The following is a 63,374-nucleotide window of genomic DNA, read 5'->3' on the forward strand; positions in this document are numbered from 1 at the left end:
AGTGGAATGAGTGGGGGACTGAGTAGACTGTCCACTAGACTGTGTAAAAATAAAAGTCTCTCCAAGTCCATAAAATGTTGTTTTATGTGGCTCATTTGTTGCACTAACCTTCACAGAGATCCTAGGTATCTTCTTTCTATGTACAATTCTAAAGCCCTAGCTTGATGCTTCAGTTGTAGGGGATGACTATTCTTCCCTTCCTTGTTTAGTTGTCTTTTCCTATGCAAGTGGGGTTTTTACATTTGAAGTAGAGACTATCTGTTCTTTAGCTTCTTGAAGGGTGTTCTCCTTCCATTCTAACTGATTTTTGTACTACTCTATTTCAGACCTGGCTGTGTGGTGGTATGTAGTAAACTTATTTTCAACCTTGAGTTTTGAAATTACTCCCATTAGGTCATAAGACCAAGTGAAGTTGAGATCAAACTTCATTTCCTTCAATAACTTGTCTACTTCTTCTCCTACTGCTCTAGTGTTACAGATGAATGGACCAACATAAGCCATTGGCTTGAATTGTGATTTCTTCTTTGAAGCCACAAAATGTACTTCATATGCATTTAACCTCAGCCTAATATATTCCAATGCAAAAGTTCTGATAGGGAGGTACTTAGGAAGTTTGTAGGGTGGAAGCTCATAGCCATAGAATCTGATTTCTGTATAGTTTTGGTAAAGATACCAATCTCCTGTTATGGCTTGATCAACCAGCTGCAATACTTTCACAATTTCATCACTAATTCTTAGTAGTGGAGTGTTGCTCATAAGATTTATAGATGGATGAACAAACAATTCTATAAACTATTTATATGTAAGTTCTTCCTTCTCCTTCATTCCCATAGAAGTCTAGAATATCATTGATTGTTGATTGTCTTCTTCATCTAACTTCTACAAGGTGAATGGAAACTTATCTCCCTGAAAATATATAAAAATATACACAAGTACTAAAGCATACTTGAATACTTCTTTAGTATTAAACTGGACAAATTGTTCATGGATGGCCTTAGCTAGAAATTGGCTAAAATTATAGAGAACAGTGGGTTTGGAATTAGTAGAAAAGATAGACAAGAAACCTATGATGGCTTCATTTACATATTGATCAGAATTGTAACCAAGTATATAAGAAATAATAGTGGTAATTTGTTTTGTTTGTCTGGGAGCATGGATGAATCATAGGGAGGGTTTCTTTTAGGCAGAGGGATATCTACAACTAGGAATAGTTCAAGATTTTGAGATCTTTTAGAGAAATCTAGCTTTTGATAAGCTTCTATTAGGCTTTTGTGAGAAAAAAGGATGGGTTGGTGCAATAGTTGGGGCCTGCAACATCTGTTCAATAGACTAAGCATTGATGAAACAAAGAATTTCTCTTATAGGTGAAATGATAGCTCTTCAAATGGTATCATAGGATTCCTGGCATTTCCTAACAAATTCAAGTGCTCTGTGTATCTGAGGGAAAATGTAATGAGGAAGGTGGGAGTCCCAAAGTCCTATTTCATCTGTTTGATCAACTAACTGATCCTCCATCTAGCATTAGATTTCATATAAATCAAATTGAGATGAAGACTCAATGATTTTACAGTCTCTGTCAACCGAGGGAGTATGATGGAAGTCAAATTGTGGATGAATGAGAGGATTTGGGATTTCTGCAATTTCCTTTCCCTTAGGAGGCATTTTGTTAAGTGAATTGCAAGCTGAACTTGACGGAAATGGGAAGAATTGGTTTGAAACACAGTGATAACAGAAAAATAGTATAACTGAAAATGGATTAGGTGGACCTGGATGTTGGCTTGGTTCTAAACAGAATTGAAAATTCAGTTGATTGATGAATCTGTCATTTTGGTTGCAAGCTTCAAGTATCCAACAAATTATGGGAATGCACTGTGTAATGGGTTTTTGTGAAAAACAAGGCTTATAATGAATAACATGGAGCAGGTCCATTAATCGAAAGTTAAATTGCCATTAATTCTCCAACAGGGCTGATAAATGAATCAATGGAATATTGATGTGTGAGCGGGAATGGGAAACTAAATGAATAACAAACAAATAGGTGGCAGCTAATTGGAGGAAAGAAGTGACATGGGGTAGATGTGGAAAATGACGTAGGAGTGGAAATAAACGGTCGAATGAAAACCGTGTTCGGGAGTAAGTTCAGGTTGTAAGTTGTTTCGGGATTTTAAGTCCCGAAAGACTAGGATGGAGGAAAAGCATTTTTAGAGGGTGGTTTCCAAAACTGTCAACTTCGGACCCCCCCCCCCCGCCGTCGATAAAGTTCAGATAGCAAAGGAGGGTTGAGGAGCGATGTAGGCCATCAAATATTGGGGGAGTGTGCGGCATGAAAAAAATATGTGAATGAGTTTTAATGTGACAAGGTGGATAGCGATGGTGGGGTCCAGAGTTATGGTGGATGTGACATGCGTGGGGTATGGGGTATGGTGAATGAATGAATAAAGTTTGAATATCACAAATGAAATTGATATTTACAATTTATGGTTAATTAAAACCAATCACCATATACACATGTATCCTATGTTTTGACTTAGGATAAAAATCCTATCATGCTCCAATTTCGTTTCTCTACCTACCCTTACTTTCCTAACATTTTTTAAATCTTAGTCACCCGAGTGCATTTAGGATAGCAACTCAACATTTTCCTTTTAATGTTTAATCTACATCAATCCCTTATTGCTTCCATTGGCTTAGATTAAACGGTTGAGCCAATTTTATTTGCTACCTGTTGACAAACAATTCAAATCAAATCCAATCATGATTAAACTATACAATTGGATTGTATGAACTAGTGTGGCATTTAAACAATCTGCAGACAACTTTTATTTGCAAAAATAAACTTTGACTAAGAGTAGTGGCATTTGGATTTGCAACAGTTTCAGAATTTATTATTTTTTCTTTTCTTTCTAATCTAACACTTTTTATGTTTGCCTTCCTTTTTTAGGGCATTTATTCTAACATTTTATTTGATATGGACTTATTCATCAAAATATCCCTAACATTTTTTGATTCAATATCCTTTTTGTCCATACCCTAACTCAACATTTTTTGGAATGATTTTCATTTTTTGACTAATTGATGCTAACATACCAAAACGAAAAAATGCTACAACAATATGGGATACTTGTTGGATGAGTTTAAGAAAGAAAAGCCACCTACCTTTGATGGAGAGATGAAGAAATCATAGGATGTAGAGTCATTGTTTCTTGGTATGAATAAATTCTTCCGATTCCATGATTATTCAAAAAACATGAAAGCAAAGATAACCACTTTAAATCTCAAAGGTAAAGCAAATATTTGGTGGGAAGACATGAAGAATGTCAAAGGTATACATGAGGAAGATTTGACTTGGCATGTGTTTGAGAGGCTCTTCAAGAAGAAGTAGTTGTCGGAGAGGTACTATGATGACAGAGCTAAGGATTTTTATGAGTTGCAAATGGGTTATATGACAGATGATGAGTATACTAGTAGATTCTTGGAGTTGTTGAGGTATGTGACTTACCTCAAGGAGGAGAAGACCAAGGTTCATAGATTCATCAGTGGAATTCCAGTAGCATACAGACACAAGATTGAGTTTGATGAGCCTAGATCATTGGAGGATGCCATCTGAAAGTTGAAACATTACTATGAGTAGTTGAAGTGCAAAGTTGAGCCTAAGCATAACTTGAAGAGAAATGAGAAAACTAAAGGAAAATAACCACCAAAGAGAGGAATACCTCCAGTTGCAAGTGAGAAAGAAAATGTAGTTCCTTAAAAGAGGTTCAAGACAACTGAGAAAGGACATGGAGAGAAGTAGGATAGAGGCAGTGGTAGGGAACCATTGCAATGTTTGATATGTGGTAAGGATCATCATAAGATGGATTTTCCGCAGTATCAGAGTGGTGGTAGATCCCATATCTATAGTTTTTAGGAGGTGCGTACAGTTGGTGATGTTGGTTATAACATTCCTTGGATCTATGCAGTTGTGGACAGCAAGTAGGAAGATCATTAGACATCAATCATTGAGATGGATGGTAAGCATTTTGATTAAGTTGTTTCTATTTTGATTGATCTTGGATCTAACTATAGTTATATTAATCTTGACTTGGTGGATAATTTGAGAAAAGAAGTGCATGCAGAATCCTGGTTGGTATAGTTGGCTATAGGTACAAAGAAGAGAGTTCACCATTGGGTAAGAACTTGTGCATTTGAGTTAAATGGTATGCCTACAAAAACACACTTGAATGTATTGCCATTGGGATCATATAGGACACTTTTGGGTATGGATTGGCTATACCTTCACAGAACCAAACTGGATTGGTTCGACAAGGCCACTGAGTGTGTGGATGATAGTGGGGAAAAGAGGACTTTGTAGTGGAAGAAGAAGCCTACATCAGTGAGTATGGTTGCCACTATGCAGGCTAATCACAGTTGCAAAAAAGGTTGTGTGATGTTTGTAGTACATATTTCTAGTGACAAGGGTAAGGAAGTTAAGGATGCAAATGTGTTAAGCAAGTACCCATTTTTGCAATAGTTTTAGGATGTATTCCCTAAGGACATTACAAAGTTTTCATCTCATAGGGAGGTAGACTTTTATATTGAGTTGGTGCAAAGGGAAACTCTAGCATCAAAAGCACCTTACAGGATGAGCACACCTGAGTTGGTAGAGTTGAAGTTGCAGTTAAAGGAGATGCTTGACAAGGGATATGTTGTAACATGCATTTTTTTATTGTGTATAACTTTCATTTTTTGAAAATAATTTAAAAAGGGAGACAAAGCAAAAGGAAGGAGCAATAATGATATATCGGAAACTAATGGTTATATGGATATATGTATATATCTATATATATATATCGTAAAGCATAACCGTATTAGATTTACAAAGAAACATGTGTTAAATTAATTTTAAAAAACATTTTGAAAAGAGATAATACAAGTATATCGAAATTAAAATACAAAGGAAATGAAGGAAAAGATCGAATTTCAAAGAAAACAAGTGTTGAAACATTAACATCGGACCCGAAATATTATATGTTACGTTTAAAAGTTCGGCGGGTCTGCAATATGGATGGTTGGCACCATGGATAAGCGCCAATTGCGATTAGCGATTGGGTTTCAAACCCAAAAATTTATATGCCATATTTTATAACATCGGCGGGTTCGAAATAATATAAAATGCTTATATTATATACATATGACCCCACCGATTGTGACTTGTGATGGTGGACCTAAAATGCATATAGGTTATGTTTTATAAATCGGTGGGTCCGTGTTATCGCATAAATTCTTAATATATATGCAGGTGGCTATGCCGATTGCGATAGGGGTAAGCTAGACCCGAAAGGTATATACACCATGGTTTAAAGTTCCGTCGGGTCTGCCATGCCACAGAGCCTTGAACATTAAGAACCATCGATTGCGACTTGATATAGTGGACCCGAAATATTATATATCCTGTTGTAAAGTTCTGGCGGGTCCGCTATATTGAAAAGTTTTCATATGCGTTATGACTAAGAATTTTTAATATATTTATATAAATAAGCACCGATTGTGATTTATAAGGGGAAGTCAATTTAATGCTAAATAGGCAGATGTGATAAGTTTATTAAAACAAGTTAATCCCTTTTCAGTTCTGCTTTGCCTGTTTTGCATTGGTTTTGTTGTGTAAATAGGAAAATCAGTGTTAAAGCGAGATTTAAAGAAGAAGGAAGTTAGTCAAATTTCTTGTTTTTCTGGCCAGTAAAAATGCACCCGATACATGCGTAAGACAAGTTCTGCAAAAATTAAACACAAGTTTGTTACAATTAAAGAAGATTAATTACCATTGAGGCACCTTCAGAGGAATTCAACAACGGATTAAGCAGAGCGAGCCAACAGTTATCATCTCCTTCTAAATTCAGTTTTGTTCTTGCTATTCCATGTTCTTTGAGGTGTTTTACCCTCTGTAAATTCTGTAGTAATTTTATTTCATATAGTTAGAAAACAGTTAGATAGGTTTCATAAATCAATAACTGTTCCACAAATGTATAAAGGTGGAAAATTTTACTAAGTAGGGGTTGGAATTTTGGAGAACCAGGCCACTGTATTCCTGATAACATCATTGATTAATGAAACAACCATAAGTTTCCAAGAGTTGTTACATATAATTTTGTAAGTTTCGCTATCATGTGTCATGAAATGTTTTCTTCTTTTTAAGTGTAGTAATGAAGTTGCAAGGTAAAGTCCCTTAAAGAGCGCCCTTATACTTAAAGTCCTCACTTCTTTTCCAAGTTATAGATAGTAGTTTCTGTGAAAGGCCAGCATATTGTCTATGATTTATTTCTCATGATCATAATTCCTCTAAGTTAGAGATAATAGTTCTTGTGAGAGATTAGCATATTGTCTTTAACTTCCCCTTCAAACCTTCCTCATTCATCATTTATATTTAGCAATAAATGGCATTCTGAGATGTTCTGGTCATACATGTATTAAGACTCTAAGGCCAAGTTTTCCAAGTCCTTCATTTGGGAATATAATAAAAAATAAGTGATGGTAAATAATCTTTATTAATGTCTTAAGCACAATTTCCCTACAGCCAGGAAATTGGTTTCTTAAGGAACAACATTAATTGGTGTCGTTGCTGGGGAGAGAAAATAAGAAGATTTTTTCCTAGGTTTCAATATTTTCCTCTGGTTGTTCAGTGAGGACGAGATATTTGGAAATCTAGTCATCTTCCTTACATTCCTTGACCTCTACCTGGCTGATTGTAAGCTCTTGGTTGGTTGTAAGTCTGCACTAATCCTTGATTCCCCTCAGTCTCTTGTACCATATATGAATCAAGTGTGTTCCTTCATTAGTTCCAATGCTTGACATGTATGGATATCATGTCCCATTGACTTACAAAGATTGCAAAAAAGAGTCCTGACTAAGCTTTGGTGTTTCTACATCATGGGACAAGTTGCGCATAAATGACCTCATACTCTAAAAATCTCGCACCACAAACCCTTACCTTGCACCAGTGGATTTGCAACCCCTATAGCCATATATCGTATCATAGTTGGACATTGATTTATGTGGTTTCCTTATTTTCTACGTATATTTCACCACAATTCCTTGTATTTTTCCTTTCGTTTGGCTATATCTTGTAATTGCAACATTAATGCTACTAGCTACGACTAAACTTGAGCCACTCCTGGAGTATTTTCATTTCCTGCATGGGATTCTTCTAATTTCATGGAAATTTCTAATGTTTCAAACTGTGAAAAAAATTTTTTTTTGGTTAATGGAATGCATATATGGGGCAACAATCCCACAATGAACCACTCCTTGTGTTGTGCATCTAGAATCTGAAATGTGAATTGATCCACCAACACCTTAAATTATCGGTTAAAGTCTCATATTGATAGAATATAGATGATTGGTTGAAGATTAGTAGTTGTTAGATACTGTCCCTTTTTTCCTGGGTATCATTTTGTCTTTCCCCTCCTTTGTTCTTTCCTTGTATGTTTCCCCACTTCCCTTTTTTGTGTTTTATCCTTTTTTTTCTTTCCTTTTCTTTTCTTATATTTTTATACTAATTTTATTTTCTTATTTTATTTTATTCCTTCCTCTTCATTACTATTATTATTCTCGTAGCCTTACTTCTTCCTTTTTATTTGGATTTTGTCCTTTTTGTGATTTTAGATTTTTTCCTTTTCTGATTTATTCTTGATGTATATTTATTTAATTTATAATGTTTATAAATACTTATTAATATACATTTATACGTATATGACTTTAGTTTCCCTTTCTTAATATTTATTGTAAAGATTAATCCTTTTCTTTTTTATTTCCTTTTTAAATATGAGTTTTTTTTATTTATTATCATATTATTATTATTATTTATGCTTTTCATATATATATATATATATATATTAATTATTATTTAGTTTATTTTGTACTTATATTTTTTTATACCATGAGTATATTGTAATCAATGTGGGTCAAAATGCTTTGATTTTTTAATTAATTTGCAATTTTTTAAAAACTATTTCTAAAATTTATAAGTTTTGGTAAAATTAAATATTAAACTTTTCTTTTTAGAAATTGAAAATTATTTTTTGAATTTTTAAAATTTGAATTTATAATTTTTCATTGGTGGTTGACTAATTTTATATGCTTTAAAATCAAAATTTCAAAATTAAAAATTGCTTTAAAAAAACCTTTATTCGCTAAGTGTCATAAATTAATTATCGTCTTTTTCCAAATTTATGGATTTTTCAATATTTAATATTTCATTTTCCAAAAAAAATAGTTGCTATTAGGTTTCAAGGTTTTACTAACCATGGAAACTCATTGATTTAAGAAACAAAAGCAACAACGTTGCATATTACATTGATTTTTTCCTTATTTATTTTCTTCATATTTTTCCCTTGCTGATTTTTATTATTTAATGGAATTTGTTCAATCATTTTCCTCAATAAATCTTACTTATATTATATATTTTCACAACTCAATTTTAAATAATGATGCAATATAAAAAAACATTAAGTCAACTTTACGATAAATAAGATTTTCTCTTTTGTCTTTACAATTTCAGTCATAACTTAATGATCCAGGTGGGCTCAGAAACCAAAAAGGGCTCTAGAAAGGCTTAGAAATCTTGGATTGTAGCAAAACTAGGACCAAATCTAAGAGCTCATTGTCTTGATTCCAACGTCGCAAACAACGCTCAAATCCCAGTTCGTATGCTCAAGATATTTGTTGTCAAAGTTTTGGTCAACTTGGCCCCATTGCCTAAATTTAGCAAAGTGCTAACTAAATTTGGAGGCTAGCTAAATCTAACAGAATCTGCAAAATTTGGTAGCCACTAATGGAGTGACATTTTGACCCTTCATGATGGCTAGAACTAACCAATTTATTGAATGATTAATTTTTCCAATAACCCTTAAAAATCGGTTGACGAATTTTTACCATTCTATTTTAAAAATAAAAATTATATATATTAATGGGGTGGAGGGCCACCACCCCCACTAATCCCTCTCATGGATCTATGTTAAATATAACACAAATGGCCAAAAACCATAATAGCATACCACAATTGGAGGTCAGGAGGTGTTGAACCCACGCCAGTCAGGTGGGTCGGCCCGCCAACGTCGGCCTCATAACAAACATTAAAAAAAATGACGCCAATGCCATAACAAGGGTCCTATGTGATTGGACCCTGGGACCTTCCCAAAACCACTGACTTAATTTATACATACCAACTGACAAGCCAACCCATTGGGCTTTATAATATCTACTCAGTGATGTATTTAACAACCTGAATTAACCATTCGACCAAGCAAAACCAAGAATCAATTGAGAACAATGGAATCAGTAGACCAGAACCATGACGCAGTTCTAGGAGGCGGAATCCTAACATAGGGTATCTTAGAGGAATCTTTAAGATTTCCTTGGAGCTGATTTTTTACGGTGACAAAAGTATGCCAATTTTATACTCAGATTAACCAGAATTTCACCTAGAGTCTGATGGCATGATCGGTTTTCCAATAAGCAACATATTTTTCATCGGAAGAATGTTGAGAGTGGAGCTATGAAGGTAGAACCTTGACGTAAGAATCTGCATAAAATCTAAAAGATTCCCTAGAGTCCAAAAAATAGTAGTTTCGGAACCAAACCAACTTTATACTCATTTTTATCATTTTTTTCACAAGGAATGTGATCGTATGATTAGTTTCTTCATCTAAGAAACTACATATCATTCAGCCCATTGAATATAATATTTGAGGAATATTTTAGATTCTCAAGAGCCTAGATTTTACTGAATTAGAAAGGGGTCAATTTTACAGTCAAATTTCATGATTTTTCTCCTGGAAATCAATGGTACAATCCATATCTTCAGCAGAGTTGTTCATTTTTAGGCCATCCCTTGAAGTGGAGGTGTAAGATTCCTTTTGTATTTTGTACACATTTTGATTTCCGTTGAATATTAATGAAAGAGGCCTCCCCACATTGAGTAGGGCCCGGAGACGTAACCCACACTAGGTGAACTTCATTATCAATTTGTGTGTGCCTTTATTTCTCATGGTTGCCTTTCAATTTAGCTTACGTTATGTGTATGCATTTTGTGGTTACATTCTCTTTTACATACAATTCTGAATGCATCAATGAAGTAAAAATATCTGGATCAAGTTTGGTATCAAAGCACACCTTCTGTTGATGTGGATTGCAAGTGTATTATAACTGGGGAAAAGCTCCAAAGAGATGAAGGAAAACTTAATTCCTTTTATCCAGAAGTGGGGGGTGCAACACGAAGAAGGAAAATGGCAGATGTGGATGCTTGGTTGGAGGAAGAGAAAATTTTTTGAAAGGCCTTTGACACCGTGGCAGAAAAAGTTGACAAAATGTTTGCAAAGTATGAGAAGACAATGGCGAAGCAGGAGAAGAAAGAATCATATGATCACGCCTAAGTCATTGAAGGAGGAGGAGAAGATCCTCCTAAACCCCCATATCCATTTGATAGTGAATTCTCCACTTCTTCCTCATCTTCTCATCATTGTAAAAGTATAAAAGCTCATAAAAAGCATTTTTCAAGTTGGATGTCAAGTTTGATTTTCCTATGTTTAGTGGAGAATCTAATATAGAAAACCTAGATAACTGGATCATGTGGGTTGAAGTATATTTCCCCATACAATGAATCAAATAATATGAGACCAAGATCTAGTTAGCATCCCTTCAATTGAGTTGAACTGCTCTCATATGGTGGGAAGGTGAGTTGCAGAAAGGTGGAAGAGTAATCGTAAACTTATTTCCTCTTGGTATGAGTTCATTTCTACTTTAAGATGACAGTTTTACCCATCGGGATACAAACATGAGGTTGTGATGGAATGGAAACATTTGAAACAAGGTAAATGACAAAATGTTCAGAATTTTACAGAGGAGTTTAGGAAATAAGCATTAGCATTGAATGTTCCATTAGACTCTCCTGAGACATTGATGAAATATATTAGATATTTGCATAATTATTTATGTCACTCATTATTATTATTTGAACCTAAAATCTTGATGAAGATAGTGTGAAGGTTATAAATATTGAAAGTAGGGGTGAGCATGAGTAAGATGACCACCCAAAAAGGACACTAGCATCCAAGAGAATGGAAGAAAATGCCTCTTGTACTTATTGTGAGAAAGAAGGGCATGATGAGGAGAATGATGTAAATTGCATCCATAATTAAGTCCAGAGAGGAATGGAAGAAAAGAGAAGCAGAAGACGGTTACTACCATGCAACAAGACCAAGAATATGAATCAGAGGACGAGGAGAAGATCACAACTACATGATTTGCAGGTGTTGGACCAATTGACTTGGGATCAGACTCATGTGATGAAATGCAGATTGCAGCTTTTAGGATAGCAGGTGATGTACCTATTGACCTTGGTTCTGATTCAGGCGGTGAAACAAATATTTAAGCAGATGTTGTCCCAAATATGAAAAGGTCACTAATGACTGCATGCTCCAACAACTCAAAGACACCAACCGAAGCATTCAAGTGAATAATGTTGAACTAAGGGGAATCCTACAAGAAGAAAAGGAGGAGAAACAAAGGTTATGACATCAATTATAAGACAAGGAGAAGGCCTTGGAAAAGTTGCAGTATAACAAGCTTGAGGTAAAAAGTGATTCTTCAATTTCATGTTCTTTTTATGATCATGATTTCGTTGCTTTTGAGAAACATATTACTGTTGAAAATAATACTGAGAGGTTGGGGGGGGGGGTGTGAATCAGTATTAATCGAATCAATCAATTTTTCATTTCATACTCTGATTTATATACACCACTTCAATGAAGGGAAATCGCTTGTGCACACAACTGTCTTTAAGGCAACCAGTGTATATCCAGTGAACTTGTGATTCAGTTAATTCATCATATGTTGATCTTTAATCAGTGCATCAGTACTTTATTAACCATTTAAATGATAACCATGTGCAGTAATAACAGAATAAACAATCACACATAAGAAACACACATGAACACCAAGAATTAAGGTGGAAACCCAATGTGGGACAAAAACCACCTGTTGTAGTCTGCTTTTAATATAAGAAAAAATTGTTTACAATCTTATACTGGTGCAGACTCATATCAGTATGTAGGTACCCACATGAAGAAGGCTATAACCTTCTCTCATTCTCCAACTTCTACTGGAAGGGAGCTACTACCCCCTAGCTCTTGTACAAGACGATCCGTTTACTAGTATGTAGGCATCGGCCTATAAAAGGATCCAACCTTCACTTGTTTTCTAGCTGCTACTGGAAGGGAGCTCCAACCCCCTAGCTCTTGTACTAGCCAATATGTTTACTAGTATGTAGGCTCTAGCCTAAATAAGGTTATGACCTTATCTCTTCCTCCTCAGACCACGTTTCATAAATTTTTAGACTGGATGCTCCTGGTACACAATAATACAATTGAAGGCCTCATTTCATCAAATTTTCATACTGGATCCATCAACAACATTGAAGCTCAAAATCAATCACCACTGTAATACAACCAATCACTCAAAACCCATCATCACTAAAGCAAATCACAATCAATCAATCTAAACATTCAAAACATTGTCACCAGAACACAGAGTAGAACCCAGAACTCTGCAACAACAACTAGAACCAACTACAACTTCAAACATCATATTTCATAATGTATATGCTACTTTGATGTGCCGAACCAGTGTGTATATGTGCTTTTAACAAAGTGAACTAGCGTATAGATCTACAAATACTAACTTAAAACTACACATCTATTCCAGACTTCAGTCATACTCGAGTCATAACATTTACAGAATGAAACATGTGTTAGTATTCAGATCTAGCCCAATCAACATCAGATCATGTAATGATAAGTCATTTTAGTTCTTATGATCCTGATCTAACATTCTATCCAAGGTGCACAAAATATTTTAGATCATCTCATAATCATAGCCCCTACAACATAACATATACTTCAGATAGAAGTATTCCTCATAAACCCATTCACATGCACACATTGGCCTAATGATCTTCTCCTCCTTATATAGTTTTATGCATTTCTTAATACCTCAGACCAAAACCACTTAGGACCCATGGTATTCTTTGGTAGGATCAATTAGTTGTTACTCTGCTCAATATTGTGGTCTAATACTATGTGACCCCTAGTATTCTTTGCTCTTGAATTTCCTTGTTTTTCCAACCTGTACACGCATTTACTCTTGTGAGAGTGTGTATATATGTATATGCTCTTTTTGTTTTGTGGACCTACATGTACATTCTACTTAGACAAAATGAACTAGTGTATACTTCTCTTTCTTCAATCTTTGGAGTCTGATCTGTAATCCTTTGTTGTTAACCTATTGCACTGTGAACTGCCATCTATGTGAGTTTACATCAAGGACAACATATGTATCATAATGCCAACAATCTCCCCCTTTGGACTTGATGGCAACCACAACACCACGGTACTCTCCCCCTTTGACATCAATGGCAAAGGGCTGACCAAAGTATTCTCCCTCTTTGATATTCATTATGATGTCCATGCTCCCCCTGAGTACATGCAGAGTCTGCAAAGATATTTATCAAAAGAATAGCATGAATCTATAACTCAACTAAGTGAATACAAATTCCCTAAGACCAATGACTCATACATACATCAATCACCCAACCAAGTGGGGATACACCAAATGTTTATACATGACTGAAATAGCAATTATTACATCATCCTTCCCATGCATAGGTATTTTCATGACCTTTACATCATATGATATACATGACATTTATAACAAGGACCAACAATCTAAACAATACCATGATAGTCATCAGCAACTATCATACACCATATATGATTTGCACCATCAGCATTTGTCAACAACATCAAGATCAACAATATGTATATGTCCATCATCAAAAGAGTCACCTGAAAGGATCAAGCAATATAATTATTGTCATGTACCAAGGCCTTATAATATAATGCCAACAATGCATTCTTAGAAACATATGCTCCCCTTGAACCTGTGCCAATTGTTCACTATCATATCTGATCATTACATTTGTTAGTAAGAATCATCAAGGCATCATCATCAACCAGATATTCATCAACTTATTAATAGATTATGAGGTCCAAAAACACTTCCACATATCATCAACCGACTGTAACCATCATCAATCAGAACATAATACATAATTGACTAAACCATATCAGACCCCTTTTCATGAGTCTGTCCAAGTAATTTTTCTTCAAAACACGATATACGCGACTGTGCAGCTTCTAAATTGCGTATATATGCAACTTCTCTTCGTAATAGTTGTGTATGAGAATTGGAATACTGAAGTTTTACACATTCATGTCCCCCTAGGTTTGTTATGTCTCTAAACTGAGCTATGCCACATCTTTCTGACAACAATTCCTTCTTCTTCAATACCTTGGATTGTAATGATGTTTGCTCCTTTTGGTATGGTTGCCAAAATTTTCTCCTGCATCCCTTTCCTTTATTTCCAAACTTGTTACACGCATAGCATATTACATGTTTCATATTCCTTCTATCACAATCAATAGATTTGTGACCAAACATATTGCAAGCAAAAAATTATCCCTTAAAGTACCTAAAAACTGATGATCTTTCTATGTGATGGTCTTCAACCATTCTACTTCTGCATCTCGCTGCAACATGTCCAAAATTATGACATATAAAGCATTCAACATTATTTGTTAGAGAAAAGAAACAATTATCCCTTCCATAGTTAGGTGGAGATATTTTTCTTTGAAGTCTTTCTTTCCATGGTTGTTGATGGGGTTAACCTCTTATCTCCTTACTGAGCATTTCAGATTTTGCATTGAAGTTCCTTACCTCATCTTGTGAGCTAGATTCACCTTCATGAAAACCAAGACCAGTCTTTATAATAGGCGAACACTGAACTTTGATGATTTCATCTAACGTTTCCAATCCTTTCAAAAATCTAAGATTCAGAGTCTTTGTCTTCTGAAGTTCTTTTCTTAGACTTACTACTTCACATTCTAACACTTCATTGTGTTTGTCCTTTTCAATGAGTTGATGTGTCACTATGTCTATGACTGTATCCTTTTCTGCCAAACTGATTTTGAGTTGACTGATTTCTTTAAGGAAATCTTCCTTTTCTAAGGCATCATTTTCATATGCCATGAGTAGTTTAATTTCTTGATCATCTTCATCACTATTGGACAAGCCATCACTATCATCATGAGTATAATAACTTATATTACCTTCTACAGACATATTTCCTTTGACATGAGGGCATTTAGTAGCGTAATGACCAACTCTACCACAAGAAAAGCATTTGAATGGTAGCTTACCTTTGAATCTTCCCGAACCCCATTGAAGCTTCTTGATAAAATTTACTTCTTCTTCTAAAATGTGTCCTGATTCATTGTTCTCTTCATTTTCCTTTCCCTTTGCTGATGCTTTAAAAGAAGCTTTTGTCATATCTGATGAACCTCCTTTTCTCATTTCAAAGGAAGTTAGGATTCCATGGAGTTGAGTCAAAGTAATAGTTTGAATATCCTATTTTTCTTCTATGGCAGACACTTTTGACTCAAATTTAGAAGACAAAGATCTCAAAATTTTCTCAACTAAAGTAGATTTCTTTATCTCTTCACCCAAATTTCTCATATTATTTACAATCCCATCTACTCACAAGAAATAATTATAAATACTTTCATCACTATGCATCTTGAGAGTTTCATATTGGATTCTAAGAGTTTTTAGTTTAGCACGTTTTACCTAGGAGTATCCTTCATAGTTCTGAATGATTCTGTCCCATATTTCCTTGGTTGTGTTGAATTTCATGACTTTGACGAATTCTAATTCTGATAGAATTCCCAATAAGGCATTAATGGCTTTGGCATTGATTTCATATGTTTTCCTTTCTGTTGGATCCATGGGGACTGCTGTTGGATATTGATATCCTTTTTCCACAATTTCCCAAACATCAGCTCCAAGTGATTGAAGATAAGCTCTAGTTCATGTTTTTCAATATACCAAGTTGTTCCCATTGAATATTGGTGGTCTGATAGATCACATGCCTTCGTGATTGTTCATTTTGAAAGATCTTCCTTCAAGCGATCAAGCTTCTTCTTAAGGACCTTCTCTGATACCAATTGTTGGAAATAATACTGATAAGGGGTTGGGTGAATCAGTATTAGTCAAATCAATAACTTTTTGTTTCATACTCTAATTTATATACGCTCAATGAAGGGAACTCGCATGTGCATGCAACTGTCTTTAAGGCAACCAACATATATCCAGTGAAATTTTGATTCAATTAATTCGTCATATGTTGATCTTTAATCAGTGCATCGATACTTTATTAACCATTTAAATGATAACCATGTGAAGTAATAACAGAATAAATGATCACACATAAGCAACACACATGAACACCAAGAATTAATATGGAAACCCAATGTGGAACAAAAACCACCTATTGTTGTCTTCTTTTAATATAAGAAAAACCTGTTTACAATCTTTTACTAGTGCAGACTCATACTAGTATGCAAGCACCCACCTACAGAAGGCTACAAACTTCTCTCATTCTCCAGCTTCTATTGGAAGGGAGCTACTACCCCCTAGCTCTTGTACTAGCTGATCCATTTACTAGTACGTAGGTGTCGACTTACAGAAGGCTCCAGCCTTCACTCGTTTTCCAGTTGCTACTCGAAGGGAGCTCCAACCCCCTAACTGATCCGAATGGAAAATGGCATCAACCCATGGTACTCATCCACCCATATTATTCATCGACCCATGGAATTTACCCATGGCATTGTAAATGGCATCTGCCCGTGGTATTGTAAAACCCACCCATGGTATTCATTCACCCATGGAATTGAAACTTGGTATTGTAATTGAAAAATACTATAAGTAACAAGTCACATTTTGTAAAAGGACAGATTGTCCACCACAATGTAGCCTTTACATTTATTATTGGTTTTAATAAAAAGTTTCTTTGTGGTTTTGTTTATTGGGCATTCTCCTTGTCAGGCCAGGGTAACTCCAGAATGAACAGAAGAAAACTGATGTATTATTTCATTAGAGAACTATTGTTTATATACACAAAGGAGATGGAACAGTTCATGTTCTTGATGACTGTTCACATTCTAGTTTACCCAACCGCCTTCGGATTAGGTGTGAACATTCCCCCCCTTAATCTGAAGGGATGTTGGTGAGTCCAAGCATCATTCTGAATCTTTCAAGCTTTTCTCTTCCAAGCGCTTTGGTGAAGATGTCTGCAATTTGCTCATTTGTGGAACAATGATGGAGATGGATTGTTTTGGCCTCAACATGATGTCGGATAAGATGATATTAAGTATTGATGTGCTTAGTACGATCATGGAACTTTGGGTTCTTGGCCAAATTTATTGCATAGGTGTTATCAATCATGAGTGGAGTTGATTGTACTTGTTTTACCTGCAAATCTTCAAGAATTCTCCTGAGCCACACAATTTCTTTCGTTGCTTCAGCTGCTGCCACGTATTCTGCTTCTGTTGTGGAATCTGCTGGAACTGATTGTTTGCGTGATCTCCAGGAGACAGGTCCTGATCCAAGACTCATAACATATCTTGAAGTAGATACCCCAATTTCTTTGTCTCCATCGAAGTCTGAATCAGAGTATCCAATCAAGTTGAAGTCGTCCACCTGTGTATACTTGATTCCAAGGTTTTGAGTTCCCTTCAAGTACCTTAGAACTCTTTTTGCAGCAGACCAATGTCCCTCACAAGGCTTTTGCATAAACCTGGAGAGGATTCCAACAGCAAATGAAATGTCTGGTCTGGTAGTATTGAGGTAGATGAGACTTCCTACAAGCTCTCTATACTTTGTTGCATCCTCAAATTCCTTTCCTTCAATAGATGTGATCTTCAAGTTTTGTTCCATCGGAGTAGAAAGAGGATTGCACTCTGTCATGCCAAATCTGTTTAACAAGTCTCCAATGTATTTCTTTTGAGAAAGAAATATGGATTCTGGATGTTGGGTTACTTCAATGCCAAGATAGTAATGAACATAGCCCAAATCAGTCATTTCAAAACTTTTTCCTAATTCTTTCTTTATGGATGCAATATAGCTTTCATTGTTCCCTGTCATTAAAAGATCATCTACATATACCACAAAATATACAACTGTTTTGCCAACTTTCTTGACAAATAAAGTTGCATCATCAAGATCAAAATGTTTGAAGTTGAGTTTCAGAAGATGCTCAGTTAGTTTTTCATACCAGGCTCGTGGTGCTTGTTTGAGGCCATACAAGGACTTCACAAGTTTGCATACTTTATGTTCATGTCCTTTCACAGCAAATCCTTCAGGCTGGGACATAAAAACATTCTCTTTTAGATCTCCATTCAAGAATGCAGTTTTTACATCCATTTGATGGACTTTCCAACCGTTCTGGGCAGCTAGTGCAAAGAGTGTCCGGATGGTGGCCCATTTTGCTATGGGGGAAAAAGTTTCCTCATAATCGACCCCTTCCTTCTGTGCAAAACCTTTTGCCACAAGCCTAGCTTTGTGCTTTTCAAGTGAGCCATCAGCTTTGTACTTGTTCTTGTAGACCCACTTGCAGCCAATTGGTTTGGTTCCAAATGGAGGATCAACCAGCTTCCAAGTGCCATTCTTTATGAGGGCCTCATACCCCTTCTGCATCGCTTCTTTCCATTCATCATGAGAAGCAGCTTCTTTGAAGGAAGTTGGTTCAAAATATGTAGACAAGTTCAATTCACAATCATAAGTAACATCCATATCAACAGGTGAATTAGAGTCATCTACATCACCTCCATCTTTTCGATTTGTATTTCTGGTTCCTGTTTTTCCAATTTCATCAGGATGAACACTTTCAAGTGTCTTTGCAGCCACTTTGGGGGACCTTTCTGAAATGGTCCAGGCTGCTCTGTTGATTGAGTTGGGACTGAATCAAGATTAAGTCTCCCAATTCTATCAATTACATCACTTAAAGGATCATCCGGTGTTGGAGTTTCATGCAAGGGAGATTGTTCTTCAGAAGAAGATTCCACATGTTGATCTAGTATAGGAATCCCCCCTTCAAGATGTGGAATCTGATTATCAAACTCTTGAAATGATTTTGTTTTTGTGAATCTATCCAAGCGATCAAGTTGCCGCTCAACAACACTGTCAGATTTGGATGATTCAAGAAAAATGACATCTCTAGATACAACAAACCTTTTATTTACTTCATCATAGAGACGGTATGCTTTAGAGGTGTTTGAATACCCCAGGAAGATACACTTACGACTTCTAGCACCAAGTTTGTTTCTATGTACCTTTGGTATTAAAGCATAATAGGTGGAACCAAAAATCCTGAGATGTTTTACCGAAGGAACATGTCCATACCACAATTCATAAGGAGTCTTGTTTCTTATAGCACTAGATGGACATCTATTCTTTATATATGCAGCACATAGAACAGCATCAACCCAAAACATTATCTTTACATTTTTGAAGAAAAGCATGGATCGTACCATATTCAAGATTGTTCTATTCATTCTTTCTGCTACACCATTCTGTTGGGGATTATAAGGTACAGTTGTTTGATGTTTGATCCCATGATGGTGAAGATAGTTTTCAAGTTCATTTGATGTATATTCTTTTCCATTATCAGTGCGAATAGACCGAATATGAGATTGTGCATCATTTTCAATCCACTTATGAAAATTCTTGAATGTTTGAAAAGCATCAGATTTGTTCTTCAATAAATAAACCCAACACATTCTAGTGTAATCATCAATAAATGTCATGATATATTTATTTCCATTTGCAGAAGAAACAGGCATTGGACCACATAAATCTGAATGAATGAGTTCAAGCTTCCTATGTGCTCTTGAATGTGAATCATGAAAAGACTGTTTGCTATGCTTTCCTAGAATGCAAGCATCACATTGCTTATGTTTTCTAGGAATGGTAGGCAAACCAGCAACACCATTTTTCTTCAACAAGCGGAGACTATCATAGTTTAAATGTCCAAATCTAGCATGCCATAATAAACTTGACAGAAGTGTACCTTCTTCATGATGAGAAATATATGAGAAATGTTGTGCATGAGCAGAGGTTCCTTGCAGTTTAAGAAGTCTTTATTCTTCTATTCCCCTCATGACAAGTGAGTGGTCAGATGCCTTTCTTACCTCAAGCTTTCCATCAAACATATGAATGGAGTGACCTTGCTGGCGGATGTGGACCAGGGACAACAAGTTTCTCTTGAGCTGTGGGAGATATAGAACATGATCCAGAAGAAAGTTTGGAAGACAAGGCAGTTTAAGCCGATTGTGTCAAGCCCTGATGGCTTGATTTTTGACTGATCTGCAAAGTATACTGCTCCATCAACATTGTCAGTGAAATCTTCAAAAAAATCTTTCCTATGAGTCATATGACAGGTTGCTCCTGAATCAAGCAACCAATCATTTTTCAAAGAAGCAAGTGAAGCATTAAACAAATCTTCATTTACTCCAATGTTACATTGTGCCTCAATATAGTGAGCGGATTCAGGTGCTTTACCTTTGTCTGTGTCATCAGTTTTACCTTTCTGTTGATTTCTTCTCTGCTCAATTTTGTCCCATGGTAGCTTGCATGTAGAAGCATCATGTGATCCATTTCGTTTGCAGCGAATGCAATGCAGATCTACCTTTTCTGCTTGAGAATGTCTGCCCCACTGCCTCTGAAGTATCTTCCTCTTCCTCTTCGTCCACCTCTTCCTCTTGTAGAATCTTGAGCAGGATGATTTTCTTTATGAGCAAGGCAAACAGTCTCTTCAGAAGATTCAGGGACTGTCTTCTTTCCAAAGGCTTTCTCTCTTTCAGCAAAATTTTTCACAAGAGAGTCAAAGGTTATATCTTTAAGATTTCCATTTGCTTGTAATGACTCAAGATAATTGGAGTAGGTAGGATAGAGTGCTTTGAGAAAGGCAATAAGAGAGATATCCAGCTCAACCTTAGTGGATTTAATATCATGCATTATAGACTTTATTTCAGATGTAAGAGCAAGAGGATCATTATTTTTCAGTTCAAGAGTGAAGAGTTTAATCATGAGCTGAACAACTTCAAGTGCAGAATGTGAATCATAGAGTTCTTTCAGCTTTTGTAAAGCTTCAAAGGCAGTGGAATAGGATGAAATATGACGACTTACTTCTTCCTTTACAGATGCTACGATCAATGCATAGGCTTTGTTGTTCTTGTTTTCCCAAATGACAAGTTCTTTATCTGATGTAGGCTGCATAGGGTCTTTGTCTTCTTCTCCGACACACACTCCTTTCCACAACTCATTGTAGATGAGGGTGTGTTTTACCATCCGAGACCATTCAGAATAGTTCTCCTTGCCAGTGAGAACTATTCCTACCATAGAAATTATTGAATGCATTCTGTAACAAAAACCTCTGCTAAAAAAAATTCTGCTGATAAGAAATTTCTGCTGATAAAAAACTTTTACTTATGTACAGTGAAATTGTACTAAAAAAAGGGCAAATACTTTACTGTTTCTTCAAAGCCCTCCAAAGATCCTCACCATATTACATATGTATAGACTACGCATTCAAAACTCAAACGCTGGTTGATATATATATATATATATATATATATATATATATATATATATATATATATATATATATATATATATATATATATATATATATATATATATATATATATGCTGTTCAAAACGCTGGCTGGTTAATATATATATGTCAAGGTACTTTCACAAATAATGCTTTTAGCCGCTAGCACTTTTTTTGTTACATGGCAATCAACTCAAATTTTCACAACTCTGTATATTGACCAGACTTTTAAAAGAGGCAAAATATTATTCAGTCCAGCGCAACAAAATAACGATAAATTAAAATGGTGTATAAAATGTCAATGTCGCTTGTTCAAGTCTCACCCCAACCATTATTGTCTCGAGCATCCAAGAGTTGAAAGTTCATGAATGCTTTTCAGATTTACAGGAAAGCAACCACCTGGTAAGCGAGCTCCACAGCTAACGTAACCATGTGTCCACCAGCACATTTACCAGCGCATCGGTCTCACATCTCTTCCGCCAGCTTCGACATGTACACGCTCTCGCTCTCGCTCTGATTCCAGCACTTGCACGGCCAAGGATTCAAAGTTTATGATAAAGTTTGAGAACTCTAGTTAACTGCTTCCAAACAAAACTGTTCATATGAAAAAAACCTTGGAGCAGACTCGAAGGGTGTAGTAGTTTGAGTTAATGGCACTAACAGCAGCATTTTCTTCTCGCAGTGGCAGTTGGTTGGATTAATACAAAATAGTTGAGAGCAGAATCCCGGAAATTTCTTTGACAAAATGGAATAAATGAGCCAGCAAAGTTTCTACATCGAAATTAATAAATGATAAGAAGGGACCCAGTTGGAATGATGGGCATAGGATCCATCACCATACATGCCATGCCTCTAAGCTGCTCAGATGCCGGGCGTTGTTACTGTGGGTAATCGAGAGAGAGGGAGAATTGCGCTGGATGTGAAGTGTCAGGCCGAGAGGGTTTAAAGCTTTCAGTGGTCGAGATAAGCAAGGCCTACAGAGCCCGAGCCCTTGTTTGCCTGCAATACGTTTTTCACAAAACATCCCCCCAATGTTCCAGCTAAACAATTGAGGCGATTGTATGTGTAATGTTTCAAATAACGCAGGCGTTCAAACCGGGCAGTGCGCAGTCTCAGGCGTTCATGTTAGTCAGAGAGTGCAGAGATACCATGTCAGAGGAATATCAGACAGAGGCAGAGCAGCGTAGGATAGAGCAACGCAGTGCTCAGGACAGAGGCAGGAGTTACAACCAATTTTAGAACCTGGGACCTGTGCTCTGATACCATGTCAGGCCAGGGTAACTCCAGAATGAATAGAAGAAAACTGATGTATTATTTCATTAGAGAACTATTGTTTATATACACAAAGGAGACGGAACAGTTCATCTTCTTGATGACTGTTCACGTTCCAGTTTACCCAACCGCCTTTGGATTAGGTGTGAACACTCCTATTTTTCTTCTGGCAATTCTAGTTTTCAGATCTTAGGGGTCTCTCCTCCCAAGATTCATTTCAATCTTTTAGATCTTGGGGGCCTCCTCCCAAGATCTGGATCAGTGGTATCAGAGCAGGTTATGATTCCATGGGAATGAGGGTTTGATGCATATTTCAGTTTCAAATTTTGCAGCAAGATTCAACAAACTTCATGCATGTGCTACATCCTCCACAGAGCATTTTCTTGGGCCAAGTGGGAAGAATTTTTCTTTTTTCATTTTTTTGCAGGAATGTTTTTGGGCGGCGAGTTTTCAGATCAGATCTGAAACATTTGGTACAAAATTTACAAAATCAAATACCAGATCTAGATTCCTTGTGAAAAAATACCAAAATTCAAAAAAAAACAGCCAAATCAGAGTCCGGATGAGGGAGATATCGCTGATTTAAAATCAACTATGTTGTAGAATTTTTTCTGACGACAACTGGTGGACGGCGACTCTCCTATCATTTTTTGAAGTTTTTGTTGCATAATTTCATAAAAAGGATTGTAGATCTAAGCTCCTCTTGAAAAATCACCCAATTTCAGAAAAAAATGGGTCGAATCAGAGTTCGGATGTGGGAGATATCATTGATTTAAAATCAACTATTTTTTCAAAACTTTTGTGATGGCAGAAAACATTGCAGCGCAAATCAGAGATTCTAGGGTGTCCAGATAAGGATTTACAACACATGGGAAGCTGCAAAATGATCCTTCTGCTACCAAAAACAGGTTATAATAAATATTTTGAGTTATATTGGCCGAGTTATGTCCATTTTAATTATGGAGAAGCATTCGGAGCAGGTTTTATCAGTTTCAACATAGCAGCATTCGACTTGGGTTATTTGGAGACATGCCCTCCCACCCCAGGCTATGTAGGCACCTGCTACTTCATCAAAAACAAACATCATGGTTATGGGTCAACCGCATAAAATCCTTGTCATCGAAGTCCATTTGCTAGGCCGCACACTGTTAGTATCACAGTTGGTCACAAGCATTACAAGGTATCTCTATCCTTGGATCTTCATTTGTCATGGTCATGGGACATCCACAAACCCACACTTCATCGAAGTCCATTTGCTAGGCCGCACACTGTCATCATCACAGTTGGTCACAAGCATTACAGGGTATCTCTATCCTCGGATCTTTGTTTATCATGGTTATGGGTTAACCACATAAAACCCTTATCTTCAGTGGCTCTTCATATTCAACAAAGGCTTCGTAGGAGGGAACTGTACGCAATGGGGACCATTGCTTCTTAAGGAGGGAGGAATGACCCGAATGGAAAATGGCAGCAACCCATGGTACTCATCCACCCATATTATTCATCGACCCATGGAATTTACCCATGGTATTGTAAATGGCATCTGCCCGTGGTATTGTAAAACCCACCCATGGTATTCACTCACCCATGGAATTGACACGTGGTATTGTAATTGAAAAATACTATAAGTAACAAGTCACATTTTGTAAAAGGACAAATTGTCCACCACAATGTAGCCTTTACAGTTATTATCAGTTTTAATAAAAAGTTTCTTTGTGGTTTTGTTTATTGGGCATTCTCCTATTTTTCTTTTGGAAATTCTAGTTTTCATATCTTGGGGGTCTCTCCTCCCAAGATTCATTTCAATCTATTAGATCTTTGGGGCCTCCTCCCAAGATCCGGATCACTAGCTCTTGTATTGTCTGATATGTTTACTAGTACGTAGGCACTGACCTACCGAAGGCTACGACCTTCTCTCTTCCTCCAGGGACCACGTTTCATAAATTTTCAGGCTGGATGCTCCTGGTACACAACAATACAAATGAAGGCCTCATTTCATCAAATTTTCATACTGGACCCATCAACAACATTGAAACTCAAAATAAATCACCACTATAATACAACCAATCATTGAAAACCCATCATCACTAAATAAAATGACAATCAATCAATCTAAACATTCAAAACACCATCACCAAAACACAGTCACTAGAACACATAGCAGAACCCAAAACTTTGCAACAACAACTAGAACCAACTGCAAATTCAAAAATCATATTTCATAATGTATACACTACTTTGATGTGTCGAACCAGTGTGTATACGAGATTTTGACAAAGTGGACCAACGTATAGATCTGCAAATACTAACTTAAAACTGCACAACTATTCCAGACTTTAGTCATGCCCAGATCATAACATTTACAGGATGAAACATGTGTTAGTATTCAGATCTAGCCCAATCAACATCAGATCATGAAATGATAAGTCATTTAAGTTCCTATGATCCTGATCTAACATTGTATCCAAGGTGCATAAAATATTTCAGATCGTCTCATAATCATAGCCCTTGCAACATAACATATACTTCAGATAGAAGTATTCCTTAGAAACCCATTCACTTGCACAAACTGGCCTAATGATCTTCTCCTCCTTATATAGCTTTATGCCTTTCTCAATACCTCAGACCAGAACCACTTAGGACCCATCATATTCTTGGGTAGGCTCAAATAGTCATTACTCCGCTCAATATTGTGGGCTAACACCATGGTATTGACCCCTAGTATTCTTCGCTCTTCAATTTCCTTGTTTTTCCAACCTGTATGCTCTTTTCCTCTTGTGAGAGTGTGTGTATACATATACACTCTTTTTGTTCTGTGGACCTGCGTGTACACAGTACTTAGACAAAATGAACCAGCATATACTTCTCTTTCTTCAATCTCTGGAGTCTAATCTATAATCCTTTGTTGTTAACCTATTGCACTATGAACTGTCATCTATGTGAGATGCTACCAAGGAAAACATCTATATCATAATGCCAACAACTACAAGAATTAGTTCAAATTTAATGAAGAAAATGGGATATCAAGGAAAAATCATCGGCATTAATGACCAAGGCATTGTGAATTATATCAAAGTGAGGAATTACCTCATTATGCAGGACTTGGTTATGTCAGAAAGGAGGTTGGAGAATGCTCCTAGACAACCAGTGTCCAATCAATGACAAATGATGGTAGCACATCACAAAATTCTAGTGCTAGTGAGTATTCCATAGGAAGTTCTCCTCATTAGGGATGCACCAAGAACAAGAGTTCAAAGAAGGTCCATAAATCTTGGAGGAGGAAGGACGATTGTAGTCACTGCAATAAGGACAGACATCAAAGAGCCCCATGTCATGTACACATGAATAAAAGGAACATGTCAAGGAGGAAGGACAAGTCAATGAAGAAATCTAGCGACAAGAAGAGAACTTGTTCATCTAGTTGCGTAAACAATGGGTAGCATTTTTAAGTAGTTGAGTATGGCCACATTTTTTGTAAATCGTATGTTTCAAAATGAATGCAAACGTGATGATGTGTTTTCCATCACTTACGAAAGAAACATGATGATGTTTTATGGCCTCCTTTCCTTAATAGATGGGGTATTGATTTCTGTTACGATTCTAATGTAAATTTGACCAAAGAGTGCATTACAAAATCGTGGAAAGTATGGTGTTTCTTGGGTCATGTAAAGGATGTTAATATTTTAACTAGAGAGAAAAAATATATTTACAAAGATTTATTGAGAGGAAAATCATCAACAAAACACATGAACAATAAAAAATGCACATGATATTTAACTGGGAAAACCCCAAATCTAGGGAAAAACTGTTATGAAACCAGCTCACAAAAAGATAGAAAAGATAGATCAATGCCTTAGAATTCAGCCTCTTCGAGGGGCAACCTCCTTTACATTACACAAATGAAAAATTCTTGCTAATACAAATGAAAAGACTTCCTTTCTATATATAAGAGTCTAAGGGGTCATAATATAATCAGAGCCGACATAATAATAACAATGTAAGGGCACAATAATAACAATAGTGGGATTTTATGGGCACAATAATAACAATATGGGGACTAAATGGGCACAACAATATAATAAGGGGGTTGTAATAATAACAATAAGTGGTTACAAATAGTAGTATAGGGACCTAACATGCCCCTCTCCTTCAAAAAGTGTTGTCCTCAATGCTTGAGTAGTTCTTGATGCTCCTGTATAAATTTCTTGTCCTCCCATGTGGACTCTTTAGTGGGTAAGTTCTTCCACTTGATGAGATACTCTGAAATTGATCAATTTCGTAGCTGTCGAGATCTTGTTTCTGTGACTGCTCCAGTCTCCAATATGATTTTTCCTTCCTTGTCAAGTTCTAGCAATATTGTTTGAACTGGGATATTATGCAACTTTTGAATGAGTGGCCACACTTCTTCATCCTTCTTCCATTCATACCTTGTTTCATTTATCCAATCTGGTTTGGTAATAGAAATGGTGCACAAAAATGCTTCCACATCCTCATCCTTTCTTGAGAGTGCATCTGCCACAACATTTTGCTTCCCTTTTTTGTAGATGATTTCAAAGTCATAACCCAACATCTTTGTGACCCATTTTTGTTGCTCTTCAGAGGATAATCTTTATTCTAAAAGGTATTTAATACTATCATGATCTATTTTTACCTTGAAGTGTCTTCCCATTAGGTAAGGTCACCATTTCTTAAGAGTGTGTAGTATTGCCAACATTTCGTTCTCATAAATAGCTTTCTTGAGGGACATTTTTTTTATATATGTAACCATAAAAATACCCAATCGCCTACATCAAAGCTTCTTTCATTGCGATGTTGATATGTTTATTGTTTCATTCGATTCTACACCAAAGTGGTGTTATCCTTTAAAATTTGGAGAACTTGTTGATGCTCGATGTGATCTTTCACTACTTGAATATTTTTCTTCTTGATATGTCCTTCTATATTGAGAGTTTGAGGAGTGGTAATTTCTTCCAGTGCATTACAAGATATGGTCGGATTCATTTCTTGATTCTCTATGTGATCTTTCACTTCTTGAACATTTTTCTTCTTGATATGTCCTGCTATCTTGATAGTTTGAGGAGTGGTAATGATTTCCAATGCTTTACAAGATGTGGTCGGATTCATTTCTTCTTTCTCTGGGGTTATTTCCTAGTGTATATACTCTACTTTTGACATTTCTTGATCCTTTTTTTCCTCCTCTCCACAATCAATGTAAAATAATTTCTTCTCAGTACACTTATGACCTTTAATGTATTTTTTTATCACAATTGTAACAAAGCCCTTTTTCTCTTTTTTCTTCCAATTGTTGTGGTGTAACCCTTGTAAGTTGTGGAATGTTAAGAGAAACAACACTTCCATCTTTATAGTTGTGAGGGGTAGACTTCCTTGTTGCCATAATTTTTATTTCCACTTTGTAACAAAGCCCTTTTGCTCTTTTTCGTTGTGGTGTTTCTATAAAGAAGGTGTTGCTCTTTGTATCGTCATAATGTGATATAATTTTCTCTGTGAAAATTGACCACGTAACAAGTGGTTTACGAGAACAAAGCCCTTTATACCATAAAAATTGATCTTGTTCTAAATATGAAGATGCAATACATACCTTTTGTAATAGTGGTAAACCATGTAGATCAAAATATTTCTCCATTTGTAGTATCCAATTTACTAGATTCTTGCCATCAAACTTCCTCATCTTGACTTTTCTTGATTTTAGGAGCTCAATCTTGAAACCACTGTAACTCTGTAATTTCAGATCTCCAAGTTCTGAAATTTCTTCCTGTGGTAGCTCTCTGAGTTCTCTTTCTAACCCCACAAGTCTGATTAGAATTTGATTATCCAGGAAAGAATTATGCCAAATCTCCCACGGTGACCTGATTATAGACTATTTCAGTAGAGTGAACTTGTACGACATGCCATGTGTCACTGTTTCGACCATCGGATCTGAAAGATATACACAGAAAACTACTATTTGTCCTCTTTCTATAACTTCTTACGAAATTTCAATCTGATGCTTAAAGAGAAAGTTATGATGATTTTCCCAAGGTCACCTGTTTAGAATGTAATTCGGAAGTGAAAAACCCATAACTTCCTCAGATCATATATCCAAAAATATAGCAAGACAAGATCTAAAATTCGGACCCAAGCTTTAGACCAATTTCTTCTTAAATGAGTTTTCTTTTTAGCTCCTGAAACTTCGTAGTGAAAACGTTATAGCAAAAATTCCACACTAACCTGTTTTGGAGTAGTGAAACCTTAGAATCCAAAGCTCTGATACCAAATATTATGAAACCAACTCACAAAAAGATAGAAGAGATAGATCAACGCATTAGAATTCAGCCTCTTCGAGGGGGGAACCTCCTTTACATTACACAAATGAACAATTCTTGGCTGATACAAATGAAAAGACTTCCTTTCTATATATAGGAGTCTAAGGGGTCATAATATAATCAGAGCCGACATAACAATATCAATGTAATGGCACAATAATAACAATAGTGGGTTTCCATGGGGCACAATAATAACAATATGGGGACTACATGGGCACAACAATATAATAAGGGGGTTGTACTAATAACAATAAGGGGTTACAGTAGTAGTATAGGGACCTAACAAAAACCCAACCTAATGAAATTTCATTAACCTTGCCCAAAACCCTAGCGAACCCTACCAAGTGATCCCTCATCGCTCACCTCCCTAGCCCTAAATTTACATGAATTATTTCCATCCTTTTATAGGCTCCATTACATGCAATACCATGGGAATAAAACCATGGGTACACAATACCATGTGCCCCAAAACCATCACTATTTAACCTGGTCAACCTTGACTCTAAACCCAAGTTAATTTTATCTAACAATTCCCCCCCTTAAACTTCACTTGTGGTTCCTTGACTAAATCCAACCAAAACTACTAAGTGAGACAACCCCCTCACTCTAGCCCTTACCCCGCTCAAATCTTTTTACCTGGGGTATTTGTTAACCTAACATCCCCCCTATCACTTAGGTCTAACCTAGATTTTACAAGTGATTTACCCATGGATACCCATGCCTTACCAGGTCTTACATCTATATTCCCATTTACAAGAAAATATTTGGGTCCATTATAATATTTTTCTTTTTGCCCCTTGTCATTGTGTTTGTATGACCATCCTCTAATCTCTCATGGATCTCTCATGACCCATTTTCCATGTTTCTCATCGCTTATGTTCAACCTTCCCATGAGCCATTCCTTGCATGATCCACCATCTGAATACCACATTATCATGTGTGCGAGCATAAACTTGCTCCTTTACAATGACCATGAGTCTCCCCACCAATCAAATCAATGGCATCATTTTTGTATTCTCCATGACCACCACGACCACAGTCCCTTCCATGCATTTAGATGGCTTCTCCAACTCACTTAGTTCTCCCATTTCTATATCAAAACCTAATAACCCCTTTTGCAACTGTTTGATCCATTGCGATGTCCAACATACCTTGCACGAGAAGTAAATAAAAAAACTCGACATTCATGGGAAAATTTTCCTGGTCTGATCCATCCTCCCCATTCGATCACTTACATACAAATTTCAAGGTTGCAATGATTTCTTTCATGATTTTTAAAGGATCATCAATCCTACCACTGAGAGCCCATACTCAACTGTCGACCGTCTTGTACATTGTTGCAGGTAGCATCAGAGTATTCATACGCACGTGACCAAGTGCTTACTAGATGAGTAATGCTAGGAGCCCCATGCCCCAAGCCCACCACATAATATATTTCTCCATCGGGTTAAATATGTAGTAGATGGTGTATGTTGTGGCCTACACCTCATTCATGGGGTCTAGTCCCTAGAATAATTCATCAAAGGTGGCCTTGGTGCGCTCCCCTTCACCTCACTTTGTTACTCATTAAGCCACGGTCAATGCATATGCTGGTATTGATCCAACGTCACCTCCCAGAATTCAATGGGCTCAAAAATGTTATCATCCCACTCATAAAATCTGGCTTGGCCCTCAGCCATAACATCCCACCTATCATTGGGGTTTCCTAGTTGCCTAGTTGGGTGCTGCAATGACCTCCATTTTCGACCTGCAAATCCGCATCCTCTTATGCCGCATAATGTTAACCATGTATATACCACTTCTTGTCACAAACAATGGTGAAGTACACAGCTCCCCCAATAGCATATACGCTTATCACATCAAACAACGATGGGATCTTTTCATTGATTCAACTTGTGCTTTTGAAAGACTTTTACTTGGATGCACCATTGCTTCAATGACCTTTGTAGATTTGGAAAGTCACCACCTTTCTTAGCCACTGATTACTAGCGCATTGTCCTTCACATATACTACATGCTTCATCAATTTCATTTGGCCATGGAATAGAAACCCTTTCTGGGATCTCAAATCTGTGTAACTCAGGCCTGCCCCGCGGCTATCCCACGATGGATTCACTCACCATGGATTGTGCCACCTTTTCCAATAGAAATCTCATAAGAAATAATAACAAAATCTATTCTAAATCTCTCTTTCATTCAAGCCAATACAAACTCTTGGCAATAGAAGAGCCCCTCTAAAGCCAAAACAACTCTAATACCAGTTGTTAAGATTTTAACTAGAGAGAAAAATTATATTTACAAATATTTATCGGGAGGAGAACCAATAATAAAACACATAAAAAATACAAAATACACATGATATTTAATCGGAAGAACCCCAACTCTAGGGGAAAACCCACCCTAATGAAATTTCATTAGCCTTGGCCAAAACCCTAGCCAACTCGGCCAGGTGAGCCTTCATCACTTACCTCGCTGACCCTACATTAGAATGAAGTATTTATAACCTTTTATAGGCTCCATTACATGCAATACCATGGGTAGAAAACCATCGATACACAATACCATGTGCCCCAAAACCATAATTTCTTAACCTGGTCAACCTTGACTCTAAACCCGAGCCAATTTGTCCTAACAAAGCAACATATATTTTGCAAAGATGTACTTTAGGTTTGCAGAGGATGTAGGTGTTGGTTCATCACTTATGGCTCCAAAGAAAAAAGGTGAAGGAGAAGGCAGTATTGGTTGTTAGGGCACTTGTTGTGCAGACGAGGGAGTATTACAGATTGCATATTGTGTTCATGCTTTTTGAGGACCAAAATCTCCTTAGTGGGGAAGAATGATCTAGGTGGACTCAGAAACCAAAGAGGGCTCTAGAAAGGCTGAAAAGCAAAATTCATTGGATTATAGATAAACTAGGACTAGATTGAAGAGCTTGTCATCCTCATTCCAACAACATAAACAACACTCAAATCTGAGTTCGTATGCTCAAAATATTCATAGTCAATGTTTTGGTCAACTTCGCCCCACTGGCTAAATTTAGCAAAGTGCTAACTAAATTTTAACGCTCACTAAATTTGGAATAATCTTCCAAATTTGGTGACCACTAACGAAGAGACAATTTTACCCTTCACGATGTTCGGAACTGACTAATTTGTCAAACAATTAATTTTTCCGATAACCCTTAAAAAGCAGTCGACGGTTTTTGACCATTCTGTTTTAAAAATAAAAAATATATATTAATGGGGTGGTAGGACACTACCCCCTCCAACCCCTCTCATGGCTCTATATTAAATATAACACAAATTTCCAACAACCATAACAACAGACCACAATTGGAGGTCAACGGGTGTCAAACCCGTGCTGGCCAAGTGGATCAGTCTACCACCGGTGACCTCATAACAAACATTAAAACAAACACCAAACATATTTTAAAAAATGACATGAATGTCATAATGGGGGTCCTACGGGGTTGGACTATGGGACTTCCCCAAAACCACTGACTTAATTTATACATACCAACCAACAAGCCATCCCATTAGGCCTTATAATATCCACCCAATGATGTACTTAAGAACCTAAATTCACCATTCAACCAAGTGGAACTAAGAATCAATGAAGAGCATTGGAACCCTGTAAAATGATCAGAACGATGATGTAGTTACAAGAGGCTAAACCCTGACACAGGGTATGTTGGAGGAATATTTCAGATTCCCTTGGAGCTAATTTTTTATGGTGAGAGAAGTATGCCAAGTTTATAGTCATATTAACCAAAATTTCACGAGTTGGATGGCGTGATCATTTTTATGATCTAAGCATTATATTTTTCAAAAGAATAATGTTGACAACGGAACTATGAAGGTGGAACCTTGACGTAATCCAACTTTATACTCATTTTTCTCAACTTTTTGCAAGGAATGTGATGGTATGATCAGTTTCATGATATGAGCAGTTGAATCTCAGTTAGCTCACATAAGAGAATCTACAAGGAATCTTTGAGATTCTCGAGTAGCCCAGATTTGACTCAGTTAGAAGGAGGTTGAAATTATAGTCATATTTCACAATTTTTCGCGAGGAATTCAATGGTGCAATCCATTTCTTTAGTGGAGTTGTGAATTTTTTAGACCATCCCTTGAAGTGGAGGTATAAGGTGCCTTTTGTATTTTTTATTCATTTTGATTTCTGCTTAAGATTAACGAAAGTGGCCTCCCCACATTGATAAGGGCCCACAGACATAACACACACTAGGTGAACTTCGTTATCAATTTATGTGTGCCTTTGTTTCTCATGGTTTCCTTTCATTTCCTCTTATTTTATGTGTATGCATTTTATGGTTACATTCTCTTTCATATGCAATTCTAAATGCATCAATGAAGTAAAAACATTAATCATTTTGGTTAGTAACCACATTAATTCTTGATCCATGCTCTTTGAATGCAATGAAGCAAAGACTTTTATTGAATATTTTCATGCACATCTTTAAAAGGGATATCTTAGAGGATATTTTCTTGAAATTCAATAGAAAAGTCATTGGCATAATCAATGATCAAAAAGAGGAGAAGAAAAATAATCGAAGCAATGCACTTTTCATTAACTGATAAGGAAACAAACTCATGCAAAAATGAAAAACAATTCACTACAATGAAATTTAATGTAATAGAATTGAAATAGTATCTATACAACTATGCTTGGCATAATTGCATGAAAATGTATAAGAGAGTGTGCCCTAACTAGCCAAGGCCTTTTCATGAGAGATTTAACATAACTATTACTAGCCAAGTGGAATAAAGTAGCCCATACATGACAAAAGTGGAATAAACTGGTTTTTAGAAAAGAGGATCTACTCCTCAAGTGTGCACTTAATCCTAGAAAATAGGATCTATCTCTAGAAAATAGGATCTCACCCTATAATGTAGGAAGGAAGTGCTTCTATCTCTAGAAAATTGTAATTTCATTAAGACCATTTACATTATATAACTCACTAGAATTAAAAGATGAAGATTAAGTGCATTGTATGAGAGAAATAATTATGCATGTACACCAACAAAATCATTGTTTAATTACCAACTAGTTGGATCAATAAAATATGGCATATGGAATAACATATCTTTTATATAAGAATATCCTTGTTCACCTTGTTGCTTGTTTTTCTAAACATGACTAGCCTTATGACTCAATAGCTTCCTATATGACAAAAAAATGTTTATTAACTCAACAATATCCCCAAACATCTGGTCCAAAGTTGGAGATATTCTCTCTAATAAAAAATACATAATTAGGTTGATGTGATGCTACATAACAAACCTTAATAATTAGAAACTTCAAAGGGTTGAATTATTGTTTTCATCATCAGATAAAAAATTTCAAACCTTCTATTGACATTTGACAGAGTTTTATCGTTATTTTTTTCCATTGAATAAATCCTCACAAAATAGTAATGAAAAATTTTCTTCTCCACCCATTTATCAAGGAAAATGTGATAGAAATCCATCCAAGATTTTTTTGAATTATAAAGAAAGATTCTAAACTAATTTCTACATCCTCCCTTGAAGGAATGGTATAACGTTTAAACAAAAACATCATCATGTTCAATTCCAATGTAATTAGTATATTATTGAAATGTTGTAATATGTTATTTTATTGTAACCCCATCATCTCCATTGAATATAGGAATGGATTTACATTTTTTGCAAACATCTTAAATGGAGTTTTGATGGAAGTATAAGTGTCTTGTGTATATATATAACCCATGAGTTATACTCCTAAACAATCGACTCAAATGGTTCACTAACCCCTAGTTGAATTGGTAATATTATTCTTTCTCTATAGGCATTTTAGTATATGATAATGAATATAACCTATCTTATCTTTTAGTGGAAAATAATGAATCAAACATATCCAACTAAACATCCCAAGAAGGGACCCTCCCTTTTATAACAAATAAGGCAAACACAATACTCATCCTAAGATTTAGTGGACGAAAAAGAGAAAGGAAAAATGATTTTAGATATTATTGAATGATGAGAGAGTTCTAAGTAGAAAAGCTAATTTCATTTATAAAAGTACTTTCATATAGTAATTTTTCATATATAACATGGTATAGTCCTTTCTTTCACCCAACAATAAAGTTTGTTTCCTAGTAAAGTCAGCAACAATGTGAAGTTACCAACAGAGCCAACCACCCCCCGCCCCATCCTACTTTTAATATCTTATTCAAAAGAACCAAATAACTTATTTTTATGCTCTTTTTTATTAACAAGAATCAAAACATAGACATTGTCATATCTCAAGGAAAGAAATTGTGTAACTTTATCCCCAACAATAACAACAATTTATATGTTGTTTTTGGCTAGGTAACTATACTAAGGCATCCTGTAGAGGCTAAATAACCTCCCCACTATATGCCTCAAAATGTCTCTCAGGACAAAAGGGGTCACCCTAAAATATCTTGTAAGATAGCTACCACATATCACTTTAGTAGTAGCCTAACCCTCAATGCTTCAAATGCCATATTTTGATGTTTTCAAGATAAAATGATATGGAGGTGTAATATTTCCTAGACATATTTATCCACAAATAGATGTTCATACTAATTCTTGTATGTTGGGTACCTTTATCCAATATTTCATAAATTTTAGATTGATTTCATATGGATGATATAAAATAAGTTTAAAAAATAATAAATGCTTCAAGTGCTAGCAAGGATGACAACTTTTGGAAATCGAGGTTTACACAAAAATTTCATGCATACTAAAGAGGGCTGGAGATATTTAGAATTTATTGATATGAAAATAAAACATGATGGGCATGAAATAAAGTATCTGATAGTTTAAACTCATTCATGAGATCTATAAATGAGGTGCATACATATTCAAGCATGAAAAGGAATTCACTACATAAAATAGAAAGATAATAAATATTATAAATTACATGTAACTATACTTAGAAATCCTTCAACGTACTTAGAGCTTTGTACAAGTATTTGTTCACAAAATATAGAAAGATATTATATATCTTAAGTTGCATATAGTTGCTCAAAGCTTATAGACAACTAACAATCACATCAAAAGATTTGTACCATAGATTGTATTTCTTATTTGGGGACATAAAAGAGACCACTAGCATGTTGCTTGAATTCCAAGAAGAAAATAGGTTTAACGCAATAAAATGACAAAAAAATTAGAGAGGAATTGATTCTACGATTAAGTGGTGAGTCCATCAAATTCCTTGGTATTCTAAAAAAAATGGCCCATATTTTCCTTGAGAAGGACAAGTTTCTGGTGACAAAAATTCCAACCCCTAAAAAGTGCTAAACACTAACTTTTCAATTAGGCTTAAATGATGAATTATTGTCCCTTTTGTGCAATTAAATTTGCTTGGGGTGGCTCAAGGTGACTTGACAAGATAAGCATGCTCATGAATTAACTTTTCCAATAAAGTTGGATAGTTGATGTTATCCAACTTCCATTAACTAATAACTTGCCTAAATAATCATGTCAACAATGATATTTTTCTAAATTGTGATGAAACCCTACTTCCCATATGTTTTACAAGCCATATTTACAAATTAAAAATTGCCAAAGTTTACATAAAAAAAAGGAATTATATTGAAATTTAAGAAATTGAAGACCAAAGATGAAGGGTTTCCCTAGCATAATTAAAACCTAGTAGTTGCTCGAGTAAGAAACCCAAAATATTTTTAACATTCTTACCATTGACTTTCTAAAACCCATCACTTCTGCCCATTGAATTGAATTTAAATGTTTTCCCAAATATTTCATATCCTCTATTGAAGTATTTAAGACATATAGGAAAAATCATTTTTTTTGCTTATACTAACCTTTATTCAACTATTTAAGACATGTGGAAGAACTCAAGATTTTCTTAGCGAAGCATTTCCCATCTAAAATGATATTAATTCATCAAAAGTTATGGGTTATTTATGTGTAATTTGAAATCTATGTATGTTGCTCTCTTTAAATTCTCTTTTGAATCTCCAAATTGAAATTTTCAATGTCCTATTTAAATATTTCTACTTTGGTAGACTTGGGATTACAATTGTATTCCTTTGAATGTCCCACCATAGTGCAATTTTTTTTGCAGACTTATTGTTTTTCATGGATAAATTTTGATGGATTTTCCCAACAAGACACATAACTAATCCATGATGCATTCTTTGTAGACTCTCAAGGGATGCATAAATAGTGACTACGATTCTATCATCTCGACAGAAATTCATTATTGGTTCTATAAAAATAGGCATGTGTCTAAATATAATTGACAAGAATCTTTTTTGGTAGGCTAGAGTGTCTCTAGTTATAAAAAAAATATGTCACCATTATTGATACCGAAATTAAATTTAAATAGTCACATTGTAAGTCTGACTAGTCACTTGGAAATTAAATTAAATATAGTCACATTGTAAGTCTGACTAGTCACTTGGAAATTAAATTTAAATAGGAAAGAAAATTAATCAATGGCATCATTTTAATTCCCTTATCCTCATCTATTGGGATATCCTATGTAATGATTTATCAATTTCGCAAACCTGTTTCCATTAATATGAACTAAAAACCATTTTTTTTTCACTTGGTATGGGAGGTGTTAGTATCTTATAAGTAGAGTATTTGAAAAACAAGTTTTTTTTTTTCAAATTATTTTGGGAAATGTACATAGGTCTTGCTATGATCTTGTAGAGATCAAGCAATTGGCCTTAGTATAGAATAAAAATTTCATTATTGAAAGTAATTATGTCAAAGAGTTTGAAGGATCATAAGAGGTCAAGTTAAATGAGTCTAGGGTCATGTTTCAACAAAAAATCATGAGTAAGGTTATGGTGTCATGTTTTATCATCACTGGCACACATTTGTAGGGTCACTTGGGTCAGTTAGAATGTCAAATCACAACTTACCATCACATCACATTCGTACAACGATCAAGAGGATAGTGTTGCGCTTCTAACAACCTCTGCATTTTATGATTAAGGTTCAAAGATTGTCATCATCATTCTTGAAATTTGAATTTAGCCACCTTGGGAGTTCGAATGCTTGGTTAATTTCCAAAAGCACCACTGAGCCATTTGTTTTTCCTCAAGAGATCGTTGAGAATCACTTAACGTTCGATGAGCAAAGGAGGCAGGGGAGGCGCTGCGCTCACAAATAGGTGCTTCGTTTTCCAATTCAGTGGTACAATTGCTTATCGAGGTGTCAATTCTTAATTTTCTTGAAGCCTTTGTTTTTCATGTCATTGAAATTACTCCCATGTGCTAAGGAAATGCATTGAAACCCTGCAAACTTCTAAATTGTTAGCTCATTACATTTCGTGGAGAATACGTTGCACTTTGCCTTTGTGTTGCATTTTCATGTTCTTATCCCCACCAAATACCCACAATTTTTTTTCCACCTTGATATTGAATATTAACATATCATTCAAGTGATTTTAAAGTTCATACTTGTTTGTTTCTTTCCTCAGATATCAAGAAAAAAAAAAATTCCCCCATGCATTGTGCTTTTATTTTTAATGCTGCCATTGTGACCAAGAAAACAACTAGCTTTCGTTTTGGGTTTGGGATATGAGTTGGGTTGTTTGAGTTTTCTATGTAGAGTTTTCATTCTGAACTGTCAAAAAACCTTAATCTAATCTCCATTTCATCGATGCTACCTAATTTTCTATGATTAATTGATATACACCAAGTTGCATTCAAGGAACCTTGGAATTCATCTTTGCTATGAATATCATGACAACCCCAAATAGAAAGAAGCATAAGGGAGGAGCTATTGTCAGATTGGATCCTCAAGACCTCACTTTGATGAACTCAGACCCATCAATCATAGTTTCCTTTGAACAAGTTGGTTGCATTAGATGTTGTGAGAAGATCCAAGGGTATTATGTACAACTAACCAAAGAATTTTCCTTGAGCTTTAGCGGATTAGATGTTAACGTTAGAGGGATCACTTTTCCAGTGTTAGATTTCACTATCTCACCTTCCAACAAAGATTCCTCTACAAGGAGAGTAGTGGTTCAAGGGCATGCCTCTTGACATAGTCAATTATAAAGATTTCTTGAAACCCAAATACATAAATAAAGGGTATGGATATGTTGTATCTAGACAATACTTTCTAAAGGCCTACAAAAAATTGTTGAACGTAATCCATAGGTACTTTACTTGTCATCATCGTCATGTTATGATTGATTTTACAGGGATTCCTATATCAGTTTCTATGGAGACGTGCTTCTTTATTTTGTAAGTTATCTTTTGTTATCAATCATGCTTTGAATGTGTGTCTTATGTTTAGCTAAACAAATATTTGTCTCAGAATTCACTTTAAAAGTGTTATGATTTAGTTTGCTAAGCAATTTATGTTTTCTTCTTTAATGGAATTTAGAATTCATCCCATTGTTTAATGCTCTATATGTCATTTCCACCTATCTTCTACTCACCCTCCTACAACAAATTTGACTGAAAAACTCCAAAAAGACTACCCACCTTGCCCCCTATAGAAGATCCCTCTTTCTCTCCATCCAATCTCTATAAAAGTATCAATGTACATGGCTGTATTTCCCAATGGATCTATCTTCTACCCTACCAGCAAATTGTTAAAACCTATTTCCCTCTCAGTATCATACCTAGCCTAATATCTAAGTGACTAAAGAATCATATAAAGATAGTTGAAACATTTGGATAGAGAGAGCCCTCTCTGAAGTTAGAAGGGCTATATTCTAGCTTCTAAGTGGTTTTAGGTTACTTTTGGATTCCTCTCCTCAGCTTGGAGGAATTACAGAGTGTTAACAGGAGGAATCAATGCTTTTGTTTCTGAGGAAAATCCATTATGGCTTCCATTGATCCATCCTGCAACCAAGAAATCTCAACCTTGATAGCATCCATTCATATAAAATTGAACCAAATATGTTGAATCCTTATCCAATAATCATCCACGCATCCATTTCCATAAGTAATTGACAAATTTTGTCAACTTCTTTTACATGCTCCACAATCAATAAGCCACCAAAAAGCAAGTGGTAGCCTTGAGTAAATAGTAGAGGCACTTGGACAGTTTTCAAGTCCACCTTTTTATCCTTCGCAATGTATGAAAAGGGTTTTGAGTGGCCAATAATTATGTTCCATTCCCTCACAATATTAACCCTATGTAAAATGGTTAAAATACATGATTTTTTTTTGTTTGTCATATCTAATTTACACATATGGACATGAGACTTTGATTTGATGATATATTTCGGTTTTGACTTGTGAGTTTCTACTCATATGGTATGCTTAGTGGGAGAGGAAGAGATTACATGATAAGGATAGAAGATATAAGTTTATATGGAATGTTGAGGCTTGTAATTGTAAAATATATCTTTGACAAATATTCTAGCTAATAAAATGACATGGTTCACATAAATAGCTTAGGGGATAACACCAAAAACCAATTTCCTATGTAATGAATCCATAATTAGGATTTTGGTATGTATTTTTTAAACAGCAATTGTATTTTAGTTTAGAAACTAATATTGATCACTTTCTCAACCCACACTATTAGTGAAAATACTATTGCATACCCTAGTTCCAAGTTCTAAGGATGAGCATTTGAGTTATCATAAGAAGATATGTTCATTAGATCATACATTGATTTATAAATGTATGCAATTGGAAGAACAATGTTTTAATTAGGAAATGGGCTTATGAGAGCATGAAAGGATCTATTGCAAGAGTTCTTTTTAAGCTATGGAGATGAGATAGAAATTTTTTTCTAATTAGGATAATGTGATGAGGATATTTCAAATCAATTTTGAGAGATTCTAAGCTAGCTCGTGAATGATGAAAATGAAAGAAAGGTAGTATTTTTTCTTACACAATTTTATTGATTAATGGATTGGGGCCCTCAATATTTGATTGAAGTGTAGGTTGGGAGGAGAGTTGTCCCACAACTTCTGTTACCAAATCTATTTCTTATAGTCGATTTCCTATTAGATACTAGTTGCTCTATTGGTGGGAACTTATAAGTCCTTGACTACATCTCGATGTAAACTATGTTTAGTGATTAGAATTATGCCTAAACAATTATCCCTTCGATTTCTATTAATTTAAACATGAAATCTTGAATGAACCATTTCATTTTATAGATAAGTGAATAAATTGTTGGTTGTAAAATTGTAACTCGATGGCCAATGAATTGGTTAATTCAATAATAAGTCAAAATAATGTGTTATGTTGATTTTGTAGTTGCCAATGGTTAAATTCTTTGTTTCAATTACACTAGGAAATCATATTATGTTGATCATACTATTATCATGTTATATTCACTAGTTATTTTAAGCATAAATGTTGGTTAGTTGAGAAATTCACTGTAATTAAATGCATCAATGTACATTTATGTAAAACATTTGATGGTTATTTCTCTTTTCTTAGATTTGTATTTTGTATGGACATTATATTTATGTAACCATAAATAAGGATATTTTAGATATCTCGATGGTTTCTCTAGACTAGTCTTTGTGGGTAGATGGGTTTAGGATTGTACCTAACTAACTAGGTGTACGGATTCTCATTTGCACCTACAAATTATTAATTTTGGGCCCTTGGCTTTCCGTTACTGTAAATTATACTATCCTAACCAAGGGTATCACTAGGTACTAGGAGTGGTAGTAAGATCCTTACAAAGGGATTTGATTACAACACATGCTTCTCGACCAACCAAAGATATGTATTAGGGACTTGAATTGTAGTAATATCCTTAAACATCATAACCCTATTAGGCATGGGGGTGTTGTAAGTCTATAAATATCTTTACCGTGCTATGGTTAATTAATTAGATGTTCGATCCTTAATTTGAACCATTAGATAGAGTGAATTTCTATTCCTTGATTTGGCCTATTGGATAGACTTGGGTTTGTGGTCCTTGATTTTCTCTATGAAATTAAGAGAGTAAACTTATTGACCATTTGGAGATTTACCATAGAAGTTCATGGATCTTGAGCCTTTCTTGGGGGAGGTCACCTTGATTCATGTGGCTACTTTGGATGAGTGTAAATATGCATCTTGGAGGAAACCCCTCCATGTTGATAGCCTACTTATGTAGTATTAGTTTGGACTAATGGTTGGTCTTTGGTAAGGTGAAGGATGTACATGTACTTAATGTAATTGTGTCACATAATAGGCTTATTACCTAATGAATTACTTGATTATAGTAATGGCTATATTATTTAACAGTGAGAATGGTATTACTAATTTCAATGTTGCACTTATTGTTATCCAATTTATTATATTTGGATTGAGTTAGTTATGGACTAATCTTGGAAAATAAATTGATATGTAATGTTCATCCTCTTGGGAAGGAGGGATATTATAGGGAACCATACTTGTCCAAAACTTACACCCTATAATTTTGAACATTACCACCATTAAGTAATATTATTGACAATTTGAATACATCAATTGAAGTCATGAATGTGAGAAACAAAATAGTTAGGGAACAATGATGGAAATATTTTCCATATGTGAGGTATCCCACCAAAGATAAAAGTGGTAATGAAGGTACTCATAAAATTCACCATGATGTATATAGATGTGTCAAAATCAAAAATTAAAAGAAATCAATTGGTTATAAATTAATGGTTAAAATCACCATTAGATCTGAGGTATACCAATTGGTAATTAAATTTCTCTTTTCAATCCAATTTATAAAATTGTAATTCTAGTTCCAACTACTAGAAATGCATATTTGCAAAAATCATAATTTTTATCCATAGAACTAGATGTGTGAATACAATGCCATTATTATTCTATGGTGAGTTGAATTTACTTATAATGAGTTCTAGAATGGGTATTATTTAAATATTTACCACAAAAGACCATGTTGAAATTAGAAATCGAAGTGTAAGTGAAGATGTCAAAGGCATTGTCTTCAACATAGCTGTAGGATTTCGCACATTAACCCTTGAAGAATTGGGGATAGTTGATGGGAGGATAATAGTTTATCTAGTCCCTAATGCAAGAGTATTGAAGGCATTGAAAGAAACATAACCATTGTTTAATTATTTAATAAAATGTAATTCTATAGGGATAGTTTTTATTTTTGTTGCTATTATAGCCTAGTTTTGGAAGTAGAGTTTGAGGGAGTTATAAAGAGAGAGAGAATGAATCCATCAATAACATAGATGTCATAGGTGTCTAGATTGTTGTTTTCATTTAGATTGTATTCAAAAAGCTTTGTAGGAGTCCATTTGAAGTCTTGTAATTGAGTAAGTTGTCATAGTCACTAGTATTGTAGTTATCTTAACTATTTCCCTTATTGAAGGAGAAAACAATATCTTAAAGAAGAGGTAGATCATTGCATTTGTTTGAAAATAGTCAATCATATTCACATCATACTTTTTCTCCAAATGATCTTGCGTCAATGCTTACATAAATCATTGTCTTTGAAATAATGTTGGGTCATTTTCATCATTTTCACATCTTGTAAATATATGCGTAAAGAATAAATTGCTTCTTTTGTCTATTTTCAAAACCTTGACTAATATATTTTCCATTGAAATCTTAAAATCAAGAAATGTGTTAGCCTGTACTTCATGCTTGAATTTCAACATTTAGCATTAGTAAATAACTCCTAATTCACATGAACTAGAAAGAGTAATCATACCAAATTACAAATGTGTAAGGAATGAATAAAATTGCACTTAAAACGATAACATCACACTTCCTAATACAAATAAACTTACAACATGCTTATTCTTTGTTATAGATATTAATTAATGCACACAAATGCACATTACCTAATGATTGTATTCAATGTTTTGCATGATTGCATTCCATTATTGAGAAACTATAATTTTTGCATTGAATTAATATTTGTTACAATTTTGGATTTTTCTCTATAACAATTGAATTTGAATTGAACTAATACTTGTGTTGTATGGTCATATTTAAAGAACTAATAGCTTGAAAAAAACATATATTTTCTTCTCCTTAATATAATCATACAATGCCACTTTAAGTGGTCAAGGGAGGTGCATCATGTTCTTTTAACTTCTCATTCTTCTTAAACCTTGGCTTAAATGTTAATGAAAATATTTAACAATCTACAATTTTCAATGTGCATGCAACTTGTGGTATTATATGTTCAATGTGTCCTTTCAATGGGAAAATGTATCTATTTGTGTATTTATTCCATTAAGTAAGGTAAATATGGCATTATAATCAACTATCAAGTGAAGCATAACATCTTCTTGTTGGATGGCACAATGCAATCTAGAATAATAAATTCTTTGATAGACGCACTAATGTTTATGCAAATTCCAATTTCCAAATTATTTGCTAGAATGCAACAAGATGATGGAGCTTAGTGGAAAGGAGTCGCCTTCATTAAGTGGGCCCGCAGGCCAAGTATGGCTTAAAGTCTATTTTTGGATCACAGCAGGAGTGATCAGAGTCTATTTTTAGACTGCTAGTCAAAAATAGAAAAGTCAAATATTATTGTCTCATAATAATATTTAGACTATAAACTTTATCTTATTCTCTTGGAGCACTTCAGTTTGAGCTACAGATGTGGCACATGCAACTGTCAGAAGGAAATATGCTTTCTTTGTGGGTCAGTTGAGTTGTTGCATGCATGGCTTCAGTTAGAACTCAAGCAGTTGAGTTTGGTGGAGTTGAATGTGGAGTTGATGGAGTTGTGTTCAGTTTGGCTTGGTTAAACTAGTTTTAATTAGTCTAAATACAAATAGACTAATGATGAGTTGTTAAAATAATTATTAACTCATAAAGCAACTAAAGAATACATCAGTTAACTCAGTTGCATGTCAGTGCATGTACAGTTCAACAGGGACAGGTGTTAGAGGATGAGATTGCTATCAGTTGTGACTATAGTTGTGCATGAGGATTTGCACAAGCAATGTATTGAGTATGCCAATGAGTATTGTGTTGATTTTCCCAGTAGAATAGCCTGTGCTCACGTGATTTCCAGTGTGAGTGATTCTCAGCAGGTTTATGCAATAGAGGCAGGCAAAGCAGTGGAGCAGATTTGAACTTGTGACTTGTTTGAGTCTGAGCTGGTTTGTGTGTAACAAGTGGAGATAGTGCTGGATACTTGTGAGAAGTATTGACTATGTAATGTTACATGTTCTCAATCATTAATATACAGATAGTGTAGGGTTTTCAGTTGTAAGCTTTCCCCGGGTTACATACTGTGTTAATGTGTGCATGTTATTGATGTTTTATTGTTATTAATGCTGCTAAATTGATGATCAACATAGAGGAGCTTATGTACTGTGTATGTATTCTGCAATAGTACATGATCAGGATAATCTCCATTGAATATGTGTTTATTATTCAAAATTTCTACATGGTATCGTAGCTGTTGATCATCAGATCTACTATTCAGGAAGTTTTTACATTCTATTTCTTCAGGCAGAGTCTGTAATCGGGCCAGGTAGCCTCTGGTTTCATCCTTCCTTTGGAAGGTGAGATATCCGATGAATGTCCATATAGTCAATCTTTGTACGAGAAATATTTTGTTCTCACGAATCTTAGATCCGAGGTGGTTGAGTTTGGAGCTGGTGGAATTCGAATTTGCAGCAGTGTTTTCTTGGTGTCAAAGAAGCAATGTGTTTTAATGGATTGTGATGGAGTATGCTCTTGAGGGCAGCTCAAACTATATTGCATGGAAGGACAGGATGGAGGTAGTATTGGATGATAACGGGTTGAAGGAGTTCATAGAGACTAATGTCCTTAAGCCCACGGATGCTACTCAAGCTGATGCTTGGCAAAAGAAGACAACAAAGTGTCGAAGGGTTCTGTTGGAGGGCGTGAAGGATCACATTGTGTCCAGCCTGCATGGAAAGACTTATCCATACTTGATGTGGAAGGCTTTAATAGATCTATTCCAAATCAAGAGCGATTAGAGGAAGCTGGCGCTCAAAGATAAACTCAGAAACATCAAATGTGAGAAGGGTGATAGTATGCCCAAGTATCTCACGAAGTTCACCCAGTGTCAAGATGAGCTGGGAAGTGTGGGGGTTACTGTCGATGATGAGGACTTGGTGAGCTTGGCTCTCCTTGGTCTTCCAAAGAGTTGGCATTCCTCTCATGACTCTGTCAATGGTCGGGAGAAATTGCCAGGATGGGAAAGATTGTGGTTAGATCTTGTGCAGGAGGAGATCAGGCAGAGTACCAGGGACGGATCTTCATCAAAGGGAACTGATGAAGAAAATTGCGCTTTGGCTACCAAAGAAAAGAAGGGGAAGAGAAAGAAAGCTTCTCAGTCTGGTGTAAAAGGCAAGAAGCAGGACATGTCCAAGGTGAAGTGTTTTCACTGTCACCAGCACGGACACTATGCCACTAATTGTCCGCAGAAGAAGAAGAACAAGAAAGTTGCTGGATCTATAGCAGGATAGGCTCTAGCCTCGCAGTTTGAGCTTGGTTTTTCATTGATCGCATGCCTGGTTTCAAGTGTGATGGGATCAGTGTGGTTCTTGGACAATGGTGCATCTTTTCACATGACAGGAGACCGAGATTTGTTTTCTGATCTGAAGGACAAAGATCTTGGAGTGCACATCGAGATGGGCGATGATGGTAGATACAGTGCGACTGGTATCGGTACCATTTCCTTTGAGAGGGAGTCTGGTAAACCCTTCGTATTCAAGGAAGTCATGCATGTTCCAGGATTGAAGAAGAATCTTATCTCTGTGGCGATGTTAGAAGACAAGGGGTATGATGTTGTTTTCAGCGAGGGAAAGGCTTTCCTGTGTAGCAAGACAACTGGTGAAACCTGGAAGATAGGGGTTCGAGTGAGGAACCTTTATTAGTTGCATGTAGATGGATGCGCAAAAATGGCATGCAAGGTAGAAGGATTGGTGAGCTGGGATGATGGTGAGTTGTGGCACAGGAGATTGGGTCACCTTCACCATGGAGCCTTGAAGATACTGCAGCAGATCACTACAGGGCTTCCTAAAGGCACTCTTGCACAGTCAGATCAGTGCAAGGGGTGTACTTTGGGAAGGTTTGTGAAAGCCACCTTTCACGAGAAGGATAGTCCCGCCACAACGATCCTTGAGAGAATTCACATAGACGTGTGTGGACCTTTCTCAATTGCTTCGACAGCAAAACACAGGTATTTTTTTTCTCTGTAAATACTAACTTCTATTAACTGAAAGGAAAAATATTTTTACATATGATCGAGGCATAACAGCACTCGTCATAACAGAACAGCCCCATTACAGACATGAGCTGGGGAAACCAGTTACAAAAGTGCAGGAACCAGAAAACAGACAAAGAGAGAGACATGCTTTGCCGTGAAGGAGAATTGAGCCAACACAGAGATACAAAGGATTTTGCAACCCAGTATATACAGAGTCATCAAATTCCACCTGGGTGCCAAAAAAAACGATAGGACATTTGCACAGAAACCTGACCATAAGCCTGAAACCGAAGCCGATACAAAAAGGAACAGTCCCAAGTGGCATTACTTCTCCTCTGCTGGTGCGTTGATCTTCTTCTCAGCCCGATCAGTGTCTCCAGTCTTCAGACCTTCACTTCCGCTTAAATCACTGTCAGTGATAGTTATGGCTTGCTCCGCCTCGCCCTGAGTTCGGTCCTCGGCTGCAAGTCCTGTGTCTTCGGTTGGAGGAGGATTTTTAAGAAAAGCCTCCTGCTCATTTAACTCTTTTTCCCAATTCTTCATGCCTTCTTTGCCCGAGGAGTTCTCACTGCCTGGAGAGGGGATAGGGGCGATGCAGGCCAGGGGGGAGACAAGGTTTTCCTCTTCCGAGAGTATGAGGGTAATGTGGGCGGTGACCAGGGGTCTGTGCAGATTGCTCTGAAATTTGAAGTGCGTTGTTTGAAAAGCGCTGTTCGGAATGGGTTTCCTGCCAGAGCCAACAGAAGGTCCAGCATCATGGACAGGGGAGGGATTGAACGAATCTGGCACTATTTCCATGGCAAAACCAACTGGAGGTTGTAAACGGGTGTCACGACGTCCCTCAGAGCGTTGCCGCTTGCCTGAATGCACCATGATGACAGTATGAAGGTGGGACTCAAAAGGGTTATGGGTGGGATGACTACCAGGATGGGGTTGGGTAAGGCAGGAGGGTTGTTTGCCAGAGCTAGCAACCGATAGCACAGTAAAACAGAGCGTATGGACCGCTATGAGAATTTCATACAATAACAGAGAGCGAGAACCGAGAACAGGGGCGAGATTACCTTTGAGAAGGATGGCTTTGAGCCCACAGTGATGCACCAGGTTTAAACCAGAACCCACTGCTCCCGCAAACCCAGTTCTATCACCGCGCGACAGAGCCCAAAGCTTGATGAATAAGTCTTGGATCGACATGATTATAACCAGAGGCATAATGCATCGATCAACGCAGATCTTAATTGCAAAACCACCACCTGAGTTCGCATTAATATCCATTCCTTGCTCGCATGAGGTTACATCCCGGGAGGCCACGCTGCTCTGCAGCTGGTAGTACTGGGCATTAAACTCATGCATTGAGAACTGTGGGAGCCGTAATGACACCCGGATCCAGGAGAAGTTTCCCTATCTCAGACTTTTCCTTCTGCACCAGATTATTGAAGTCGAGGAGCTGAGAATTAGAGATGAAGTTTGCTGGTGATCCGATGTGTAAATGTTGCCCACAATCAACTCCCATATTAGCCAAGAGGTCTGCAACTTTGTTCCCTTCTCTTCGTATGTGTTTTAAGGATATCGCTCTGTGGGAAGAAAACCAGCGTTCAATATGCCATAGCCGTTGAGCCATTCTCCAACTGTTACTGATCTTGGATGAAGGGGATCCCTGTAGAATTTTGAGACCATTTGGATAAGGATTTGAGAGTCTCCCTCTATTAGAAGAGGGAAGAGATTTCTATCTTGCGCTAGAAGTAGCCCTTGCTAGAGACCTACTAACTCGGCTGAGTTATTTGTGTCCCACCCTTGTGAGCCTAAGAAGGTTATGATATTAGCTCCTTTATGATCTCTGAAGATCCCTCCAAACCCAGAAATCCCTGGGTTACCCTTTGAAGCACCATCAAAATTGAGTTTATACATGTTCCTGGGAGGAGGTTTCCATTTCACCATTGAGGGATCTCTTGGAGGCTTTGTTCCTTTGATCACATGTTCTTGCTTTCTTTTAAAGTTCTAGTTGTTCCATATTGATTGTTCTTGAGGGAGAGATGGGAGGTCCTCTTGGTACCATGTTTTTAGAGATAAGGTTTCTTCAATATTTTGAGTAATGACTTTCCATATATCATCCAGTGGTCTGGCTTGGTTTTTGAAGATTCTACCATTTCTCTCCTTCCATATGGCCCATGTTACAAAGCCTGGGATGAGCTTCCAGAGAAAGTTCAAAATTTTGCTTTGAAAGGGGTGAGGGTCCCAGTTTCGTATTGTAGCTATTATGTCTCCATTAGCACCTCCATCTTTTTGGCAGTGGAAGTTTATTTTTTGCCATAGCTTGTGGGCCAACGGATAGTAATACATAAGGTGTTCAATGGTTTCCTCTTCTTTTTTGCAGTTGAGGCATATGGAGGGTCCATTGAAATTTATTTTTCTCAGATTATCCCATGTGAGAATCGTTTTATGACAGAGGAGCCATAGAAAGGTAGATACTTTCGGCCAGATGGAAGGATCCCATATTTTGCTCCATAGCGGATCAAGCCGTATTTGATCTTTGACAAGTATATTATATGCTTCTCTAGTGGAATAGATTCCTCTTTCTTCATATCCCCATCTAAGAATGTCTTTCTCCTCAGAGTACTGTATTTTCCTGTTTGTTAATTCTGTATCCAAAGTTTGTTGGTCTTGCCTCGTACCCTGTGCTATGACTTGAGTCGCTTTGAGCCATTTTCTGTAGTCTTGCTGAGAGGTATTGCGCCAAAAGTTGCTTACCGTGAGCTAGGGGCGTAAAACCTGCTCCAGGGGAGAATTAGGTGGGAAAAGGTCCCTAAGTTTAGGCATCTGTTGCCAAGAATCGTCCCAAAATCTGGCTTGATCACCATTCTTCACTTCCCAAAAACTGTGCTGCTGTATGAGGTTCTTGTGCTGTTTTGCTGAGTTCCATATGATTGAGCCATTACTAGTCTCTGATATTCTGATGAGTTCCTCCCTTGGACAATTTCCCACATACTTGGCTGTCCATAAAAGAGCCCAAGGGGTGGGAGGGCCCGAAAGCCATTTCCACCAGATTCGAGCTCCCATAACAGCATTGCTATGAGTGGGGTCTCTTAATCCAATACCACCTCCTTTCTTTGGGAGACAGGCTGTCTCCCATTTGACAAGGGCCCATTTGCAATGGAGTTCGCTGCTGCCCCATAGAAACGCTCTTTGGATAGATTTGAGTTCTTTGAGAACCCATTTGGGAGCCGCAAGGATTGAAAAGAGGTATAAGGGCATGGCTTGAAGGACAGCTTTAATTAGAACAAGACGGCTAGCCATGTTGAGAGATCTGTGCGTCCAAGAGGAGAGTCGCACTTCCAGATTATCTAGGAGGGTTCTCCAGGAGGAGTGCTTTAAGCCAGAGACTATGAGCAGGGCTCCTAGATACGAGGAGGGGAGTTTGGCCGGGGAGAAGCTTAGAATGCGTAAGATGGCTGATTGGGTAACAAAGGGAGTATGAAAGAAGAAGATTTGAGATTTGGAGTGATTTATTGAGGCGCCGGAGGCTTCTGAAAAGTCGGTTAGAAGAGTTTTAAGTTGTCTGGCTTCTTGGACTGATGGATGCCCATAGAGCATGTTATCGTCAACAAATTGTTGATGGGTAAAAACAGGGGATTTGTGAAAGGAAAGGCCTCTGAGACGGGCAGCTTGCTGAGCATGTTTAATACTTCGCCCTTGACCTTCTGCCATAATGATAAACAGGAAAGGGGAGAGGGGATCACCTTGCCTGATACCACGGGTAGGGTCAAAGGTTTCGGAGGGTATACCATTAATTAGAACAAAGAAGAAGGAGGATGAGATGAGGCTCATAATCCATCGGACCCAGGAAGCATAAAAACCAAATGCTAGAAGAGTCTTTTCAATATACTTCCAACTTAGGCTGTCAAAAGCTTTGGAAAGATCAAGTTTGAGTAGCATACCTGGCTTCTTGGAGATCTTCAAAGAATGAATTATTTCATGGGTAAGGATGATCCCATCTGTGATCTGCCTTCCTTCAACATATCCGGACTGTTCAGGTGAGATAATGAGAGGCAGCAGGAGCTTGAGTCTAGAGGCTATAATTTTAGAGACAATCTTATAGATTATGTTGCAGAGGGCTATCAGCCTGTACTTGTCCGTCTTACAAGGCTTCTCCACCTTGGGTATCAAAGCTAAGAAAGTAGCATTTATCCCTGGAAACATCCATCGGAGAGAGCGAGACTCTTCCACCACCTGCCATAACTCATTCTTAATTAGGTCCCAGAAGTTATGGAAAAAGTTGGAGGTGAATCCATCCGGTCCTGGGGCTTTTCCGGCTTTTAATTGTCGCACTGCTATTTCCACTTATTGAAGATCAACAGGCTTGAGGAGCATTTGATTATGCTTTGCTGAAATAAGTTTGGGGATATTGCCTGTTATTTTTTTAATGGCCTGAGATCGGTCTATGTTTGGTTCTTTGTGCATGTGCTTGAAATAATTTAATAGTTCGGCCTCTATCTCTTCATGCTTTTCCATTCTAATGCCTTGCTCGTTTTGAATATGAGTGATATTGTTGTGCATCCTGCGCTGGATTGTGGTACTATGAAAGAATTTGGTGTTTTTCTCACCATCTTTGAGCCACTTGATTCTTGATTTTTGCCTCCACAACGTTTCTTCCTGCTTTTCCTTCTCGGCTAGTTACAGTTCCAGGGTTTTCTCCTATTCTGCCAGGTCCTCTGATCTGCCGAGAGAGATGATCTTCTACTGTAGCTGCCTCATTTCCAATTCTATGTTGGATTTTCCTTAAAAGATGTTGCCAAATGAGGTATGATTCCAGTGCTTGATTTTACCTTTTAGGTGCTTAAGTTTTTGTTGGAATTGAAACATTTTGGAGCCTGGCGGAGGATGGAAGTTTTTCCATTCTGTGTTGATCAGTTCATGAAAGCCTGGATGGGTCATCCAGAAGGCTTCAAAGTGGAAAGGCCTGCGGGTGTTGTTTCTGGGTCTAGACCAGTGAAGTGAAATGGACCAGTGATCAGAACCTGTGAAGGGCAGGATGGATGCCATAAAATCACCTCCCAGATGAATGGCATTGTCAAGAGATGAGAAACCTGTCCAATCGAGAAGCGATCTGCTGGCTCCCAGCTTCTCTGTTGTTCCAGGTGAAAACTCCATTATTAGAAGGGAGGTCAAAGAGCCAATTGTTCTGGATGAAGTCCTTCAACATCGATCCTTCCTGAGAACTTTTGCATCTGCCTCCTCTTCTTTCATCCAGTCTTGTGACCATGTTGAAATCACCTCCTACGATCCATAATGGATGTGGTCTGGTTTGGTTAAGAGTCGAGATGGAGTTTAGGATCTCCTCTTTTCGATGTGTTTCCTGTGGGAAATAAACATTGGTTAAAAGTCCATGTTGGTTTGTACCTATAATATGAAAAGTTGCTTGAAGAAAGTTCCTTTGTGCATGAAAGTTGTTGAGCATCATGGCTCTGGAGTCCCATATAATGGCTATTCCTCCTGAGGCGCCATCTGCATCAACTGCTATATTATGACTTCCAGGCCAGAATTTAGCGGCAAGTCTATCAAGTGCAGTAGAATCACACTTTGTCTCTTGCAAGAATAGTACTTGAGGGTTTTCTTGCTTTAACATGTTTTTGAGGATTCGGGTTTTCCTTGGGCCGTTAAGCCCTCTTATATTCCAAGAGATTAGCTTCATTGAGAAAGAGTGTTTTCAGGACGATAATGCTTAGTTAGCTTGGCATACCTACCCAATTCCACTAAGATTTGCCCAACCTTGATTGTTCTCTGAAGAATGGTTTTCCTTCCTCGCTTTTTGATATCTTTGACAATAAAACGTCCATCCCAAGGGCCTCCTGTTTGTATACCTAGAGATTTCTGCCTCTGTGCTCGAGATAAGACTTCTTCCAGGTTCTTAAGCTGTCCCGCTGGAATATTGTCGAAGTTATTTGTGGTGCAGGCTTTTTCGAGACCGGGAAGGTCCAAATCCCCAATGTCTATTGTTTTTGTTTCTTCCTCCACGAATTGAGAGTAATCTTGTTCTTCCATTGGTTCCTCTTCTGAGCAAGCATCTGGGTTTGGGTTCTCCAGCTGCATGGCTTGAGTATTCCATAATATTTCTTTCTGTTTGTCTGAGGTCGAAGCCTCCTTACCTTGAGTACCTGCTGGTGACATTGTGGATTTTCCTCCTTTTGACTGTTCTTCGTTCATAGGTTCTGGCTCCGGCACATTCGTTTGTATTTCCGACTGGTTAGCAAGGGCCCCAAAACTGTTGCTTGTGGACGGTCCTGGTTGGCTGGTTTGCGCAGCCTTTGGTTTTGGTGCATGTTTCTTGTGTGCTCTCCGACAGTTCGGAACCTTGATGAATCCATCTGCTTCAGATGTCTCCTGATCCGATGCTGAGGAGGGTTTCTGTGTTAAAGGGCAGTCCCGATATAAATGCCCGAGGGCATGACATCTTCGACACCGAAAGGGCACATGTTCATAGTCAATAGCTTGTAACCATTCAATATCAAAGTGAGCAATGCTTACCGCATCTGGAAGAGCTTGATTGAGATTCATGTAAACGCAAATTCTAGCATAAGAAGTGTATTTGCATGTTTTCGTTTCCTCTGCCGTTTTGACAAACTCACCCAGGGTGTTTCCGATCGCCTTTAGGGAATATTCCTCCCAATATTCCACAAGGAGTGAGTATAGACGTATCCACACCGGTGCCCAACTAAGGTCCACCGTATTTGGGTTGAATCTCTCCACCCATCCTTTGAGAAACAGTCCAGCCGCATTGAAGAAGTAAGGGCCGCCGTCCAAAACCCTATTTCTGTCCTCCAAGCAATTGAAGATAGCTGTAAAAAAACCTTTCGGCCCCAGCTGCAGGGTGATGTGCCCCTTGGGGTGCCATTTCACATTTATCCAGCTTCTTAAGGCCCTTTCAGTTGGCCACAGACCAATGAACTTCCCTATTAGAGCGTGATCTTTCATAAACTGGATTCTCGCATCAATTCGGTGTCCTGGTAGTTCAACCCTTGGGCGAACCGCTGCTACTGGTTTCCATGTAGCAGAATGAACTTCTGGTGACTTTTCCCCTTGTTTTACTCGCTGACTTTCTGGAACATTATTTTTCCCATTCTGATCTATGGCTCCCTTCCCTGCCGTATTCTCAAACTTTTCATTGTCGCTTTGTGGGGGAGGTTCATCACCCCCCTTGTCTGGGGCACCATGAGGGTGTGTACCCTCAGTCCGTGAAGGCGAAGGACCTGAACCCGTCAGTGTTTGCAGAGAGTAGCAGAAGAAATGTAGAGCCTGCCATCACTGCAGGTGTTCAAACCCTAGAAACGCCTCTCCAGTCCTCAGCCTCCTTCAACAAAACCGCAAAACACAGGTATTATGTGAATTTTGTTGATGATTTCTCTTGTAAGTGTTGGATCTTCTTCATGCAGAAGAAGAGCGAGACATATTCAAAGTTCTGTGAATTCAAAGCATTGGTTGAGAAGGAGTCAGGGAAAAAGCTGAAGGCTCTTAGGAGCGATAATGGTGGTGAATACATCTCTGACGAGTTCAAGGATTTCTGCAAGGCAGAAGGGATTCGAAGAGAGCTCATATCTCCCCATAACCCACAACAGAACGGGGTTGCTGAGAGGAAGAACAGAATGATCGTGGGTGCTGCACGGGCGATGTTGCATGATCAGTCCTACCCCTTCACTTGTGGGTGGAAGCATGCAATACAACAGTTTATGTGCAGAACCGTTGTCCTCATAGGATACTTGGCATGAGTATACCCGAGGAGGCTTATTCTGGTAAGAAGCCTGATCTTTCTCATTTGAGGATTTTTGGTGCTAACGTTTACATGCATGTGAAGAAGGATGCCAGGAAGAAGTTGGAGCCGACCGCGGAGGTTGGGATATTTGTGGGGTACACTGATACACCCCACAACTATCGTGTGTATTTTCCAAACAGTGGTAAAACTATTGTGCAACGAGATATAAAATTTCAGGAGGAGAAAGCCATGAAGTGTTCGCTTGAGAGGGAGCTACGCGTGCATGCAGATGAGGAGCTATTAGTTGCTAAGGATGAGCTTCAGGATGTGGATCAGCCACAGGACGAGGTTCATGGAGTGGAAGAGACCACTCATGTAGTGCCAACAATTAGAGGGTGAAAGCGCTTGATAGAAGCTGAGCGACTGGCTCAAGATGCAAAGAAAGTTGTAGGACCACCTACAACCCAATGCAGGCAGAGACAGTCACCTGATCGGTACACTGGATACATGGATCTTATGAGCAAGTGTGTTGTGGATGAGCCATCCTCTTTCGAGGAAGCTGTGGAGGATCCCGCATGGGTAGACACCATGGTGGAAGAGTATGATTCTATTGTCAGAAACAGTGCATGGGAGGTTGTTCCTAGAGTAGAAGGGAAATCAATGGTGGGTTTGAGATGGATCTACAAAGTTAAGCAGGTAGCTGACGGGAGTGTGGAGAAGTACAAGGCAAGATTTGTTGCCCGAGGCTTTTCACAAATAGAGGGGATCGATTATGAGGAGACCTTTGCACCTATCGCAAGGTATTCTTCCATACGGACGATTCTTGCTATCTCAGTGCAGATGGGGTGGCACATTCATCAGATGGATGTGAAGACTACGTTCCTCAACAGAGTCATTGAGGAGGAGGTGTACATTGAGAAGTCCGAAGGCTTTGAGGTCTTCAGCAGCGAGTCGCATGTGTGCAGGCTCAAGCGAGCGCTGTATGGGTTGAAACAAGCACCACGTGCTTGGAACACACGGATAGACAGCTATTTCACTGGACTTGGATTCTCCAAGAGCAAGGCGGATCCTAACCTATACCAGATTGTGGTGGAGGGTAAGTTGCTTATCATTGTACTGTATGTAGATGATTTGATTCTAACGGGTGATGAGCTGTTGATACTTTCATGCAAGGATGATCTTGCTAAGGTGTTTAAGATGAAGGACTTGGGCCTCCTTCACTATTTCTTGGGATTGGAAATTTGGCAGCGCAGTGGTGGACTGTTTGTTTCTCAGGGTAAGTATGCTCGGGAGATACTGGAGAAGTTCAACATGCAAGGCTGCAAGCTTGTTGATACTCCTCTTCCTGGAGGTTAGAGGAAGGAGGATGCCACTTCGGCAGAAGAAGTGGATGCCACTGTTTATCGATAGTTGGTGGGGTCGCTTATGTATCTGGTCAATACACGACCCGATATATGCTATGCAGTTAACCAGCTTTCACAAGCTATGGTTAAGCCTACCAAGCTCTTCTGGAAGGCAGGCAAGCATGTATTGCGTTATTTGAGAGGCACATTGGGATATGGATTGTGGTACAGACAAGAGGATGAGGTGAAGCTATGTGGCTTCACGGATGCAGATTAGGCAGGGAGCCCAACGGACAGAAAGAGCACATCAGGAGGGGTCTTCAGTACTGGGTCTACAGTAGTTTCTTGGTACAGTAGGAAGTAGAGATCCGTGGCACTCAGTTCAGCAGAGGCCGAGTACATGGCAGCAAGTTTGGCTGCATGCGAGGCTATATGGATGAGGAAGATCCTGGTCGGTTTGTTCGGTTCTCACTTGGATCCTACTATGATTTACTGTGATAACCAGAGTTGCATTAAACTCTCGGCTAATCCTGTATTTCATGATAGATCTAAGAATATTGACATCAGGTACCATCATATCAGAGATTGTGTGCAGCGGAGAATCATGTTACTTTCATACATTCCAACGGAGGATTGGGATGTTAATATCTTGACGAAGGCACTCACCAGGAGCAAATTCGAATACCACCAAGGCAGGATAGGGGTTGCTGATAATCCATATCTTGTTGAGAGGGAGTGTTGAGAATGCAAAAATATGATGGAGCTTAGTGGAAAGGAGTCGCCTTCACTAAGTGGGCCCGTAGGCCAAGTATGGCGCAAAGTCTCTTTTTGGATCACAGCAAGAGTGATCACTAGGAGTGATCATAGCAGGAGTGATCAGAGTCTATTTTTAGACTACTAGTCAAAAATAGAAAAGTCAAATATTATTGTCTCATAATAATATTTAGACTATAAAATTTATCTTATTCTCTTGGAGCACTTCAGTTTGAGCTATAGATGTGGCACATGCAGCTGTCAGAAGGAAATATGCTTTCTTTGTGGGTCAGTTGAGTTGTTGCATGCATGGCTTCAGTTAGAACTCAAGCAGTTGAGTTTGGTGGAGTTGATTGTGGAGTTGATGGAGTTGTGTTTAGTTTGACTTGGTTAAACTAGTTGTAATTAGTCTAATTGCAAATAGACTAATGATGAGTTGTTAAACTAATTATTAACTCATAAAGCAACTAAAGAATACATCAGTTAACTCAGTTGCATTTCAGTGCATGTACAGTTCAACAGGGACAGGTGTTAGAGGATGAGATTGCTATCAGTTGTGACTATAATTGTGCATGAGGATTTGCACAAGCAATGTATTGAGTATGCCAATGAGTATTGCATTGATTTTCCCAGTAGAATAGCCTGTGCTCACGTGATTTCCAGTGTGAGTGATTCTCAGCAGGTTTATGCAATAGAGGCAAGCAAAGCAGTGGAGCAGATTTGAACTTGTGACTTGTTTGAGTCTGAGCTGGTTTGTGTGTAATAGGTGGAGATAGTGCTGGATACTTGTGAGAAGTATTGACTATGTAATGTTACATGTTCTCAATCATTAATATACAGATAGTGTGGGGTTTTTAGCTGTAAGCTTTCCCCGGGTTACATACTGTGTTAATGTGTGCATGCTATTAATGTTTTATTGTTATTGATGCTGCTAAATTGATGATCAACGTAGAGGAGCTTATGTATTGTGTATGTGTTCCGCAATAGTGCATGATCAGGATAATCTCCATTGACTATGTGTTTATTATTCGAAATTTCTACATTATTAACTATTGAAACCTGTACATCACATGGCTACAAGGTTCCTCCTACATTCCCTTCTTGCTCTACATATCTATAAATTTTACTTCTCGCTCAAGTTTGTAATATGTGTTCATGATTTGTGTTAGTTACTTTAATTTAACTTAATAAAGCCTTCTCACCATCATCAACATACTAGACCATGGCTGAATAATAAGCATATCCAAATTTAATAAACATATTTATATAAAAAATTAAAAATTACGATATTTTTTTTTGTTTATATAAAAAAATTCTTGAAAGTATATATAAGAATTCTTCTTTTAGTTAAAAGTATATACAACAAATCAATTAGTTTTCTCTTTTTCAAAATAATATAAATTAAAACACCATGACATTATTATAAGCATGACATTATTATAAACATCAATTACTTTTTAAATAATTGAAAAAAAACATATGCATGTATTTACACTTACAATCCTTAATCAACTAGTGATAGTGGGCAAGGAACTATTATCCTATTATAATTATAAGAAATGTGGCATTACTATCTTATAAAAATTGTCATAAAGTATAAGTTATTATATTGCACGTTGTTATTTATTAATTGTTATGCAAGTCTATTAGTTTGTTAAAGTATTTATTTATTTTTAAATTTATATTGTAGTTTTAAATTATCATTTCAAGTAATTTTATAATGTTTTCGTTGTTTGGTATGATTATATTAGTTTACTTTAGTTTTGTAAGGTGAGATACATTTTAGTAGTAGGTACGTTTTTTTTAAAGTAAACATCGAGTGGATCGACATTTTTATTTTTTAATAAAAGTATAATATTTATTATAATTTATTTAAATATATATAATAGAATATGTGATTTTTTTTTATTAAGATAGAGTTGATATGTTGTATTTTGGAAAAAAATTGAATTTAATGAACTTTTATATATATACATTATTTTCAACAAATTTAAAATTCGAAAGTTGCAATAAACTTATATGCCCAAGATTATCATTTACATAGATAAATATCCCATATAAATATAAAATTGTTGATAGTTTTGTATTATTATAATATTATAAATAAATATATTATAAAAATTAGTTTTGTAGGGTGAGTATATGCCAAAGATTATCATTTATTTACATAGATAAATATTCCATATAAATATAAAATATAAAATTATTGATAATTTTGTATTATTATAATATTATAAATAAATATATTATAAAAATTAGTTGTGTAGTGTGAGATACATTTTAGTAGTAGGTAGTTTTTTTAAGTAAACATTTTTAGTTTTTAATAAAAGTATAATATTTATTATTATTATATTATTATTATTATTTTATTATATATATATATATATATATGTGAATGTTTTTTTATTAAGATGGAGTTGATATGTAGTATTTTGGAAAAAATATTTTATTCTAAAATATAAACATGATTATTGAGAAGTATTTTTAGTGAAAATCACATCAAAATTCATTTGTCTAGGCCTTTCGAACCACTAAGTGTGTTTTATTTGTCGACATGTCTTGATAATGAACCACACTTACTGGTTCGAAATGTGTTGACAAATGAATTTTGTTGTGATTTTTGCTAAAAACATTTCTCAATAAACTTGATATAGATTATAAACATGATATTTTAATAGCTATATTAAATATTAGAATTATATATATGTGTGTGTGTAAATGTCCATTTTAAATAATTTAAATAAAAAAATTCTAGTATAATTTATTCAATTTTTAATATAAAATAGATACATAGTATTTAAAAAATATTAATAAAAAAAATCAATATGGAATCAAAATAAAATATTTCAATATGTATAATTAAAACATGCATTTAAAATATATTAATAACAAAAAAAAGCATTTTAATGTAGAAATCATAAATAAAATATATCAATACCTATGTAAATAAAATATTTTAGTGTTAACTATGTAAATATAAGTAAAATAATTAAAAACAAAATATTTCAAATACAATAAAAACATACCTTTAAAATATATTAATAACAAAAAAGACATTTTAATGTAGAGATCATAAATAAAATATATCAATACCTATGTAAATAAAATATTTTAATGTTAACTATGTAAATATTAAATAAAATAATTAAAAATAAAATATGTCAAATACAATATTAATTAGGTGAAATATTTTAATGACAATTATGTATATAGAATGTAAAAAGGTATATTTTTGGGTCAATTTTTTCCAAAATTTTGTAAAGATTTGTTGGAATTGCAAATTTAAGTTGTGTAGTCTATACAATTAGAGTGCTCAAGAAGATGCATTAAAAAATGTAATTTAAACAATGAAAAACTACAATATTAGAAGAATTGTACCATTGGAAGAGTTTAATAGTATGTTTCTGAAAATGAAGAAGATGTGCTATTTCTTCCATGCTCAAGACGGAATTGATATATGACCTCCTCTCACACACATATATACGATGCTCAAAATGAAGGAAATGTGCAATTCCTTCCATGCCCAACATTCAACATAGAGTGTGTGTAACTAATTTAGATCCATTTAAACCCTAAATCTATTAAGTGTCAAGAGAATCAAATATTTTAGGATGCAAATTCTTTTTCAAATCTTACACTAAAAAAACATATTTACACCCCAAAAAATTTGATCCCCTAAACTTTTAATAAATAAAAAATTAAAATAAATCTATATTAATTTATTAAAATATTAAATACATATATTTTCTAATTTAAAAAATAAAAACATTATACACACAAATCCAACATGGCTATAGCATTTTACATCAATGAATACTACACGTAAATTTAGCATATAAAATATGAAATTATTGATAATTTTATATTAGTATGGTATTAAATATATTATGGAGTGTAATAATAACATAATAATTATTTTGGTCATAATAATACCTATTCTAATAATATTATTATCCAAGACATAGAATAAGTAAGTCGTCATTACATTGGGGTTATGATCTAATAAAATAGACTGTTTGCACTATCTTGCGAGTGGCATGCCCATGATAATTTTTGCACCTTTTGTGCGTGGAATGTCCATGATAATTATTGTCACCTCCATTAACAGGCCTTCGTTAGTTCCTCTATCGAATTTATTACTTCATACGGTCTTAAGTGAACTTTAATCAAAAGACGGATTCACATAGAAGGCACGGGCGTTTCCATCGTGCTCAAACTATGGAGTTATTTTGGTAAAGGAAGGGGAACGTTTTAATTCAAGAGGAGTTTAGTTCTCTATAGGTTTAGTTACGTTGCCTTTTTCTTAAAAATTTTAGTGTAATTTAATTTTGAAATAATTTAATTTATTTTTGTGAGAATAATTTCGGCTAAATCACATAAAAAATCATTTGTCGACGTGTTTCGAACCAATCAGTGTGGTTCATCGTCAGGACAAGTTGAAGATCCAATCTGAGCGATAAGTTAAATAGGGACAGCATGTTAGAAATTCTACAGTTTCAACAACGATTCTTCATGCGGAATAAACTCAAAGAATCATTAAATCTTAATGCCCAGGGATACGAGTTACCTCCAGCCATTGGTGATGTTCTGATGGAGGCCACAGTCCACTTGCTTCTTCTTTAGCAGTCCAGCTTCTATCCAAGCAAAAAAAAAGAACACAAAATTCTGAAGGCACTTCCAAGCTCTGCTATCTCAGCTAGATGGTGTGAAACTGACGGGGGTTGAGAGATGAGCTTGGGGACCAAACAGATGAACATATAGCTAAGCTTCCATCAAGCTTCTCATAGCTATGTGTTAGATGTCCACAAATCAAGGCAGAGAACTCGAATCAAAGTGATGGACCACTTTAGTAGCTCCTAATTACAAAATTAGTAATTGCAGTTGCATTTTCTTAACTTAAGAAAACTACTGCAGTTGGTTTCCATAAGTTAAGGAAAGACTGCAACTCCATAATTGTAGGCAGCAATTTGTGCAAAATTAATAGAGCTAACATTCTCCCACTTGGTCCATACTTCCAAACTTAATGTCTCAACTTAAAAACCATTGATAATCTGTATTAAGTAATAGATACATGAATCATGGCGATAAGTCCTCTAATGACGAGTATTATCTTCCATGTATTACTATGCATTTATTTTTATTATAATTTATGTGGCAACAATTTCTTAATGAATAAACCTTATGTTTATTCTTGGTCCTTCTTAAATGAATTTTCTCGAATCAACTTAAGGTGCACGTAAATATGAGAAGAAACATCACAATAATTAAGAATTTCATTAAAATAACATTGTCCATACAATGAAAAACTACATAATGGAACCAAGTCCCATATTCAATACATGATCCTTGAATTTAAACGGTGGCATGCCCTTAGTCAAAGGATCAGCAATCATTAACTCAGTGCTGACGTGCTTAATGACCACTTTCTTTTCTTTAACACGTTCCCTTATAGCTAAATACTTAATGTCGATGTGTTTATTTCGACTCCCACTTTTATTGTTTTTAGCCATAAAAACAGCAGCTGAATTATCACAATATATTCTCAATGGCTTAGATATAGAATCCATAATTCTAAGCCCAGAAATGAAATTCCTAAGCCATACACCATGTAAAGTAGCCTCAAAACAGGAGAAGAACTCGGCTTCCATAGTGGAAGTGGCAATCAAGGTCTGCTTGGCACTCCTCCATGATACAGCTCCACCGGCCAACATAAATTTGTAACCTGATGTTGATTTACGTGAATCAACACATCCAGCAAAGTCAGAATCTGAGTAGCCAATTACTTCCAAGTTGTCTGTCCGTCTATACATAAGCATGTAGTCTTTGGTTCCTTGAAGGTACCTCATTACTTTCTTTGCAGCTCTCCAGTGGTCTAAACCTGGATCACTCTGATATCGTCCCAACATTCCCACAACAAATGCAATGTCAGGTCTTGTGCAGACTTGAGCATACATTAAGCTTCCGACAGCAGAAGCATATGGAATGTTCTTCATTTGTTCCCTTTCAAAGTCGTTCTTCGGGCATTTGTTCAAATTGAACCTATCACCCTTCACAATGGGAGCTACACTTGGTGAACAATCCTTCATCCGAAATCTCTCTAAAATTTTATTAATATAGGTTTCCTGTGACAGACCCAAGATGCCTCGAAATCTGTCTCTATGGATCTTAATGCCAATGACATAAGATGCCTCACCCATATCCTTCATATCAAAATTTTTAGAGAGGAATTGTTTCACCTCATGTAGCAAACCCTTATCATTGGTTGCTAGCAAAA

At 36.5% G+C, this 63,374-nt stretch overlaps 1 protein-coding gene across 1 annotated transcript; it reads right to left on the reverse strand.

The window, feature by feature from the left end:
* Nucleotides 1–52,328: 52,328 nt before the first annotated feature.
* LOC149249114 (uncharacterized) lies at nt 52,329–52,883 on the reverse strand. The gene has a single exon (XM_089451977.1). It carries the CDS (start codon nt 52,881–52,883, stop codon nt 52,329–52,331), a length of 555 nt encoding a protein of 184 aa, XP_089308103.1.
* Between the last annotated feature and the right edge of the window lie 10,491 nt (nt 52,884–63,374).

The sequence above is a fragment of the Pinus tabuliformis genome, chromosome 7 (assembly GCF_031772625.1).
Source record: "Pinus tabuliformis cultivar Carrire ecotype Pingquan chromosome 7, CPIR1, whole genome shotgun sequence".
NCBI lineage: Eukaryota > Viridiplantae > Streptophyta > Pinopsida > Pinales > Pinaceae > Pinus > Pinus tabuliformis.

Excerpts from the sequence above, each read along its gene's own strand:
- LOC149249114 (XM_089451977.1), bottom strand. The coding sequence starts at position 52,883 with ATGTTAAAGCAAGAAAACCCTCAAGTACTATTCTTGCAAGAGACAAAG.